This window comes from Coregonus lavaretus (assembly GCF_964263955.1).
Source record: "Coregonus lavaretus genome assembly, chromosome: 39".
In the NCBI taxonomy this organism is placed as follows: domain Eukaryota; kingdom Metazoa; phylum Chordata; class Actinopteri; order Salmoniformes; family Salmonidae; genus Coregonus; species Coregonus lavaretus.
In genome coordinates, this window is record NC_140026.1 from 21,224,731 (window position 1) to 21,288,346 (window position 63,616).

A 63,616-nucleotide genomic window follows, 5' to 3' on the forward strand; every position below is an offset into this window, starting at 1 on the left:
ATCATTTTTGGACAGAAAATTTCTGATTTTTGCAATGTTACGTAGATGGAAAAAAGCTGTCCTTGAAACAGTCTTGATATGTTCGTCAAAAGAGAGATCAGGGTCAAGAGTAACGCCGAGGTCCTTCACAGTTTTATTTGAGACGACTTTACAACCATCAAGATGAATTGTCAGATTTAACAGAAGATCTCTTTGTTTCTTGGGACCTAGAACAAGCATCTCTGTTTTGTCCGAGTTTAAAAGTAGAAAGTTTTCAGCCATCCACTTCCTTATGTCTGAAACACAGGCTTCTAGCGAGGGCAATTTTGGGGCTTCACCATGTTTCATTGAAATGTACAGCTGTGTGTCATCCGCATAGCAGTGAAAGTTAACATTATGTTTTCGAATAACATCCCCAAGAGGTAAAATATATAGTGAAAACAATAGTGGTCCTAAAACGGAACCTTGAGGAACACCGAAATGTACAGTTGATTTGTCGGAGGACAGACCATTCACAGAGACAAACTGATATCTTTCCGACAGGTAAGATCTAAACCAGGCCAGAACTTGTCCGTGTAGACCAATTTGGGTTTCCAGTCTCTCCAAAAGAATGTGGTGATCGATGGTGTCAAAGGCAGCACTAAGGTCTAGTAGCACGAGGACAGATGCAGAGCCTCGGTCTGACGCCATTAAAAGGTCATTTACCACCTTCACAAGTGCAGTCTCAGTGCTATGATGGGGTCTAAAACCAGACTGAAGCATTTCGTATACATTGTTTGTCTTCAGAAAGGCAGTGAGTTGCTGCGCAACAGCTTTTTCTAACATTTTTGAGAGGAATGGAAGATTCGATATAGGCCGATAGTTTTTTATATTTTCCGGGTCAAGGTTTGGCTTTTTCAAGAGAGGCTTTATCACTGCCACTTTTAGTGAGTTTGGTACACATCCGGTGGATAGAGAGCTGTTTATTATGTTCAACATAGGAGGGCCAAGCACAGGAAGCAGCTCCTTCAGCAGTTTAGTAGGAATAGGATCCAGTATGCAGCTTGAAGGTTTAGAGGCCATGATTACTTTCATCATTGTGTCAAGAGATATAGTACTAAAACACTTAAGTGTCTCTCCCGATCCCAGGCCCTCGCAGAGCTGTGCAGATCCAGGACAGCTAAGCCCTGGAGGAATACGCAGATTCAAAGAGGAGTCCGTAATTTGCTTTCTAATGGTCATGATCTTTTCCTCAAAGAAGTTCATGAATTTATTACTGCTGAAGTGAAAGCCATCCTCTCTTGGGGAATGCTGCTTTTTAGTTAGCTTTGCAACAGTATCAAAAAGAAATTTTGGATTGTTCTTATTTTCCTCGATTAAGTTGGAAAAGTAGGATGATCGAGCAGCAGTGAGGGCTCTTCGGTACTGCACGGTACTGTCTTTCCAAGCTAGTCGGAAGACTTCCAGTTTGGTGTGGCGCCATTTCCGTTCCAATTTCCTGGAAGCTTGCTTCAAAGCTCGGGTATTTTCTGTATACCAGGGAGCTAGTTTCTTATGACAAATGTTTTTCGTTTTTAGGGGTGCAACTGCATCTAGGGTATTGCGCAAGGTTAAATTGAGTTCCTCAGTTAAGTGGTTAACTGATTTTTGTCCTCTGACGTCCTTGGGTAGGCAGAAGGAGTCTGGAAGGGCATCAAGGAATTTTTGTGTTGTCTGAGAATTTATAGCACGACTTTTGATGCTCCTTGGTTGGGGTCTGAGCAGATTATTTGTTGCGATTGCAAACGTAATAAAATGGTGGTCCGATAGTCCAGGATTTTGTGGAAAAACATTAAGATCTACAACATTTATTCCATGGGACAAAACTAGGTCCAGAGTATGACTGTGGCAGTGAGTAGGTCCAGAGACATGTTGGACAAAACCCACTGAGTCGATGATGGCTCCGAAAGACTTTTGGAGTGGGTCTGTGGACTTCTCCATGTGAATATTAAAATCACCAAAAATTAGAATATGATCTGCTATGACTACAAGGTCTGATAGGAATTCAGGAAACTCAGAGAGGAACGCTGTATATGGCCCAGGAGGCCTGTAAACAGTAGCTATAAAAAGTGATTGAGTAGGCTGCATAGATTTCATGACTAGAAGCTCAAAAGACGAAAACGCCATTTTTTTTTTTGTAAATTGAAATTTGCTATCGTAAATGATAGCAACACCTCCGCCTTTGCGGGATGCACGGGGAATATGGTCACTAGTGTAACCAGGAGGTGAGGCCTCATTTAACACAGCAAATTCATCAGGCTTAAGCCATGTTTCAGTCAGGCCAATCACATCAAGATTATGATCAGTGATTAGTTCATTGACTATGACTGCCTTTGAAGTGAGGGATCTAACATTAAGTAACCCTATTTTGAGATGTGAGGTATCACGATCTCTTTCAATAATGGCAGGAATGGAGGAGGTCTTTATCCTAATAAGATTGCTAAGGCGAACACCGCCATGTTTAGTTTTGCCCAACCTAGGTCGAGGCACAGACACAGTCTCAATGGGTATGGCTGAGCTGACTACACTGACTGTGCTATTGGCAGACTCCACTAAGCTGGCAGGTTGGCTAACAGCCTGCTGCCTGGCCTGCACCCTATTTCACTGTGGGGCTAGAGGAGTTAGAGCCCTATCTATGTTGGTAGATAAGATGAGAGCACCCCTCCAGCTAGGATGGAGTCCGTCACTCCTCAGCAGGTCAGGCTTGGTCCTGTTTGTGGGTGAGTCCCAGAAAGAGGGCCAATTATCTACAAATTCTATCTTTTGGGAGGGGCAGAAAACAGTTTTCAACCAGCGATTGAGTGCTGAGACTCTGCTGTAGAGCTCGTCACTCCCCCTAACTGGGAGGGGGCCAGAGACAATTACTCGATGCCGACACATCTTTCTAGCTGATTTACACGCTGAAGCTATGTTGCACTTGGTGACCTCTGACTGTTTCATCCTAACATCGTTGGTGCCGACGTGGATAACAATATCTCTATACTCTCTACACTCGCCAGTTTTAGCTTTAGCCAGCACCATCTTTAGATTAGCCTTAACGTCGGTAGCCCTGCCCCCTGGTAAACAGTGTATGATCGCTGGGTGATTCGTTTTAAGTCTAATACTGCGGGTAATGGAGTCGCCGATGACTAGGGTTTTCAATTTGTCAGAGCTAATGGTGGGAGCCTTCGGCGTCTCAGACCCCGTAACGGGAGGAGTAGAGACAAGAGAAGACTCAGACTCAGACTCCGACTCGCTACATAATGGGGAAAACCGGTTGAAAGTTTCTGTCGGCTGAATGAGCGACACCGGTTGAGCATTCCGACAGTATTTCCCTCCAGAAGCCATGAGAAAGTTGTCCGGCTGCGGGGACTGTGCGGGGGGATTTATACTAACGTTACTATCTGTACTTACTGGTGGCACAGACGCTGTTTCTTCCTTTCCTACACTGAAATTACCCTTGCCTAACGATTGCGTCTGAAGCTGGGCTTGTAGCACAGCTATTCTCGCCGTAAGGCGATCGTTCTCCTGTATATTATGAGTACAGCGACTGCAATTAGAAGACATCATGTTAATGTTACTACTTAGCTTCGGCTGTTGAAGATGTTGACGAACCATGTCCAGATAAAGCGTCCGGAGTGAAAAAGTTGAATGAGGGAAAAAAGTTGCGATGGAACAAAGAAAAATAAAGTAAAGTTGGCGGCAAAAACGCACAGGAAAATGACTCTTCTGTCTCGGGACTCCTGCTTCACGACTCACTCCCAGCATGCACTGGGAGAACTTGCACCAATTGTGCAAGTTCTCCCACTTAAAAAGATGACAGAGGCCTGTAATTTTCATCATAGGTACACGTCAACTATGACAGGCAAATTGAGATTTATTTTCTCCAGAAAATCACATTGTAGGATTTTTTATGAATTTATTTGCAAATTATGGTGGAAAATAAGTATTTGGTCACCTACAAACAAGCAAGATTTCTGGCTCTCACAGACCTGTAACTTCTTCTTTAAGAGGCTCCTCTGTCCTCCACTCGTTACCTGTATTAATGGCACCTGTTTGAACTTGTTATCAGTATAAAAGACACCTGTCCACAACCTCAAACAGTCACACTCCAAACTCCACTATGGCCAAGACCAAAGAGCTGTCAAAGGACACCAGAAACAAAATTGTAGACCTGCACCAGGCTGGGAAGACTGAATCTGCAATGGGTAAGCAGCTTGGTTTGAAGAAATCAACTGTGGGGGCAATTATTAGGAAATGGAAGACATACAAGACCACTGATAATCTCCCTCGATCTGGGGCTCCACGCAAAATCTCACCCCGTGGGGTCAAAATGATCATAAGAACGGTGAGCAAAAATACCAGAACCACACGGGGGGACCTAGTGAATGACCTGCAGAGAGCTGGGACCAAAGTAACAAAGCCTATCATCAGTAACACACTACGCCGCCAGGGACTCAAATCCTGCAGTGCCAGACGTGTCCCCCTGCTTAAGCCAGTACATGTCCAGGCCCGTCTGAAGTTTGCTAGAGTGCATTTGGATGATCCAGAAGAGGATTGGGAGAATGTCATATGGTCAGATGAAACCAAAATAGAACTTTTTGGTAAAAACTCAACTCGTCGTGTTTGGAGGACAAAGAATGCTGAGTTGCATCCAAAGAACACCATATCTACTGTGAAGCATGGGGGTGGAAACATCATGCTTTGGGGCTGTTTTTCTGCAAAGGGACCAGGACGACTGATCCGTGTAAAGGAAAGAATGAATGGGGCCATGTATCGTGAGATTTTGAGTGAAAACCTCCTTCCATCAGCAAGGGCATTGAAGATGAAACGTGGCTGGGTCTTTCAGCATGACAATGATCCCAAACACACCGCCCGGGCAACGAAGGAGTGGCTTCGTAAGAAGCATTTCAAGGTCCTGGAGTGGCCTAGCCAGTCTCCAGATCTCAACCCCATAGAAAATCTTTGGAGGGAGTTGAAAGTCCGTGTTGCCCAGCGACAGCACCAAAACATCACTGCTCTAGAGGAGATCTGCATGGAGGAATGGGCCAAAATACCAGCAACAGTGTGTGAAAACCTTGTGAAGACTTACAGAAAACGTTTGACCTGTGTCATTGGCAACAAAGGGTATATAACAAAGTATTGAGAAACTTTTGTTATTGACCAAATACTTATTTTCCACCATAATTTGCAAATAAATTCATAAAAAATCCTACAATGTGATTTTCTGGAAAAAAAATTCCTCATTTTGTCTGTCATAGTTGACGTGCACCTATGATGAAAATTACAGGCCTCTCTCATCTTTTTAAGTGGGAGAACTTGCACAATTGGTGGCTGACTAAATATTTTTTTCCCCCACTGTATGGAGGTGATCAATTGTCAAAGGAAGACATACTATTTGAAATATCCAATGATTTGTCAACAAAGGCGCTGAGTCTGCACCCACTTCAGGCACCCATCATCAGCTATGACATAGACATGGACGCACGTTATACTTACAGTACCAGTCAAAAGTTTAGACACACCTACTCGTTCAAGGGTTTTTCCTTTATTTCTACTATTTTCTACATTGTAGAATAATAGTGAAGACATCAAAACTATGAAATAACACATATGGAATCATGTAGTTACCAAAAAAGTGTTAAACAAATCAAAATATATTTTATATTTGAGATTCTTCAAATAGCCACCCTTTGCCTTGATGACAGCTTTGCACACTCTTGACATTCTCTTAACCAGCTTCACCTGGAATGCTTTTCCAACAGTCTTGAAGGAGTTCCCACATATGCTAAGCACTTGTTGACTGCTTTTCCTTCACTCTGCGGTCCGAATCATCCCAAACCATCTCAATTGGGTGGAGGTCGGGGGATTGTGGAGGCCAGGTCATCTGATGCAGCACTCCATCACTCTCCTTCTTGGTAAAATAGCCCTTACACAGCCTGGAGGTGTGTTGGGTCATTGTCCTGTTGAAAAACAAATGATAGTCACACTAAGCCCAAACCAGATGGGATGGTGTATTACTGCAGAATGCTGTGGTAGCCATGCTGGTTAAGTGAACTTTAAATAAATCACAGACAGTGTCACCAGCAAAGCACCCCCACACCATAACACCTCCTCCTCCATGCTTTACGGTGTGAAATATACATGCGTAGATCATCCGTTCACCCACACCGCGTCTCACAAAGACACGCCGGTTGGAACCAAAAATCTCCCATTTGGACTCCAGACCAAAGGACACATTTCCACCAGTCTAATGTCAATTGCTCGTGTTTCTTGGCCCAAGCACGTCTCTTCTTATTATTGGTGTCCTTTACTAGTGGTTTCTTTGCAGCAATTAGACCATGAAGGCCTGAATCACACAGTCTCCTCTGAACAGTTGATATTGAGATGTGTCTGTTTTTTATATTTTTCAATGTTTTATATATATATATTTTTTAGGGGTAGATCAGCTTCAATATTGCAGATAGATTGTAACTTCCATCAACGTAATTGTCTGCATCACTTCCAATCCCCCATATGTTTTTTTTCTCGCAAATATATACAGTTGAAGTCAGAAGTTTACATACACCTTAGCCAAATACATTTAAACTCAGTTTTTCACAATTCCTGACATTTAATCCTAGTAAAAATTCCCTGTTTTAGGTCAGTTAGGATAACCACTTTATTTTAAGAATGTGAAATGTCAGAATAATAGTAGAGAGAATGATTTATTTCAGCTTTTATTTCTTTCATCACATTCCCAGTGGGTCTGAAGTTTACATACACTCAATTAGTATTTGGTAGCATTGCCTTTAAATTGTTTAACTTGGGTCAAACATTTTGGGTAGCCTTCCACAAGCTCCCCACAATAAGTTAGGTGAATTTTGGCTCCTGACAGAGCTGTTGTACCTGAGTCAGGTTTGTAGGCCTCCTTGCTCGCACACGCTTTTTCAGTTCTGCCCACAACATTTCTATAGGATTGAGGTCAGGGCTTTGTGATGGCCTCTCCAAAACCTTGACTTTGTTGTCCTTAAGCCATTTTGCCACAACTTTGGAAGTATGTTTGGGGTCATTGTCCATTTGGAAGACCCATTTGCGAACAAGCTTTTAACTTCCTGACTGATGTCTTGAGATGTTGCTTCAATATATCCACATAATTTTCCTTCCTCATGATGCCATCTATTTTGTGAAGTGCACCAGTCCCCCCTGCAGCAAAGCACCCCCACAGCATGATGCTGCCACCCCGTGTTTCACGGTTGGGATGGTATTCTTCGGCTTGCAAGCCACCCCCTTTTCCCTCCAAACATAACGATGGTCATTATGGCCAAACAGTTCTATTTTTTTTCATCAGACCAGAGGACATTTCTCCAAAAAGTACGATCTTTGTCCCCATGTGCAGTTGCAAACCGTAGTCTGGCTTTTTTATGGCGGTTTTGGAGCAGTGGCTTCTTCCTTGCTGAGGTGCCTTTCAGGTTATGTCGATATAGGACTTGTTTTACTGTGAATATAGATACTTTTGTACCTGTTTCCTCCAGCATCTTCACAAGGTCATTTGCTGTTGTTCTGGGATTGATTTGCACTTTTCGCACCAAAGTATGCTCATCTCTAGGAGACAGAACGCGTCTCCTTCCTGAGTGGTATGACGGCTGCGTGGTCCCATGGTGTTTATACTTGCGTGCTATTGTTTGTACAGATGAACGTGGTACTTTCAGGCGTTTGGAAATTGCACCCAAGGATGAACCAGACTTGTGGAGGTCTACAATTTTTTTCTGAGGTCTTGGCTGATTTCTTTTGATTTTCCCATGATGTCAAGCAAAGAGGCACTGAGTTTGAAGGTAGGCCTTGAAATACATCCACAGGTACACCTCCAATTGACTCAAATGATGTCAATTAGCCTATCAGAAGCTTCTAACGCCATGACATCATTTTCTGGAATGTTCCAAGCTGTTTAAAGGCACAGTCAAACTTCTGACCCACTGAAATTGTGATACAGTGAATTATAAGTGACATAATCTGTCTGTAAACAATTGTTGGAAAAATTACTTGTGTCATGCACAAAGTAGATGTCCTAACCGACTTGCCAAAACTATAGTTTGTTAACAAGAAATTTGTGGAGTGGTTGAAAAACGAGTTTTAATGACTCCAACCTAAGTGTATGTAAACTTCAGACTTCAACTGTATATACATATACATACATACACATACATATACACATAAATACATATAAATACATAAACATACATATATACACATCCTTTTTTAAAATATATTTCCCTTTATTACTTTCCAACCCCACCACCCCTTCCCTAATTGGAGCAAACTAGTAAACAACAATGCTTAGGCCTCTACTTCCAGCTTATACATACTATATACATTTTATGGACACAGTCAATTTTACAATAATTCTATTTTGTTTGTTTTTACTCCTGAACTTCTTCTACCCTCAACATCTCCGATCCTTTTCATGATGTCCATCCGGTTTGCTTCTATATGCCATATCTTTCTAACTGTGCTCTTTCACAAAAGCTCTCAACCTATAACCTATATACTTATTATGGACACAGTATTCTTTACATTAGTTATCTTGTTTTTTGCTAAAAGTATTATTATATTATTGATACATTTTCTATGACTTTTCAGATCACCCAGTAGTGCTATCTGCAGTGTTAGCTCCAGGTAAATATTGCAATCCTTCAGCCATTCCTGGACCTGTGACCAGAAACAAGCTACAAATGGACAGTACCAAAACAAATGATCTAATGATTCTGTCTCTTCGCAGCAAAATCTGCAGAGCTAGGAAGATTGTATCCCCCATATAAATAACATTCTATTGGTAGCAAGAATTTTGTATAATAATTTAAATTTTTGTTTAAGTTTTGAATCCGGCGTCGTTTTGCGTATCAGTTCATAAACACTATGCCATGGAATCGGTACGTCAAAAATCTCTTCAAACTATTTTGCAATCTATACGGCTGTAAATCCTTTGGTCCTTAAATGAAACTGGTATACTTTTTTATTTATCACAATTTTCTTTAACCAATTATGTTCTTTAATGCAGGGCCGACAGACAAGTTCCTTCCACTTTCCTCTTCCATTTTTGCGGTAATGCTGCAATTATTTGGTTGTAATTTTGGGTAGAGCAGACATTTACATATGTTTTTGTTAGCTGCGTGTGCGACATAACTCCACCAGTCCTACCTATGATGTCATTTACAATGATTGTACCTTTTTAAAACATTTTTTCAAAAAATAATGGTTTTTTATCAATTTGTGTATTTGAGTTTAACCACAATATTTGTTGCATTATTTGTTCTGTTGTATCTGGAGGATTAAATTGAAATTGCAACCAACTTTCTATGGCTTGTTTAAGTATAACTTTTGTTTGACTGAAGCTTTTAGTGATAGGTCTAATTACATTTTACATTTTAGTCATTTAGCAGACGCTCTTATCCAGAGCGACTTACAGTTAGTGAGTGCATACATTTTTCACACTGCTAATGCTTTAATATTTAATCATTTCTGTCCTCCGAATTCATATTCATTATATAAATAGGCCAGTTTAATTTTGTCTGGCTTGCCGTTCCAAATAAAATGGAATATTTTTTTCTCATATAATTTAAAAAACTGTTTGCAAGGCGTAGGTAAGCCCATAAGCAAATAGGTAAACTGGGATAATACTAAAGAGTTAATCAGGTTAGAAAATGTATCTAGATCCTCTATGAGGCTGTGGAGGGATTCAAGTTGTGGATTTAAAAGAAAACATGAATCATCAGCGTACAATGACACTTTTGTTTTTAAGCCCTGGATTTCTAATCCCTTGATATTATTGTTGGATCTGATTTTAATTTCGATGGCCATATTAAATAGATATGCCGATAGTGAACAACCTTTTTTTACTCCTCTTGACAGTTTAAAACTTTCGGAGAAATAGCCATTATTTACTATTTTACACCTAGGGTTACTATACATGATTTTAACCCATTTTATAAGAGATTCTCCAAAATTGAAATGTTCCAGGCATTTATATATAAACTCCAGTCGTACTTTATTAAATGCCTTTTCAAAGTCTGCTATGAATAGCAGGCCTGGTTTCCCAGATTTGTCATAGTGTTCTATTGTTTCCAGTACTTGCCTTATATTATCTCCAATGTATCGTCAATGTAAAAAACCTGTCTGATTAGAATTAACAATGTCCGACAATACATTTTAAATTCTATTCGCTATACATTTTGCTAGAATTTTTGCATCACAACACTGAAGTGTAAGGGGCCTCCAATTTTTTTAATGGACTGGATCTTTATATTTCCCACTTGTATCCTGTTTCAGTAATAATGAAATCAGACCTTCTTCTTGAGTGTCTGATAATCTACCATTTACATAGGAGTGGTTAAAACATGCTAATAACGGTCCTCTGAGTATATCAAAAAAGGTTTGGTATACCTCGACTGGTATGCCATCCAGATGTGTCTGTTACTTTAACTCTGTGAAGCATTTTTTTTTTTTATTAACTTTTAAGAAGGCACACCTGTTAATTGAAATGCATTCCATGTGACTATCTCATGAAACTGGTTGAGAGAATGCCAAGAGTGTGCAAAGTTGTCATCAAGGCAAAGGGTGGCTATTTGAAGAATCTCAAATATAAAATATATTTTGATTTGTTTAACACTTTTTTGGTTAATACATAGTTTTGATGTCTTCACTACTATTCTACAACGTAGAAAATAGTAAAAATATAGAAAAACCCTTGAATGAGTAGGAGTGTCCAAACTTTTGACTGGTAGTGTTTATCACACATGTCAGACATATATGTGAGAACTGGTTAGGGTTTGCCAGAGTAAGTGACACGGGAATGTAGGCCTCTGACACCCTTCTCTCTACTGATAACTCTGGTTGTTTTATGGCGGCAATTCCCTGAAGCGGAAGTCCACACATAGACAATGACATGAAAAGACAAAAGGCCTGTGTGTGAACTTTGAACATAGCTAGTTACTGTAAAACAGGCTACCTCGTTATTGAATTGCGGCTCAGAAAAGGTACTGTCTCCTTTGGTTACAGCTCTTCAACTTTCTCTAATGTCCCTCCACGGAACAACATGAGTGAATTCTCAATTCAATTATGCACATTCAATTGGTGTAACTGCTGGGAATAAGCAACAAGGCAGTGCTTATTGCGCTGTTTCTTGGAATTGGCTTGAAATGCATCCTCCCTTGAGGTTATCACTTGTAATAACTGGACTGGTGAAAGTGCCAGTGCCACTGGCTGCTGGTAAGCTTTCTTGACTTGGACATAAATGTTTGCCAACACATTGCTAACCTTTGTTTAATCAGCTAAACAGCTGACCTTAGCGAAAATGTGTTTGGAGTTAACTTTCTAGCTAATAGGCTGTTAGCGTTTATACTTCCTCTTCCAATTGCAATGTGGGGAGGTCAGAATAATGAAAAACAACCTACCAAATCTATTCATTTTAAAATGACGATTACTTCTCCTTACCATTATCATTCACCTGATGATAAGACAAGACGTGAAAACAATTGTTTTTGATAACGTATAATGGGGGTCCCTGGTTAACTAGTGATGTGGTGCCCTGCAGGGTCATGCTGATGGAACAGGACACTCAGTGGCTGTACCACCTCCTGGCCGAGGTCCAGTTGGAGAGGTTTTACCTGTGTGTCCGGGACAGCCTCAACATCACCCGCATAGAGCATTTTGCCTACGTCAAGGAGTCTGACCTCAAACAGATCGGCATCAGCAAACCAGGTCAGTACACTGTGGTTATTTTTGTCATTTTATACATTTTTCAATAGCTCTTTTTGGTAACACTTCCTATGAAAAGCTCCTATGTTGTGCACCATAATGCACTATGAATGGTTCATATGGGATTATAAATGCCCTTATGAAGAGGGTATTCATATGAAGTGTAACCCTTGTTTGTATGTTGTATGGCCATATCTTTTTAATTGAATATGGGTATTTTATGTCTACGTGTAGGACAGAGAAGATTATGGGATGCTGTGAAATGCTACAAGATCAACATGAGGCCTAAGTCGTGGATGGTCAAGGTAAGACCTTTCCACATCTCTCATGTCCCTCCAAAATGCAATTTACTATTATATACCATTTGTTACAAGGTAGTGGTGAATTCTTTGAAATAAGTACCAGACATTGCTGATTGACACAACATAATAATTGGAATGCTCACCTGTCACTCATGTTGATCTGTTGGTCCCCCAGGCATTCAATGGGTGTGGTCCGGAGGGGGGTGACCAATGGGGCAGTGTGGGGTCGGGCCAGGGACAGGGCCAGGAGACAGGGGGGCGGGCCCTCACCTGTCTGATCCAGGACGGTGAGCTGACTCTGGGTGAGAAGCTGGGAATGGGCTCCTTCGGCGTGGTGAAGAGAGGAGAGTGGCAGACCCCCACTGGAAGAGTGGTGAGTGGATTTGTTCAAATGTATGTTGCTTCTAGTGGGACACTATTTAACTTTTTATTTTACTCACCAAGTCCAACGTTAAAAGGCAGAGCTAGGTTGCCAGTTTAGAAAGGCACAGGGCAAGATACTGTACCTTCAAAAGGATCAATAGAAATTGCATAACAGAAATCAAAAATAATTTGCATTAAAGTATATCCCCAATCAATTTAAATTGCATTATAATCTATCCCAAATGATATTAATCAGTACACCCAACTCCTCCATCCTTCCCCTTCTTCTTTCTGTTGCCATGACAGCTGCCGGTGGCAGTGAAGTCTCTTAAAAGTAGTCAGTCCAGACAGACAGACACCCTGACAGACTTCCTCCAGGAGGTGACCACCATGCAGTCTCTAGACCACCCCAACATCATCCGCCTCTACGGAGTGGTGCTCACACAGCCCCTCAAGATGGTGAGAATGACATACTCTCTATCCTCTTAAAGATGGAGTGTAAAACATATTTAGTATTATTCCTATTTCTGCATTGTAATCCTGTCTCCTTTCATGCCTGGGCCTTTGCATAGGCTAATATTCTAATTGGTAGAATAGTTATTCAAATACAGGCATGCAAATTTAAATAAACATTCAATGGCCATTCAGATGTTATGTTTATCACAGAATTCACTCAGGGAATTTGAGGGAAAATGTAGAATCCTCAGTGCAAAGAAGTCACTTTAAAACCCTCTTCTTCTTCTCCCAGGTGACAGAGTTGGCCTCTCTGGGGTCCCTGTATGACACGCTGCGCTCTCACCAGTACGAGTACCCCCTGGCACGCCTCTGGCTCTTCACCACCCAGATAGCAGCAGGTATGGAGTACCTGGAGGGTCGCAGGTGAGGCACGAAACAGTCCCACCCTACAGACAGACTACAACCAAATATACAATTTTAACCACTAACTTTACTGTAACCCTAAATGTCAACAATTCCTCTGACCAACTTAATACATACACTACCGTTCAAAAGTTTGGGGTCACTTAGAAATGTCCTTGTTTTCGATAGAAAAGCATTTTTTTTGTCCATTAAAATAACATCAAATTGATCAGAAATACAGTGTAGACATTGTTAATGTTGTAAATGGCTATTGTAGCTGGAAACGGCTGATTTTTAATGGAATATCTACATAGGCGTACAGAGGCCCATTATCAGCAACCATCAGTCCTGTGTTCCAATGGCACATTATGTTTGCTAATCCAAGTTTATCATTTTAAAAGGCTAATTGATCATTAGAAAACCCTTTGACAATTATGTTAGCACAGCTGAAAACTGTTGTGCTGATTAAAGAAGCAATAAAACTGGCCTTCTTGAGACTAGTTGAGTATCTGGAGCATCAGCAATTGTGAGTTCGAGTACAGGCTCAAAACGGCCAGAAACAAGGAACTGTCTTCTGAAACTCGTCAGTCTATTCTTGTTCTGAGAAATGAAGGCTATTCCATGCGAGAAATTGCCAAGAAACTGAAGATCTCGTACAACGCTGTGTACTACTCCCTTCACAGAACAGCGCAAACTGGCTCTAACCAGAATAGAAAGAGGAGTGGGAGGCCCCGGTTTTATTGCTTCTTTAATCAGTACAACAGTTTTCAGCTGTGCTAACATAATTGCAAAAGTGTTTTCTAATGATCAATTAGCCTTTTAAAATGATAAACTTGGATTAGCAAACACAATGTGCCATTGGAACACAGGACTGATGGTTGCTGATAACGGGCCTCTGTACGCCTATGTAGATATTCCATTAAAAATCAGCCGTTTCCAGCTACAATAGCCATTTACAACATTAACAATGTCTACACTTTATTTCTGATCAATTTGATGTTATTTTAATGGACAAAAAAATTGCTTTTCTTTCGAATACAAGGACATTTCTAAGTGACCCCAAACTTTTGAACGGTAGTGTATATTTTTCCTCAATTTCCGTAATGCCAATGAAATTTGAGCAGAGGCGGAAGGAAGACACTTCTAACCAATGAAAATGCTGAATCATTCCTGGTTGTAGCCAGTAAAGTGGGCCTGTGCTATATCTCCCCCAGGTTCATCCACAGGGACCTGGCTGCCCGGAACGTTCTGCTGGCCTCCAGGGAGATGGTGAAGATTGGGGACTTTGGTCTGATGAGGGGCCTGAGCCAGGAGACGGACCACTACGTGATGACGGCCCACAGACGCATCCCCTTCGCCTGGTGAGCTGAGGGGGAACATCAGGGAGATTTTGGGAGGATATATAATTGATGTGTCATTGATTGTTTAGCAGTGTGACTGAATGGAAGCCGGTGTGGAGAGGGGTGATATCACTACTGTAGGATTTTCTTTGGTGAATGATTGGCAGTTTGTAGTAATTCCACCTCTCTCTCGCTCTCTCGGTCTCTGTTTTTTTTCCATATCTCTCCTCCCACGCTCCCTCCAGGTGTGCCCCAGAGAGTCTGCGGGTGGGCTCTTTCACCCACTCCTCTGATGTGTGGATGTTTGGGGTCATTCTCTGGGAGATGTTCACCTACTGCGAGGAGCCTTGGCTGGGGCTATCTGGCAAACAGGTATGTGTAGAAAAAGTGTAGAAATAATGTATGGAGGAGACACCTTGTACACTGTGGTAGAGACCAAATGTTGGAGCAGCCTTAAGGGCAGTAAGTAGCAGGAGGCAGCAGGATCCGGTCCAAAATAGTGTCCAGTTTATTAACAGTGAAAGGTGGATCCCGGTGAATGACGAAATCCAATGAATATTTACATAATCTACAAAGGTATTTACAAAATGAACAGACTCTCAAAATACAGGTTTGAATATAAATCAAAAACCTAAGCCTCAATCAGGCCTACCCTGCCAAACCAACTACAGCAGAGCTAGAACATCACCCCAGCTCACATGTGAAACAGGTAGCTAGCTTCCTTTATACCTATGGCCCCTCCCTCTGGACCATACCATTAATCATGGAGCTCTTTACCCAAATATGGCATTACATAATGTAACAGGCATTATACCCACATTTACATATTTTGTCTCTTAAACATTCCTGGCTTATCCTCAAAGCAGGAATATTTTCAATTAATGAATATACATTTCATAACACTAGTTCTGCAGGCCAACAGGCGGCAAAACTTATTACTTATAGAGCCGCGCACCCGCGCACGCTCCCATTACACACGGACATGACAGACCAGAGGACGTGAAGCTGCGAGATGCGAACTTCCAACACATTACAATCTAGGAATAAACAAACGTCTTTCTAGTCAGTGTAGTGAGTGTTCATCTGCACTTGAATATCCCATCCACTTGGAGGATTGAAAAAGGGTTAAATACTGCATTTAAACATGAAACTGAAATGTAACTTCACCATTTCCTCGACACATAATTAGCCTTACGCACAGTAAAACATTTTTATTTGTATTTAACCTTTATTTGATCAGGGAGTCTTACTGAGACCAAGGTCTCTTTTACAGATGAGCCCTGAATCACATAAATTATAGAAAAGACACACATCAAAATAAATTCAAAATGCAAGCAGAAATAAAGATAAACACGGTCGTAAAAAACAAACACATTCATCAGTAATAAGGTCCTTTTTGTAAAAGGGCTTTATAAATGAAAACATATCAATCTATCAACATACAGTGACATCAAAGAGGGCCAAACAACTTTCTGGTAGAGAATGTAGTGATGAGTATTAAAATTGTTGCCCGTAATAAAGTTCAGTGCGCTATGATAAACTGCATCTAACGGCTTTAATGAAGTGGCCACAGTGTTCATATAGATGATGTCGCCATAGTCTAGGACCGATAGGAACATCGGCTGAATAATCTGCTTTCTACTATTTAGCGAGAGGCTGGACCTATTTCTAAAGAAGAAGCCCATTTTTATTCTCAGCTTCTTAACTAACTCATCAATATGCTTTTTAAAAGAAAGCTTTTCATCTATTCAGATGCCCAGATATTTGTAAGTGGGGACACGATCAATATAGATACCATCCAAAGTACATATGCTTAAATCATCAGAGTTATGCACTCTAGAGGACAACATATACTTAGTTTTACCTGCATTCAATACTGATTTCAGGTCAATAAAGTTTTTCTGTAATACAATAAAGGCGGACTGTAGTTCAGATAGAGCCTGGTCAACCGTGGGGGCAATAGCATACACAACAGTATCATCGGCATACAAGTGCAGGTAAACATTTTTTACAGACAAGTCGATATTGTTAATGTAAACAGTAAAAAGTAAAGGACCCAGAATCGATCCCTGAGGGACACCTTTCGTAATATCCAGGAAACCTGATTTAACACCATCAGTAGATACACATTGAGTTCTATCTGTCAAGTAATTTTTAAACCAGTTACTTGCAGCCTGTTCTAGGCCAATTGAGGAACGCCTCAATTAGCAGTGAGTGATCAACAGTATCGAAAGCCCTTGACAGGTCAATGAAGAGGGCAACACAATGTTGCCTTTTATCCATACAGTTAACCACATCATTTATAACTAGGGATGCAGCAGATGTAGTGCTATGACTTGGTCTAAAACCTGACTGATGTACATTTAGAATACATTTCAAAGATAAGAAAGATCTTAGCTGAGAATTAATCAAGGATTCTAATATTTTAGCTAGGAAATAAAGTTTTTATAAATAGGGCAATAATTATTTAAGTCACAAGGGTCACCACCTTTGTGAAGGGGGAGTACATGGGCCGCCTTCCAAACCTTGGGGATAGTACCAGATATAATCGTCAGGTAAAAAATATGGGTTAATGATTCAGCAATCGGGGGGGGGGGGGGGGGGGCAGAGAGCTCCAGCACAAATGGATCAAGTATATAAGCCCCAGTGGATTTTATTACATCAATCTTAAGCAAGGCATCTAGCACATTACAGATAGTAAATTGTTTAAATGAAGAAAAAAAAAATTCACTAGAAGTTGACGGGTTAACCAAGAGCAGTCGATTGACTGACCAGGGTCAATTAAACCACAGTTTATCTCAAATAAAAAGCCTGCCGAAATAAAATTATGATTAAAAGCATCACTTATCCCATTTTTCTCAGTTATGATGCCAGAGTCAGACAGAACTTGCTTAGGCAGGGAAGAAGAGGAATTTGTACACTTTGTTTTCCAAATTTTTGTAGGGACCTCGGGAGTTTTCCAAAATCTAGAAGCAGAGTCAGAGATAGAGCTTAAAAAGTAGCTTGATTTAGCTTTCTTAATTGAGATAGTACATCTGTTTCTCAATTGTCTGAAAGATTGCCAGTCCACTACAGAGTCAGTTTTCCTTGCTTTGGCCCAGGCCTGATTTCTCATCTGAATGAGCTCAGATAACGCTGAAAAAAACCGAGGGTTAGATCCACACTACATGACCAAAGGTATGTGGACACCTGCTCATCGAACATCTCAATCCAAAATCATGGGCATTAATATAGAGTTGGTTCTTCCACACCAATCTCGACAAACCATTTCTGTATGGACCTCGCTTTGTGCACGGGGGCATTGTCATGCTGAAACAGGAAATGGCCTTCCCCAAACTGTTGCCACAAAGTTGGAAGAACAAAATTGTATAGAAAGTCATTGTATGCTGTAGCGTTAAGATTTCCCTTCACTTCAACTAAGGGGCCTAGCCCGAACCATGAAAAACAGTCCCAGACCATTATTTATCCTCCAGCAAACCTTATAGTTGGCACTATGCATTGGGGCAGGTAGTGTTCTCCTGGCATCCGCCAAACCCAGATTTGTCTGTCGGACTGCCAGAGAACGCGTTTCCACTGCTCCAGAGTCCAATGGCGGCGAGCTCTACACCACTCCAGCAGACACTTGGCATTGCTTATGGTGATCTTAGGCTTGTGTGCGGCTGCACGGCCATGGAAACTCATTTAATGAAGCTCCCGATGAACAGCTTTTGTGCTGACGTTGCTTCCAGAGGCAGATTGGAACTTGGTACTTATGTATATATAGTGTATCTTTGACTCTGAATTGTTTAAAAGGGGAATGTTTATCTACCAGAAGAAGAAATATGGAGGAGACATTTTCTAGAGCCAACTCAGGGTCAGGAATACACGAGATAGTGGCTAAATCAGAGTAGAACATGTAATGTAAAAACCCTTGAAGAGAAAACGTTTTAAAATGTCTCTTCTTAATTAAACAAGAATTAGTATTTTGCTGTTTCCTATCTCTAATACATACTATGGGATAATGATCACTGAGATCATATTCAAATACTCCACTAGACAAATATTTATGGGGGTTATTAGTAAGAATTACATCAATCAATGAGGAGTTAACTGTGTGCCAAGCATTAGGATCATCTGTGTAGAACAGAAGGTCTCCTTTTATTTCCTTGTTCACTTTTAGGATGAAGTCTGCCCTCAGAGTCTCTGGGGATTCTCTTAGCAATTTCTTTTGAATTTCTTTTTTTCTGACACACTTGTAACATTTTCAGGATACGTGATGGCAAGGTCTCTGAAACAATGCTTAGAGAAGGCATCCATCTTCATCTCCATGGTGACCTCTAAACAATGCACTATGCTCTAGAATGATGTACATGTGCCTCTTGATGAAAGCACAAATAATGCACCTATAGATAAATGCACTTTCTAAACAATGCACTTTTATAAATAATACAAATAAAGATGTTAAATGTGTTTTTCAATTAAACAACACATTACACATACATTAAGATACTCTCTCAATGTTCAAAATGTTTCCACCTCCTTTCCAAGTGCTCTTTTGCTTGTTTGGTTGTTCGTCTGAATGCTTGTTTACCTATCAAGGCCTGAACTATCCTCCAGAAATCCTTTGTCTTTCTCCCTCTGTTGGTTTTGTGTTTGTTTATCTATGTCCTAATTCTTCTTGTTGTCCTTGTTGGGTTTATAGTCCCCCTATCCCATTATTTCCTTGTGTTGCCTGATGATTCAGCAGATGAGTCCTGCAAGAACCAAGTCGATCAATCTCTCAAAACCTCTCCAAACAATTTCCACAAAAGAAAAGTATATTCCAATTCATCTAGATGGGCAGAACACAGCAATACACTAAAATAACTAAACTGTTAACTAAACATATAATAAACAAATTTTTTAAATTGCAATTTAAGGAGGAGCTCTTTTTAAGTGCTGCTGATCATTTAATTGGTTGCTAGGAGATGTTACTGGCAAAAGAGGAAAACAAAAACAGTATATGCATTTAGGAGAAATGAATTACTAGATACAGTATATGGGAAACATGAAAGCGCCTAACTATTTATAAGGGGAATCAAATAATGCGCGTTCGTAACGAGAGCAAAGGAGTCAGCTTCGTCACATACACCTTGTAGGTAGAGCACTTTAAGTTGAACCATGACTCAAGAGTACTCAAGGCTCCAAGCATTTGTACGACCTCTGAAATAAAATACTCAATATTGTGTATGTGTGTGTGTCCACAAACATATTCAATATCATAACAATGCCATTTCTTTGTCATTAAACGTTCCCCACTCTTTTTTTCTCTCAGATCCTGTGGCGTGTGGAGCGGGAGGGAGAGCGTATGGAGAGACCCCCTGACTGTCCTCAGGAACTCTACTCTGTGATGAGGAAGTGTTGGGCCTGCACCCCCTCCAACCGACCCACCTTCTCCCAGCTCACCACCCTGGTCGCAGAGGTAACACTGTAAATATTTATATGTACATTTATTATATATGTATAAATGTATGCTCACATTTACATTATACTCACATAATACACTCTAATCCAGTGGCTCCCAAGCATGTTTACATTAGCATTTAAGAGTCAATATGGCCAGTGACCAGAATAAAGGTAGTTGGACTACAAGACAGTGGCATTAAATGGTTTTCCTCTCCCGTCTTTCCTCTCTATCCAGGCTCAGCCTATGGAGGTGTGTGCTGTGAGGGACTTTGCGGAACCTAGAAAACTCACCCTCCTGTCCAATGATCTAGTGACCATCATAGACCATAGGTAAGAGAGAAGAGGGATGGGAAGAAGAGGAGTTCATTGTTAAACTTAGACATATTGCTTCAAACAGCTCAACTCTTGAACCTGAATTCCGTTGCATTGACTGTTAACTCTAATCCTCACATTCTTGCCACCTTGTAGTAATTATTGAGAGGGGGGTCTAAGGCCTTCAAGTCTGAGGCCACGAACAAAAGATTTGAAGCTGACTCAAGATTTATAACGTTTTCAGAGTCCTATATAAAAGCGTGTCAAGACAGTTTATACAAGGGTTTTATAATAGTTTATAGAGAGTAAATTATTAGTGAATATGTAGTTCATAAATCATCAATAAACTGTTAAAAGTCATTGGTTGGAATTGTATGATTGTCGTTTCTTAATGTGACCATTTAAATTGTATACATGTATTTTTCATATCGCTTACTGTATATCTACAGTATGTGTCTTATATGATTTGACTCTATGGTTCTCCTCCTGTAGTCTGGAGCTGTGTGAGTGGAAGGGCCAGAACCAAAGGACCCTGATGGTGGGCTGGTTCCCCCCAAGCCTGGCTGCTCCCTCCCTCTCCGCCCCCAGCAGCACCCCTGCTCTTCCCGCCATAGCCCCCGTCGCTGCCTCAAGCCTCATCTCACCCCCCCTGAAGGGCAGTCTGCAGCACACGGGGCAGGCTGAGACCCACCCCGACTGTAACTGGGGAACGCCGGAACGCCTCGAAGAGTCAGTGAAGTTTACACGTTTTGATGAGGCTTTGATATATGGCTGTTGAGCATCATAATGCTATATGCTAGCCTAGGTTCCTGACTATTTTTGCTGTCATTAATGCCACATTGTTGCCTTGTCTTGTTCAGTATTACAGATATCCGTTGTCATATATTTATAGAAATCAAGTAAAAATGGCATTTGTTTACGTCTTTGTTGGTGGCCCACTATTGGTGGTATGCAAATCTTACAGTGTAAGTAAGATGAATGCCTTGAACCTTTGTTTTTGTAAGTGTACAACCATGACCTATGTTTGTTTGAATAGTGTGTTTACCTGACCTCTGACCTTTTCAGAAGTGTAAACTGGAGAAGCAGCCCAGCAAACAGAGAGAGAGAGGCCGGCTCCAATTTACAGAACATGTCAAGTAACAACTTCAAGAAGTTATTCACTCTTTATTTGATTATTATATGACTGATACTAACATATTCCCCAAATAATATTAGCTAATATTCAATCCATGCATATAAATTGTTTCACGGGTAGAAATCTGTGGCTAATTGGGCACATTACAACTCTTCTAATCGTCTAGACCTTTGGTACCCTTCGTAGTGTACTAGCCTCGAGAGCAGAGGGTCACAAGTTTGATACCACCCAGGGAAAACAACCCTCAACATGCTGCATACTGTACTTATTTTGTACAAAACACATATACTGTATATGTTTTATAGAACTATCCATCTGTCCCCAGGTATGACCAGGAGTCTGGAGTCTGTCCTGAGCAGTCCCCAGAGCAGGACTGTAGGAGGGGTCAAGGTGGACCCCCGTCGTGGACCCCTCCCCAACGCCATGGTTGCCCGCAGCGTCGTGGTGCAGCAGGACCCCCGTCGGTTCAGCAATGCCAGCATTAACCCCCCACCTCGCCCGCTCCCTCCCAACCTCAAACGCCTCAAGATCCCCCAGGTGGCCTTGATCCGAGATCGGAGGCCTGTAAATCCAGCCCCAGGCTCCTTGTGGCCTCCACAACCTCAAGAGCATCCACAGCAGCAGATGCTACAGCCACCCCAGCCCCAGCTACAGCAGACCATGGGGGGCAGCAACCTGGGCAAGATGGCCCACATGGCACGGTCCAAACCAGCACTGGATGACTATGGGGACAAGGAGAGGGATCAAGAAAAGGAGACGGTGGTGAGGGAACGAGAGAGGGAGAGGTACCCGCCTCAAATGCAACACATCAGGGAAGCCTTCATAGCACAGGTATGGATGGATGTATGATCTGTAGTTCTTGAGTTGTTAGACATAATATACAATTCAGGCTTTGTGACTGGCCTGACGTACTAAGGTCCTCTAGTCTGATTGGTCAGGTCATGGAAGCAGTGCATGGAGTGACCAATGAGGAGGTTCGGAACGCACTTCACCGCAATGAATGGAACCCTATAAGGGCCCAGCAACAACTCAAGGTTAGACAGAATTACTCTAATTCATACTTAATGCATATATTATTTCCATGTACTTCAAAATGTATTCTCCATTGACCAACCTAAGAATACAAAAATGATGTAATATTAAATATGATGCACCAACCTTGTGCTCTCTCCTCTCTCTCTCTCTCATTATCTCCTTCCTTCTCAGATGGAGCAGCTGTACTCTCTGAGCCTGTGTTCTCGTGACGACTGCCTAAGGATCCTGTCCCGCTACCAGTGGGATCTACAACTGGCCAGCCGCTACCTGTTCAGAATGGTACGGGAGGAGAGGACTGGAGGAGGAGGAGAAAGGGAGAGGAGGGACGGAGAAAGAGAGGCACCCCCTGCTGCCATGGAGAGACGAGGAGGAGTGTGAGAGGTGCGGGGATGGAGGGATACTGGAAACAGAGGACAATAAAGCTTTACAAAATTGAAGAGGAACTGAGGAGCTATTTGAGGAATTTAAGAGATGGGATGGTTTATAAAAAAGGAATGGAATATATATGAAGTGAACCATAAAGACATTACAGTCCTCCAAAATACTATTTTTATCCCTTTTTACAGTTCTGTTTAGTCTTTTTTTAATGACGTGACAGACAGCCACATCCTCTCTGTTCTCAAAAAAGTTGTGTATCATGATGAATTTGTTAATACAGTGCCTTGCAAAAGTATTCCTTCACATTTTATTTTGTTACAAAGTGGGATTCAAATTGATTGAATTGTCATTTTTTGTCAACAATTTACACAAAATACTCTGTCAAAGGGGAAGAAGAATTCTAACATTTTAATAACTAAAATATAGTAATTGCATAAGTAGCCAGCTCCCTGAGTCAATACATGTTAGAAACACCTTTTGGCATCGATTACATCTGTGAGTCTTCTTGGGTATGTCTATAAGAGATTTGCACACCTGGATAGTGCAATATTTGCCCATTATTCTTTTCAAAATTATTCAAGCTCTGTCAAGATGTTGGTGATCATGGCTAGACAGCAATGTTGAAGTCTTGCCATAGATTTAAGCAGATTTAAGTCAAAACTGTAACTTGGCCACTCAGGTACATTCACTGTCTTCTTGGTAAGCAACTCCAGTGTAGATTTGGCCTTGTGTTTTAGGTTATTATCCTGCTGAAAAGTGAATTCCTCTCATAGTCTCTGGTGTAAAGCAGACTGAATTTTATTTTATTTCACCTTTATTTAACCAGGTAAGCCAGTTGAGAACAAGTTCTCATTTACAACTGCGACCTGGCCAAGATAAAGCAAAGCAGTGCGATAAAAACAACAACAACACAGAGTTACATATGGGATAAACAAAACGTACAGTCAAAAACACAATAGAAAATATATATACAGTGTGTGCAAATGTAGTAAGTTATGTAGGTAAGGCAATAAATAGGCCATAGTGCAAAAATTATTACAATTTAGTATTAACACTGGAGTGATAGATGATGTGCAAATAGAAGCAGGTTTTCCTCCCATTTTTTATCCTGAAAATCCCTAATATTTGCCAATGTCAAGCATACCCATAACATGATGCAGCCACCACCATGCTTGAAAATAAGGAGGCAGTTACTCAGTTATGTTGTTGGATTTGCCCCAAACATAAGGCTTTGCATTTCAGCCAAAAAGTATATTCCTTTGCTTGGTTTTTTGCAGTCTTACTTTAGTGCTTGTTGCATACAAGCTGCATGTTTTGGAATATTATTCTGTATATTTGTATTATTTTCACTCTGTCATTTAGGTAATTATTGTGGAGTAACTACAATATTGTTGATCCATACTTAGTTTTCTCCCATCACAGCCATTGGACTCTGTAGCAAATGGCTTCATGGTAACACAGCAGTTTCATTCCTGTCCTGCAGTTCAGTTCAGAAGGACGACTATTTTGTATGTGTCTGGGTGGTTTAATACATAATCCACAGCAAAATAATTAACTTGACCATGCTTAAAGAGCTATTCAATGTCTGATTTGTTATTGTTACCCATCTACCAATCACTGCCCATCTTTGAGGCTTTCGAAAAGCTCCCTGGTCTTTGTAGTTTAATCTGTACTTGAAATTCAATACTTGACTGAGGGACCTTACAGATGTTGTGTGTATGGGGGACAGAGAAAGAGTTAGTAATAAAACAAATCCATGTAACTTATGGGATTTGTTAAGCCACATTTTACTCCTGAACTAATTTAGGCTTGACTAAACAGAGGCTGAATACGTATGCAACAACTATATTTTAGTTATGAATATTGTATTTATCATTAAAAAAATAATAATCTTCAGAGTATTGTGTGTAGATTCTTGACAAAAATGACAATTAAATCCATTTGAATCCAGCTTTACCCCAATAAAAATGAATAATTTTGCAAGGCACTGTACTGTATTAGCATTGATTATATTTGTTGAATAAATTGTTGATACAAATTGTGCATGGGCTAGTGATGTGTACATGTGACTAATGCCCCTCAATTTACACCAAGTCATGAGAGTTGGGATGTTGTAAGAATCAAAAGATGATGTACAGTGTGATGTAATTTCCTTTCAGAGGAAGTGTTTGTCATTTCTCTGCTTTGACCTCTTTGGTTGAGGAAGGTGAATTGTGAGCTTCTCATTACGCTGTCTATAACTACAGCTTTACAGGAGGAGCTGGTCACATAGGGCTGGAGAATCCATACTAATAGGGAGGGACATGAGCTTATTTTAACCTGCACCTCAGCATGCTTCCAGCAGGGGGGGTAATGGGAACACCTCTCCCTTTCCGGTCCCAGCCTTTTCCTTTCTACTGCAGGGCTTGGTTACATTTCAAGTCCTCCTGGCACATTGCCACTACCACTTTGGGAATGGGTAAGAGTTAGGGAATGAGACTAGGGGCCATAATGTAATTGTGCCCATGACTTGAAAAAAGGTGGATGGAGACTGGAGAGAGAGACCAAAAGCCTGTAAGGCCACAGGATCAATGTTTCCAATTAGTACCAGATGTCTCTCATTTTGCTGGGCTTCATAAACACTTCTCTCCACCCCTCCCACCCTCAGTGGCCACTGGCCTAGCGGTGTCTGTCACTTGCAAAACCTAGGTCAGGATTCAATCCGGACTGCGGAAGACTTGCGCTCATTTCTGAGCCGACACACCTGCAGTGTTTATTTTGAATGTGATCTCTGCGAATGCGGAAACATTGCCTTTAAAAAGGTGCATAGTCAAAATGGGGTGATCCGATTGAATCACAAACCTAGGGCTCGATTCAAATCAGTAGCACTGATATGCTGTAGCGCGAATGAAATGTAAAGGTCATTTCTGATTGAGCCAACATAAGCAGCGTTTACCGTGAATGCAGTCTCCGCGAACACATTGGCTTTACATTTATTTTGCGCTGTAGCGCAGCTCTTCAGTGATACGGATTGAATCGAGCACCTAGTGTAAAAATACAGGTCATGCAGAACGAAAAGGTACAAAATCGTACAAAACTGCTTTATTTACCACAACTGTTTGATCCAAGGCTGAATTCAATCCGTAGTGCTGAAGATATGCGTGGTAGCACAGTTGAAATTTAAAGGTAATTTTCGATTGAGCCAACATATGCAGCTTTTACCGCAAATGCAGTCTCTGCGAATGCAGAAACCTTGCCTTTAAATTTCAATCACGCTATAACGCTGATCTTCAGCACTACTGATTGAATCCAGACCCTTATTACCTAATACAAATATACAACACTTTCCCCAGACAGTGCACAAAGAATCAACATCATACTCACCCCATGAACAAAAGTACACTATATTTAACACCAAGGAAACGTTTTGTAATGAAATTGGCCCCAACTCCCAACTGTTCACTGTGTCCCCTAAATCAGGTAGACACATTCCTCCATATTATGTGGGAGTGCCCTGCAGTTAAATGCTTCTGGGACAAAGTTACAACATTCATTTTGAAGTGCATGAATGTAAATATTCAATGCTTTGCATCAATTATGTTACTTAATGATGATAGCTTCTTGAATCTCTCAATCAATCAGAGATGATTACTGCTGGCAGGGAGCACTGCTGCAAAAAAATGTTGGCTCAGATGGCAATCACCTCACTCTCCCAATTCCCCAGTGGATACAGTTACTATTAGAAGTTATAACATTAGAATTATCGACAGCGAGAATTAATGGAGCTAGTCAAGGAACAATTGAGGCCTGGACAAATATACACTGAGTGAACAAAACATTAGGACCACCTTCCTAATATTGAGTTGCATCCCCTTTTTCCCTCAGAACAGCCTCAGTCCATTGGGGCAAGGATTCTACAAGGTGTCAAAAGCGTTCCACGGGGATGCTGGCCAATGTGGACTCCAATGCTTCCCACAGTTGTGTCAAGTTGGCTGGATGTCCTTTGGGTGGTGGACCATTCTTGATACACATGGGAAACTGTTGAGCGTGAAGAACCCAGCAGCATTGCAGTTCTTGACACAAATCCTTCTTTAACCTGTCTCCTCCCCTTCATCTACACTGATTGAAGTGGATTTAACAGGTGACATCAATAAGCGATCATAGTTTTCACCTGGATTCACCTGGTCAGTCTGTCATGGAAAGAGCGGTCTGTCATGTTTTGTACACTCAGTGTACATTTGCTTTACGAATGACATGTTGATGCTAAATATGATCATTGCACACGGACAAAACAGAAATTCCCAAATAAGGAATCTAGAATCTAATACTGAAGCGGTATGGTATTATAAAATGCTTGCCATGGCAGTCACACCAAAAAAATACTGAAATAAAGTATTTGTTAAGAACATGTCAAGTTTTCCATACTGTTCTGAACCCCAAATGTATACAGATAACCAAAACATCTATTTGATAGAAAACAAATACAAAAAACATAGATATGATGAAACAGATAGATATGAGAAAACATAGATACAAACACTCCATGCAAAGAGTGGAGAAACCCATTGAAAGAAAACTAAGGCCTATGTGTCAAAGCCCAGTTGCTGATTCTTACATTTGGATGGATACACAGAAACAGTCCAGAGGCCATTTTGGCTCAAAGGTAAGCTCATCATCAGATAAGTCCTCATGTTGTGTTACACAGAAAGAGTTCTGGGACGGGCACGGAATGGCAGCTTCCTCTAAGGTTTCGAATAAGGAAGGAGTTTCAAACGGAATCTGAAAAAAGGAGGGTTCCGAATGGGAATGGAAAAACAGAGTGTATTGACTCAAGTGATCAGTCCTTCTCGAAGAACATGAAATCCTGTGAAGCGGAAAGGAGGAATGAAATGTCAACGAAATGTCCTCTAACAACTGCTCATCTTATCAGCTCAGTAATAGGCCTTACACATGTCAAGTTCTGTGATTTAAAAAAAAATCTACATTTTAATTGAATATATCTATATTTAAAACAGACGGATGGACTCACGATGAGGAAGCAGGCACCCATGAGCACAGCCTTCATCTTGACGTCCAGGTCCAGGGGGAACTGGATGCCAAAGTTGTCCGTGTCGGTGAAGACCTCCTTTATCAGGCCACTCCATTGCTTACTGATGCGGCCGATGGGCTTGCCTCCATCTTTCCCCGTCAGCTACGGGGGGGCAGCAAAACACATGGGTCAGAGACAAAGATTTCTGGCCGCTTCACCTCATCACTACTTCTGAAAGGATTGGATGGGTGTGTAGAGAAAAGGGCAACTTATCCAGTCTTTTCTGGTCTAAAAGCAATGTCAAAGTCAAAGATTAGGTTTGTTCTAGTTAAATAGGACAGTTATCAACTGATTTCAGCCAAAGAAAGCCCAAACTATATGACCCCTCACCTCGAAGTTGACGTCCCCGCAGCAGTTGCAGGCGATGCAGGGTCCCTCCAGCTTCATTACGGTCTCCTTGTTGGCCCCCTTGATGGAGAACTTGGGCACGCAGGGGTTCCAGTCCTGGGACACATAGCCTATGGTGGTGCCAGGCGGAGCTTGGACCTCGAGCTGAGGGGGACACACATACACAAAATTAGAAAGGTATTTCACCATGCTTAAAATCAGGCTTCGGTCCGTACACTGTAGCTTTAAATAGTATGTGCTTGGGTTACTGGAAAGCTAATTCAGCATGCAATAGGGCACTAATTTGATGAGTGCATTGGTGTCTGATATTGGCGTAGCAATCACTGCCATGGCAAAGGTAATATGCGTCGCATGGTAACTGTGGGGCTAGTCATAGATGCTGAACTAATGTGTGAAAGGGCAGTCATAAGGGACCTTAACGTCTCATGGGAATGTACTGTACTGTACTTTACGGCTCCACCTGTACCAGAATACCAGAGTCCCTATCCAGGACCCGAGTGGGTCCAGATCCAGAGTTCTAAATAATGTCACTGGTCAAAATGTGCTGTCGTTAGCTTGCCAGCAATGTGATTCAATAGAGACAGAGCTGAAAGGTGAAGAGACGACACCAGATCAAGACAGTTTGGGAGAGGGTTCGGACTGACAAAGGACCATTCAGTGTCATTCATGGGTCTTTACAAAGCACAGAGACTAGGGATTTGGTAGGACAGTCCAAAATGGCTTCCAGTCCAACAGTTTTACTTTTTAGCATTAGCATCGTTAATTTGTAATTCATACAGAGTTGTATAGCAATGCTAATGCTAACCTGAGGATAAATTAACCAATTGCATTTTAGGTGACCTGTCCCTTTACTCCTTCTCTATCACATTAAGACTCAATATTATGATTTTGTCTATTTTTTTTCCTGGTTTGTGTCCCGTGTACATAGTCAAAGTAGTCAAATATTTGTCTCAGTGTTCAGCGCCCCATCGTACCTCTTGCAGGCAGCAGGGGCAACAGCAAGAGGCACAGCGGAAGGGTCGTATGAGGCGGATGACCTCGCGGTCCGTGTTGTCCTTGATCTTCATGTCGAAGCTACGCAGGGCGCCACAGCAGTAGCGTGTGCAGCAGTCGTTCTTCTCCTTGGCCTTGTAGATCTTCTGACCCAGGCTGTTCTTGATCTCGTATTGGTTGTTGGTCTCAAAGCCAATGAACGCTGAGGAGAGGGGAACGGAGGGAGGAAAAGGAAGAGGGGATGGTGGGGAAGGTGAGAGGACAGAAACCCAGGAACGTAAACAGGAAAACAGTAGTTTGGTGGTGGTCAGTTCTCCTCATGATTTATCGATGAGGTGAGAATGGTGACCAGTAAAAATTACCTTAGTTTTCCATTGCCTTTACTTCTGTTCTCTCTGTACTCAGATAAGACTAGCGAGCTCACCTTCCAGCAATTCCAGCTTTTGGTGTATAAGTATCTGGTCAAGCTGAAACACAGAACAGAGTATGAGATACACGGAGGGTACAAAACCTGCTCTTCCCATGACAGACTGACCAGGTGAATTTAGGTGAAAGCTATGATCCCTTATTGTTGTCACCTGTTAAATCCACTTCAAATCAATGTAGCTGAAGGGAGGAGACCGGTTAAAGAAGGATTTATAAGCCTTGAGACAATTGAGACATGGATTGTGTATGTGTGCCATGCAGAGGGATGTTTGTGAAATCAGTGTATTTGACAGCCTGTTATGCTACTCTTCCCAAGCAAACCTACCTGTGTTAGGTACTCCAGACCAGGTGGAACTCCAACAGGAACAACTGCTGCAGGGGCTGGGGAGATGGCTGCAGGAGGGCCTGAGTTAGGTGCACCGTATTCGGGCCCAGGCATGGGACCACCATAGCCTGGGCCCATCTGAGGTGCACCGTATTCAGGCCCAGGCATGGGACCACCATAGCCTGGACTGGGGCCCATCTGAGGTGCACCGTATTCAGGCATGGGCATAGGACCTGGGCCTATTGGTCCAGGCTGGTACATCACAGGCTGGCCTGGGTGTGGTTGTTGGTGGTTGTAGCCCATTTGGAAGCCAACCGGTAGGGGAGCATGGTTAGGGTCACCATACCCCCCCTGAGGAACAGGGTAGGGGTCCATGGAGTAACTTCCAGGACTCTGGTGAGGGGACAGGTAACCTATAGGAGGAAATACAAACAGTGGGTATCATAAATATATTCATATTGACAATATATTCAGATTGACAAAAAGCTACACATGAATATGGAGTTATGGATGCAAATATGTAGGGAGCATGAACTGGTGTTATTAAAGCTCATGAAGTGCATTGGAGATTCTGCATTAAGGAAATGACTGTTTTGCATAACAAAAGTGGGCCGTATTGTTGTACACCAATGGATTCCCAACAAAGCACCACTCATTCAATGGAAACTGCAAAGAACAAAAGTCATTTTCCACATCATTCTCCCAATAATCTTTTACGTTTATATCAACAGTCAGCCTTTTACACGCCAAGCTCTGGTTTCAAATTATTATCTCGAATACATTGGAATAATAGCATTATACAAATCCTATGGGGGAAATACCCAGGGAGAATTGCAATATGGTGCAACAGGGAAATTAGTGATTATGTGTTGTCAAGAATCTGCGGTCGTCCTGCTCTCCTGCTCAGAATCTAATTCCAGTCAAAGCATCTTCACCATTGCTTACTATTCTTATCAGGCAGTGGCTGGATGGCAAACAATGGCTAAAAACAAGCTAAATCAAAAGTGGACTTTTGAGATATTAATATTTTGAATGTTGAATAAATTAAGGTGAGAAATTACATTTCAGAATCTAGACATACTCCATATTTAAAAGCACACTATAAAAAGGAGTATAATGACAAGATGTCTGTCATATACGTTTCACAGATCATAGAGTCTTATAGGAGGGCATGTATAGGTCTAAAAAGGGCCTAAAATTGCCATTTTCATCATGTTTTTTTCGAAAATGGTTTGTGATACAAATGTAAAAACAATGTCAAACATCCTTCCTCCCAATGAAGTTACTATGTGACAATTGCCAGAACAATCTGAGATTCCCAAAAATATTTCCGCTGGTATGGAATCACCCAGATGTGAGCAGAGCAACCCACTATGACATTTGGACCTATCGCTCCACCCCTTTCCACATTCCTACCTAGGAAGGAAAACAAAAAAAGTTGACTAGCTTGCTTTTTACTGAGAAATTGCCCCTGGATTACAGACAAACCTACACCAAGAGTAGGAAGGTTGAGACCAGCAGATGTTCACACTTTTGCTTTTTGTAAACTACTGAATGGAAAAATACAAATGGAAATATTGTTTTGGAAGCAAATAACACTTTTCATTGTGTATTTAAAATGTATGAACATATGAATTGACATTGGTCAAAATTGGGATGGGTCTTTTTAGTATCCTGGAAAATAAGAAATTTCAAACATCCTTTTCCTACTTCAACACTGTTGGAGAGGGTAAAGTTTCAGTTGAGAGCCTCGAGGAATGTGGAGTAGAAGCAGGGGTGTATTCACTAGGAACCAAACAGAACCAAACGGAAGCAAGCAGAATGAAACGGGGAGGGACCTACCTGAATTTGTCCAATAGAAACTCTCGTTTTCGTTGCTAAAAGGTTTTCCGTTTGCAATTTTGCTAAGGTGTGCACTAATGATTACACCCCAGGTGAAGAAAAACACCAGTCATTCAGTTAGTTATCCATTCATTCAGAAAGAGACTCATCAACCAAACAGTCACAGTGAGAGTTTGTGATGTCAAACAGATTCACATTCACACACTATAGACCCCTTTCTGTGTTCGCAAACATTGCAGCATGAGGGCGTTGGGCACAAGATGGTGGCAGAACACCACCCTGGTGTCAGAGAATTTTGTATTATTCTGTAAGTAAATCCGAGACACTCCATTTAGTATGATATGTTACATATCGCATGGTATGTACACTGCTCAAAAAAATTAAGGGAACACTAAAATAACACATCCCAGATCTGAATGAATGAAATAATCTTATTAAATACTTTTTTCTTTACATAGTTGAATGTGCTGACACAAAATCACACAAAAATTATCAATGGAAATCAAATGGATCAACCCATGGAGGTCTGGATTTGGAGTCACCCTCAAAATTAAAGTGGAAAACCACACTACAGGCTGATCCAACTTTGATGTAATGTCCTTAAAATAAGTCAAAATGAGGCTCAGTAGTGTGTGTGGCCTCCACGTGCCTGTATGACCTCCCTACAACGCCTGGGCATGCTCCTGATGAGGTGGCGGATGGTCTCCTGAGGGATCTCCTCCCAGACCTGGACTAAAGCATCCGCCAACTCCTGGACAGTCTGTGGTGCAACGTGGCGTTGGTGGATGGAGCGAGACATGATGTCCCAGATGTGCTCAATTGGATTCAGGTCTGGGGAACGGGCGGGCCAGTCCATAGCATCAATGCCTTCCTCTTGCAGGAACTGCTGACACACTCCAGCCACATGAGGTCTAGCATTGTCTTGCATTAGGAGGAACCCAGGGCCAACCGCACCAGCATATGGTCTCACAAGGGGTCTGAGGATCTCATCTCGGTACCTAATGGCAGTCAGGCTACCTCTTGCGAGCACCCCAAAGAAATGCCACCCCACACCATGACTGACCCACCGCCAAACCGGTCATGCTGGAGGATGTTGCAGGCAGCAGAACGTTCTCCACGGCGTCTCCAGACTCTGTCACGTCTGTCACGTGCTCAGTGTGAACCTGCTTTCATCTGTGAAGAGCACAGGGCGCCAGTGGCGAATTTGCCAATCTTGGTGTTCTCTGGCAAATGCCAAACGTCCTGCACGGTGTTGGGCTGTAAGCACAACCCCCACCTGTGGATGTCGGGCCCTCATACCACCCTTATGGAGCCTGTTTCTGACCGTTTGAGCAGACACATGCACATTTGTGGCCTGCTGGAGGTCATTTTGCAGGGCTCTGGCAGTGCTCCTCCTGCTCCTCCTTGCACAAAGGCGGAGGTAGCAGTCCTGCTGCTGGGTTGTTGCCCTCCTACGGCCTCCTCCACGTCTCCTGATGTACTGGCCTGTCTCCTGGTAGCGCCTCCATGCTCTGGACACTACGCTGACAGATACAGCAAACCTTCTTGCCACAGCTCGCACTGATGTGCCATCCTGGATGAGCTGCACTACCTGAGCCACTTGTGTGGGTTGTAGACTCCGTCTCATGCTACCACTAGAGTGAAAGCACCGCCAGCATTCAAAAGTGACCAAAACATCAGCCAGGAAGCATAGGAACTGAGAAGTGGTCTGTGGTCACCACCTGCAAAACCAGTCCTTTATTGGGGGTGTCTTGCTAATTGCCTATAATTTCCACCTGTTGTCTATTCCATTTGCACAACAGCATGTGAAATTTATTGTCAATCAGTGTTGCTTCCTAAGTGGACAGTTTGATTTCACAGAAGTGTGATTGACTTGGAGTTACATTGTGTTGTTTAAGTGTTCCCTTTATTTTTTTGAGCAGTGTATTAATTTGTGGATGTCCATCACCCATTTCGTATATGTTACGAATTACAATTCGTATTTTTTGTTACGAATTTGTAAAACGTACAATGAGTTACAAATTTGCAAAAATGTACAATATGTTACGGATTTGCAGAACGTGTGACATGTTACAAATTCTAGCTATGTAGCTAATGTTCGCTAGGCTAGGAGTTAGGGATTAGGATTAAATTTAGGAGTTAAGTTAAAGGGTTAAGGTTAGGGGAAGGGTTAGCTAAAAGGGTTAGGGGAAGGGTTAAGGTTAGGGGAAGGGTTAGCTAACATGCTAAGTAGGGTGCAAAGTAGCTAAAATGTAGTAAATAGTTGAAAAGTTGCTAATTAGCTCAAATGCTAAAGTTGTCTGTGATGAGATTCAAACTCGCAACCTTTGGGTTGCTAGACGTAACCATCAGTCTTATGTAACCATACCAAACGTAACATATCATACTAATTTGACTGTTTACATTTATGATGTTACGTCTAGTCCATGACACCAGGCTGAGAACAAGGGGGAGTTCTCATAGAAAGCCAGCAAAAAACACCTCAATTTTCATGCTGCTTATGAGTGCATTTCACACAACTTTTGGATTATAATTGTATTTTAAGGCTCGTATGAATGTCCTGCTTAATGTAATGTCTGTCATTAACGCAAAAATATACTTAAAAAAACACTTCAACTTTAACCAGTAAAATGGCTCTTTGGCTAGCTTTTGCTACAGCCTATGTCAATTAGCATTATCATTCTAGCTAACAACCGCTGCATCCAAAATAGTTATTTTGCAAAGATCACAACCAAATATAATCTTGGTGACTGTTCCAGCAATAATCAAAACAACATTTTAAGCGTATGAGAACCCAAAACAGTTATTTTGTTTATAAGTAATAAAAACGTAAATCTAGGCTAGGTTGAATGGGCGCAGATGGCGATGGCTTTCTTTCAGCCAAAAGTTGCGCGCATCTGTGTGTTATGTACTGAAAAGTGGCCTATGAGCACAGACAAAAAGTAATCCTGCAAAGATGCAATTTATGAGAAAATAAACAAAACAGCAACCCCAGTATAATATGATATCTAAATCAACAGATATTCAGAAGACATTTACCTGGGGCTGACATGATGACTTAGTAGACGCACAGTGGATAGCAGGCGGACTTCCTCTCTTGTCCACTTCCGTAGACTCTATGGAGACAAAAATAAAACTATGGCAAGACAAATTTCAGCACTCTGAGTCAAACAGATCAAGAGATATAAACATGTGCCCGTTATAGAGCCACCATGTGGTCGATATGAATGCTCTTGCATATGTTGTGTCTTGACAGTGTTTGCAGCATGTGTACCAAATTGTGTTACAATACGAATATCCTTGACTGATTTATATGCGTTTGTGCCAGACCACGCCCACATGAATGTTTATTGGTCAATAGCAGCCATGTTGTTTTAGGTACTAGTCTGGAAAATGTTGAGTTGAGACCTTTGTCCATAGATGCCACCTATCAAGTTTCATGCAGATCGGTCATTCGGTGCCAGAAGAGTAGCATTTTAAGTGTTTTTCACAAAATTCTAAATGGAGGAAAATCCATCATGGTGGACCTTATGGGTCCCGGAGGCAAATTTGTTCCTTTTGAGGAGAGGGACCTATGCATCACCTTTCATGACTTTAGGCAAAACAGGGGCGTGACCTTTCAAAGTTTGAAAATGCAATCTCTTGTTATAGCGCCACCATCTGGCCAATCAGTGTAATTGTGTAAATGCCTGATCTCTATGGCAAGATGCATCATTCACCCAAGTTTCGTCAAAATCGGGCCAGTTCTGTCTGAGATATCGCGTGTGACTAATGTACAAATGAACGGACGGACGGATTTTAAGAGACAGATTCACAGTCCCCTCCCCGATTTCATCGGACAATGATGGGTCGTTGGGCATGGGCTATAAAAAGCAGAGCAGAGAGAGCAGGGTTGTTGTGAATGAGAGGGAGAATGACACTAGACATGTTCACCAGTCCAGACAAACCATTCACAATAAGACGGCTATAACAGCTAACTTTCTCCTGTCATATTCTCCAACATAAAATCTAAACCATAGAGCCCCACAGTGGAGGTGTCATAATACCCATAAAACCTAGTGGTCAAACAGGGAAATGGTTCCAATCATTTTTCCACCATTCATTTTTCCCATAGGGGATTTTAGAAACACTTAAAATAAGGGCTGTTTCGTGTAGGCTTACCCTGGCATGACATTTTGATAAACATGTAAATCTCTCTCGGACAAGGTGACTTCTATCAATATATTTGGCACTATTTACTCTCAGATTCGAAAATGCTAATTAATTACTACATTTAACTTACATTAGATAGTTCATCCAGAGATTCTTACCTTTGCCTCGATTGAGCAGTCTCGTCCAGATCATCATGGCAATTGTAGTTCTTTATAATAGCCACATTAGCATTTCATTTTTGAGGGGTAAATGCAGGCGAATATATTGATAAAAGTTACTTTGTCCTAGAGAGATTTACACGGTTATCAAAACGTCACACCAGGGTTAAGCCTACACGAAACACAGCCCTTATTTTAAGTGTTTCTAAAATCCCCTATGGGAGAAATGAATGGTGGAAAACGATTGGAACCATTTCCCTGTTTGACCGCTAGGTTTTATGGGTATTATGTGGTACTCTATGCATAAGTGCAATTTGCCACTCAATGTTCTAAAAGCATGTGGTTACACAACTTGTTTGATACACAGTACAGTACACCCAATAAGCATTTCAGTTTCTTCCAATAGGGTCTGGCTCCAGCAGGTACCATCTCACGCCACAGACACTGTGAGATGAGACAAGATGTCAATTGGTACCAAAGAGGACGCTGTGTTACTGCTACAAACAGCACGTGGTGAAATTACATTTAGAATTAGATGCTAGGTACTAACAAGTGTGTACTAGCTAGCTAGATAGCTAGCTAGTGTTGTACTAGCTAGTGTTGTACTAGCTAGTAAGTGTGTAGGGTGTTCACCCATAACATTAATTCATTCAAGGTTCATACAAATATGTCCATTCAATACAGAATTGCGTCAGAAAAGTAATAGTCCAAACCTCATGTCTCTACCATATATGGTTGAAACGTTACAGACGATTTACTCTGAGAATTGAGCATTTTTTGTATTTATTAGGATCCCCATTTGCCGCAGCAAAAGCATCAGCTACTCTTCCTGGGGTCCACATGAAACATTACATAATATATAGTAGAGAACATTATTAGTCAAGGACTGAAATACATACATTTAAAACATCACACATAGCCCACATATCAGTGCATACAGTACACACAATATCTAGGTCTAATACATAGTACAGTGCAAATTACAAGACATAAAATGTCTGTGTCTCTTCACAGTCCCCTTTGTGCAGTAAGGTGTTATTTTAACAGTTTTATTAAAACTGTTATTATTGCTAGCTTGAGTTACCTGGGCTGGCACAGAGTTCCATGTAGTCATGGCTCTATTTAATACTGTGCATTTCCCAGCCTTTGTTCTGGACCTGGGGACTTTGAAGAGACCTGTGTTTGCATGTCTTGTGTTGTACCGATGAGTGTCCGAACTATGTGCCAACTGCTTGAACAGACAGTTCGGTACCTTCAACACATCAATACCTCGCACAAGAACCCATAGTAATGCAGTCAATCTCTCCTCAACTTTGAGCAAGGAGAGACTGACATGCATGTTACTGACACTTCCCTCCGTGTACATCTAAGTGCTTTGTTCTAGACCAACTGCAATTTACATTATTTTTTATTTTATTTAATTTTTTTGTCATTTAGCAGACGCTCTTATCCAGAGCGACTTACAGTTAGTGAATGCATACATTATTTATAAAAAAATTCATACTGGCCCCCCGTGGGAAACGAACCCACAACCCTGGTGTTGCAAACGCCATGCTCTACCAACTGAGCTACACAGGGCCCATTTCCATGTTACATGTCATTCTTTTCCGCACATGACCGCATAGCTGGGCAGTAGTCTAGGTGCGACAAAACTAGGGTCTGTAGGACCTGTCTGGTCGACTGAGATGTCAAGAAGGCAGAGCAACGCCTTATCATAGACAGACCTCTTCCCATTTTAGCAACCATTGAGTCTATATGTTTTGACCATGAAAGCTTGCCATCTAGGGTTACATCCAGCAGTTTAATCTCGTTAACTTGCTCATTAGCCACATTATTCAATAATAGATCTAAACGAGGTTTACATTTACGTCATTTAGCATTGAGCTAGTGATTTGTCCCCAAAATTATGCTTTTAGTTTGAGATATTTAGCACTAGTAGAAAGAGGAGGAAGGGAAGCGCTACTAAGGTACACAATAGTAAATGTTGGTAGACAGAAGGTGCTCTTTGGTAAAAGGGGTGAATTGGTCATCAAAAAGAAAGGAGGACCAAGGCACTCTTCATATAATTAATTAAAATGCCTTTATTTGTATGGCATGTTCAATAGAAACAAGGTTTTTAAAATATCCGACACGTTTCGGCTGCATGGCGTTCGTCAGGGAGTACAAAGAAATAATACAATGTCCTATTGCTAGTTACCCATTCTAAAACTGACTGGAGCTCTATGTTAAGTGTCTCAGTTATTTATTTTACTGTTGCAGCCGACGTTTATACTGTTGAGTCGTCAGCGTACACAGGCTTTATTCAAGGTCAGTGGAAGGTCATTTGTAAAAACAGAAAACAATAATGGCCCTGGCCAGCTGCCCTGTGGTACACCACACAACTGAATTTGCATGAAAGAGGCTTCCATTAACAAAACCCCTCTGTGTTCTATTAGATAGGTACCTCTCAATCCATAATAAGGCAAGGGATGCAAATCCAAAATCCACCTAAGTTTTTTCAGCAATAGGTTATGATCAATGACATCAAAAGCTTCACTGGAGTCTAACAAAACAGCTCCCACAATCTTCTTACTATATATTTTTTTCAGCCAATCAGTCGTTTATGTCAGTGCCGATCATGTTCAGTGCCCTTCCCTATAAGCATGCTGAAAGTCTGTTAAGTTGTTTTCTGTAAAATCACTTTGTATTTGATCAAGCACTTGTAACAGACTGATTGGTCGGCTGTTTGAACAATTAAAGGGTGCTCTGCTATTCTTGGGTAGCGGAATGACCTTTGCCTCCCTCCATGTCTGAGGGCACACACAGTCTTCTAAGCTTAAATTGAAGATGTGGCAAACAGGAGTCACAATGTATTCTGCTACCAACCTCAGCAATTTACCATCCAGGTTGTCAGCACCAGGTGGTTTGTCCTTATAGATAGCAACAATTTTTTCAATTCTTCCACACCCACTTTGTGGAACTCAAAACTACAGTGCTTGTCTTTCATTATTTGGTCATCATGGGCATGATCAGAAAGTGGTCACTGCTCAATAGAACCAAAGATTTTTTATAGCTAACCCAAGATAGACCACAGCTTCTCGTTTCCAATGGGAGCAAAGGAATCATAGTGGTTAATCATAGTGGGCAGAGTGAAGCACGAGCTAGCAAGATCTATTGGCACGTTCTAGCATGTATTTGCATATTTCCGTTAGGGAACACCTACTCTGTGAAGTGTGCGTTTGCAATAACTCAATTCGCCCTTGCATTCCTAAACAAAGCAATTTTTTACAACTTAAGTCTACAAAATGTTGTCCACTCTGTTCGCAGTGGCGATTTTAGCATGTAAATCTTGGTGGGGCAAAAAAAAACAAAGTGGGATGCATGCCTGCAAAGCCACTACACAACACTAAACAATACATGAATTGCACTATAAGGGTAACCACAAACTGTTAGGGCCTACATAAAGCTGTCCCAACAGCAGAGTACCAACATCAGTCCCAACACCTTACCACTGCTACACCTGGCTATCAGCGGAGCCTTGTCTGGCAGCGAAACAGTTCATTCAGCCTCATTTACTGCCTTTTCAAAAAACATAGCCGATATGGCTGACTTGCTTAAACAAATGTGGTTTCTACTGACAATTGAGATGTACAAACTATGGCATAAGGGGACGACGACAAGCGTATAAGAGGCAATCCGTAATTTTGATTAAGCCATTAATGATTAACTCTTTAGTATTATCCCAGTTTACCTATTTGCTTATTGTCTTGCCTACGCCTAGCGAACAGTTTTTTAAATTATATGAGAAAAAAAATATTCCATTTTATTTGGAACGGCAAGCCAGACAAAATTAAAAGGGCCTATTTATATAATGAATATGAATTCGTAGGACAGAAATTATTAAATATTAAAGCATTAGACCTATCACTAAAAGCTTCAGTCATACAAAAGTTATACTTAAATCCGAACTGGTTCTCAAGCAAATTAGTAAGATTGTCTCACCCAATGTTCAAGAATGGCCTTTTTCCCTTTATTCAGATTACAAACACTCATTTTCAGTTATTTGAAAAGGAAATCATCTCCCAAATATCACTATTTCTAAAACAAGCCATAGAAAGTTGGTTGCAATTTCAATTTAATCCTCCAGAAACGACAGAACAAATAATGCAACAAATATTGTGGTTAAATTCAAATATACTAATTGACAAAAAAACTTTTTTTTTTTTTGACATAATGTTTAAAAAAGGTATAATCTTCGTAAATGATATCATCGGTAGGACTGGTTGAGTTATGTCGCACATGCAGCTAACAAAAACATATGGAAATGTCTGCTCTACCCAAAATTACAACCAAATAATTGCAGCCTTACCGCAAAAATGGAAGAGGAAGGGGGAGCAAGTAAGGAACTTGTCTGTCGGCCTTGCATTAAAGAACATAATTGGTTAAGGAAAACTGTGATAAATAAAACAGTATATCAGTTTCATTTAAGGACCAAAGGATTGACAGCTGTCCCATATAGATTGCAAAATAGTTGGGAAGAGATTTCTGACGTACCGATCCCATGGCATAGTGTTTATGAACTGACACACAAAACGACACCGGATTCAAAAATTAGAATCTTTCAATTTAAATTATTATATAAAATTCTTGCTACCAATAGAATGTTATTTATATGGGGGATACAATCTTCCCAGCTCTGCAGATTTTGCTGTGAAGAGACAGAATCATTAGATCATTTGTTTTGGTTCTGTCCATTTGTAGCTTGTTTTTGGACACAGGTCCAGGAATGGCTAAAGGATTGCAATATTTACTTGGAGCTAACCCTGCAGATAGCATTACTGGGTGATCTGAAAAGTCATAGTCAATCGATCAATAATATAATAATACTTTTAGCAAAAATGTTTATTTTTAATTCACACTCTGTAGAAGCAATGACATCACAGTACAGTTGAAATATATATGGCAAATAGAAATCCTATATGGAGGTGTTGAAGGATGGGACTAATAACAAATAATAACAAGATAACTAATAATGTAAGCAAACTGTGTTCATAATAAGTATATAGGTTGTATGTTGGGACCTTTTGGGAAAGAGCACAGTTAGAAATACAGTGGAGAAAAAAAGTATTTAGTCAGCCACCAATTGTGCAAGTTCTCCCACTTAAAAAGATGAGAGAGGCCTGTAATTTTCATCATAGGTACACGTCAACTATGACAGACAAAATGAGAAAAAGAAATCCAGAAAATTACATTGTAGGATTTTTTATGAATTTATTTGCAAATTATGGTGGAAAATAAGTATTTGGTCAATAACAAAAGTTTCTCAATACTTTGTTTTATACCCTTTGTTGGCAATGACACAGATCAAACGTTTTCTGTAAGTCTTCACAAGGTTTTCACACACTGTTGCTGGTATTTTGGCCCATTCCTCCATGCAGATCTCCTCTAGAGCAGTGATGTTTTGGGGCTGTCGCTGGGCAACACAGACTTTCAACTCCCTCCAAAGATTTTCTATGGGGTTGAGATCTGGAGACTGGCTAGGCCACTCCAGGACCTTGAAATGCTTCTTACGAAGCCACTCCTTCGTTGCCCGGGTGGTGTGTTTGGGATCATTGTCATGCTGAAAGACCCAGCCACGTTTCATCTTCAATGCCCTTGCTGATGGAAGGAGGTTTTCACTCAAAATCTCACGATACATGGCCCCATTCATTCTTTCCTTTACACGGATCAGTCGTCCTGGTCCCTTTGCAGAAAAACAGCCCCAAAGCATGATGTTTCCACCCCCATGCTTCACAGTAGGTGTTCTTTGGATGCAACTCAGCATTCTCTGTCCTCCAAACACGACGAGTTGAGTTTTTACCAAAAAGTTATATTTTGGTTTCATCTGACCATATGACATTCTCCCAATCCTCTTCTGGATCATTCAAATGCACTTTAGCAAACTTCAGACGGGCCTGGACATGTACTGGCTTAAGCAGGGGGACACATCTGGCACTGTAGGATTTGAGTCCCTGGCGGCGTAGTGTGTTACTGATGGTAGGCTTTGTTACTTTGGTCCCAGCTCTCTGCAGGTCATTCACTAGGTCCCCCCGTGTGGTTCTGGGATTTTTGCTCACCGTTCTTGTGATCATTTTGACCCCACGGGGTGAGATCTTGCGTGGAGCCCCAGATCGAGGGAGATTATCAGTGGTCTTGTATGTCTTCCATTTCCTAATAATTGCTCTCACAGTTGATTTCTTCAAACCAAGCTGCTTACCTATTGCAGATTCAGTCTTCCCAGCCTGGTGCAGGTCTACAATTTTGTTTCTGGTGTCCTTTGACAGCTCTTTGGACTTGGCCATAGTGGAGTTTGGAGTGTGACTGTTTGAGTTTGTGGACAGGTGTCTTTTATACTGATAACAAGTTCAAACAGGTGCCATTAATACAGGTAACGAGTGGAGGACAGAGGAGCCTCTTAAAGAAGAAGTTACAGGTCTGTGAGAGCCAGAAATCTTGCTTGTTTGTAGGTGACCAAATACTTATTTTCCACCATAATTTGCAACTAAATTCATTAAAAATCCTACAATGTGATTTTCTGGATTTCTTTTCCTCAATTTGTCTGTCATAGTTGACGTGTACCTATGATGAAAATTACAGGCCTCTCTCATCTTTTTAAGTGGGAGAACTTGCACAATTGGTGGCTGACTAAATACTTTTTTCCCCCACTGTATATGGCATATAGAAGCAAACCGGATGGACATCATGAAAATGATCGGAGGGGTTGAGAGTAGAAGTAGTTCAGGAGCAAAAACAAATAAAATTATTGTAAAATCGACTGTGTCCATAAAATGTAGATAGTAAGTATAAGCTGGAAGTAGAGGCCTAAGCATTGTTGTTCACTAATTTACCCCAAGTAGGGAAAGGATGGCGGGGTTGAAAAGTAATAAAGGGGAGTATATATATATATATAAAGAACATGGGGGATTGGAAGTGATGCAGACAATTACATTGATGGAAGTTACAATATATCTGCAATATTAAGCTGATCTACCCCAAATAAAAAAAAATAAAAAAAAATAAAGACATTAATGAGCGAGCCAGGACGGACGTAGTCTATGTAACTATTTGTTCAGCACTTTTGAAAAGTACAGCGACAGAATTCACCAAGTCAGAACCGTAGGATAAATAAAGGGGGCATAGAAGCAGACAATGAAATCTCTTACAATATTCGATGATTACATTTCTCAAAAACAGGTTATGGCCTACATGTGCACCACCGAGTCAGAACAGTAAGCGAAATGAAGAGGTGAAAATAGACCAAATGATTAGGGTGAGGCACATGGGCTACTAACAGCTTACTACACAACATATACTTAGTATTACTTTCTTAGCTACAGTATACATATCTCTCTGGCATATTACATCATTTATGCAGCAGCATATAATACATTTTTGGATTCACCTTGTTGTGATGTGCTCACTTGAACAGGAAGGTTTTATCTATAATTTATCTTCATATGACAAGGATTAAAAAGGATTTGCCAGTAGATTGTCGACTTGATTCATGATGATGACTGCTAGCTAAGATTTTGAAAGTATGATGTTGACATGATCAGTCCAATTAAAGCTACTGTAGATATGTGATTTGACATCATTTTAACAGTGGCCAATGACCTTGAGCCTTCTTGGAAAGGCACTTCTAATGTAACTATGGCAGGACCCAAAGGGCTTGAATTTTTTACTAAGGACTTAGACTTGGCGGTGACGTAGTGTCCCCATGAGTGACAGAACACTGAGCCAATCACGGCGCAACACTCCTATTTTCTGCTGGCTTGCCCCACCACCACAGAAAGCTCTGAGCTAGGCTGAAACACCTGCATTTTGGAGCTGCCTTACTCAAGAAACCATGTTTGTATGCAGCTTTATTAACTCAATGATATATATTTTTTACATAGTTTGCAAACTGATATGTGAGGGCCTCTCTCTCCAGATGAAATCTTGCGACTTGTGACGGCCGGCCGCCCAACAACCTGCCCGCTTGACCCTATCCCCTCCTCTCTTCTCCAGACCATTTCCAGAGACCTTCTCCCTTACCTCACTCATCAACTCATCCTTGACCGCTGGCCATGTCCCTTCCGTCTTCAAGAGAGCGAGAGTTGCACCCCTCCTCAAAAAACCTACACTCGATCCCTCCGATGTAAACAACCACAGACCAATATCCCTTCTTTCTTTTCTCTCCAAAACTCTTGAGCGTGCCGTCTCTAGCCAACTCTCCTGCTATCTCTCTTAGAATGACCTTCTTGATCCAAACCAGTCAGGTTTCAAGACTGGTCATTCAACTGAGACTGCTCTTCTCTGTGTCACGGAGGCTCTCCGCACTGCTAAAGCTAACTCTCTCTCCTCTGCTCTTATCCTTCTAGACCTATCTGCTGCCTTTGATACTGTGAACCATCAGATCCTCCTCTCCGAGTTGGGCATCTCCGGTGCTGCTCACTCTTGGATTGCGTCCTACCTGACAGGTCGCTCCTACCAGGTGGCGTGGCGAGAATCTGTCTCTGCACCACGTGCTCTCACCACTGGTGTCCCCCAGGTCTCAGTTCTAGGCCCTCTCCTATTCTCTCTATACACCAAGTCACTTGGCTCTGTCATATCCTCACATGGTCTCTCCTATCATTGCTACGCATACGACACACAATTAATTTTCTCCTTTCCCCCTTCTGATAACCAGGTGGCGAATCGCATCTCTGCATGTCTGGCAGACATATCAGTGTGGATGTCGGATCACCACCTCAAGCTGAACCTAGGCAAGACGGAGCTGCTCTTCCTCCCGGGGAAGGACTGCCCGCTCCATGATCTCGCCATCACGGTTGACAACTCCATTGTGTCCTCCTCCCAGAGTGCAAAGAACCTTGGCGTGACCCTGGACAACACCCTCTGCTAACTCCACTAACATCAAAGCGGTGACCCGATCCTGCAGGTTCATGCTCTACAACATTGGCAGAGTACGACCCTACCTTACACAGAAAGCGGCACAGGTCCTAATCCAGGCACTTGTCATCTCCCGTCTGGATTACTGCAACTCGCTGTTGGCTGGGCTCCCTGCCTGTGCCATTAAACCCCTACAACTTATCCAGAACGCTGCAGCCCGTCTGATGTTCAACCTTCCCAAGTTCTCTCATGTCACCCCGCTCCTCCGCACACTCCACTGGCTTCCAGTTGAGGCTCGCATCTACTAAAAGACCATGGTGCTTGCCTACGGAGCTGTGAGGGGAACAGCACCTCCTTACCTTCAGGCTCTGATCAGACCCTACACCCAAACGAGGGCACTAAATTCATCCACCTCTGGCCTGCTAGCCCCCCTACCTCTATGGAAGCACAGTTCCCGCTCAGCCCAGTCAAAGCTATTCGCTGCTCTGGCACCCCAATGGTGGAACAAGCTCCCCCACGATGCCAGGACAGCGGAGTCACTGACCACCTTCCAGAGACACTTGAAACCCTACCTCTTTAAGGAATACCTGGAATAGTATAAAAGTAATCCTTCTACCCCCCCCCCCCCATAAAAAAAAGAAGAAAAGTGCTTGTCCCACTGGCTATCACAAGTTGAATGCACCAATTTGTAAGTCGCGCTGGATAAGAGCGTCTGCTAAATGACGTAAATGTAAAAGAATGCACGGCCATGTTGCAAGGAAATGTACACAATTCCTGGAAGCTGAAAATGTCCCCGTTTTTCCATCACCTGCATATTCACCAGACATGCCACCCATTGAGCATGTTTGGGATGCTCTGGATCGACATGTACGACAGTGTGTTCCAGTTCCTGCCAATATCCAGCAACTTCGCACAGCCATTGAAGAGGAGTGGGACAACATTCCACAGGCCACAATCAACAGCACGATTAACTCTATGCGAAGGAGATGTGTCGCGCAGCATGAGGCAAATGGTGGTCACACCAGATACTGACTGGTTCTGATCCACGCCCCCACCTATCTGTAACTAACAGATGCATATCTGTATTCCCAGTCATGTGAAATCCATAGATTAGGGCCTAATTTATTTCAATTGACTGATTTCCTTAAAGGAACTGTAACTCAGTCAAATCTTTTGAAATTGTTTCGTATATATATATATGCTAACAGACTGAATTTCAATATCCACCCTCCATAACGACAATCTGTTCCTGTTTTTATTGTGTAGTTCTGAGTCTTTCCCTTTAAATCGCCATAGAAAGGCCCCTCAACATAGATTGATAGGCAATATAGCCAGTGAAAGACAAGGATCTGGAGATGAAAATGACGAGGGTATCAAGTTGATTTTGATTGGTCCAACCCGCGGATAGACCGCCAAATGGTACCTTCCCAACGCCAAATATGGAAGAGATACAACCAAGAGCGGCACGGTCTAAATAGAAACGACCACAGCAAATGAACGTTCTTATTTCATCTACACTGTCAAGTACATTAAGGTTATAATATTGTAGAGAACAACATAATGATTATTTATGTGGTTAATAATCACATAGGGCAAAGAAAACTACGTTTTGACATACATTTTGTAGCACCCTTTTGAATTTTTCCCGTTTTACTCTAGCTACATTCTAGAGCAGTGAGTGAACGCCCTATAGTGTGTACTAGCTAGCTAGCTAGTGTGTGTACCAGCTAGCTAGCGTCTACTAGTTAGGTAGTTAGCTTGTACTAGCTGCACAAGCAACAGTGGTTAACATAACGCTCTGGACCAGAGCTAATGACTCACGCGATACCAAGAAACGTCTCCAGGTTGCGAGCACACATACCATTTGGGACGCACATGCGCTTTATGGTTCGTAAACCGCGTGGTGTCCGCGTGCTTTGAGGCTTCAAGATGTATAGAGGATGTGGGAGCTGTGAGCCAAGTCAAGGCTCAGGCATTTTCCACTGTGTATATTATTCCAGTCACGTACATTGAGTTAACTGGTTACTTTCACAATACAGTAATCCAGGATCCAAAGTAACCATTTTGATAAACATGGTTTTATCTGATTCATAGTATATATATTCCAAGCACAATAACCTTGAATTATGAACCCTACCAATCCTCTGTGTGTTACTCGTCATCATGCCAGAGACGGAAGAGGAAGAGACACCCCACTCGTTTTTTTTCAGGTTCAATGAAAGTCAATGGACGTGTTCGAGAGGATCTAACCCGTAATGTATCAAGGGTCAATTGTGACTGACTGATCGCCAAATAATAATAAGTAGTTATTTATGATGCAAGGTTCTTTGTAGATCAGTCAGTCGGCTGTCGCCTGCACTGTCGGCTGCAGTGTCGAACAAGCCCATTGAACTATTAATTAGACCTAACCCAGCTGCTATTGCATTGGGTCTATGGGAGACACACCCAGTTAAGAAGACCGGAACTTACCTTTTTTTTTTAAACGCTAAACGGCCTGAATGAACTATCATACTTCACTCTGATCATTCAAGAGGGCTGGGTAAATAATCTTGAATAGCCTATAACAGTATAATATATTCATCTTTATTAAACATCCATAAATAAACACTAAAATAGGATAGATTTCCCATTGCTCAATATCACCACAAACACTCTAAAGAAAAGGTTGTGGCCTAAAGTTTTAAATCATGTTGAATATCAAACAACCTTTCTGAACTGTTGCCACCCGTTTTCCTTACATTAGTGAAAGTACGGGAAGGAAGACGACAAGAATATCTTACCTTTCAGAAGACCAAAAATGGACTACTTGCTGTTTGGTGGTTCTTGACCGGATGAACCAAGGAAATGTTGAATAGTATGAAGAATCCTACTTGCTTTGCCAGTCTTGTTTGCCTATCGGTAATCATATCAGGCCTAAATGAAACTATCGCCGCCACATTCGTCATTATAAAACGGGTGGGTTTAATCCTGATTGGTTAAAACCGCATTCCAACCGGTGTCTATTCCACAAATTGCCACCGGCTAAATCTGACGTTAAAATGCCTATTTAATCTGTTCCATCTGACGGCGCAATCCACTGTCTCATCAACCCAGCCAGGCAATTTCTAAACTTGATCTCCACTATAAAAAGCATCTAGACATGATCTCACATTTCTTTTAGACTAACATTTCGTTTTCAACAGCTGATATTTGTATAAACCATGCTGTCTGTCTCTATGACATTTGCGACATTGTTTCAATATTGAAATTCATCTCCTGCTGTCCCATAGTCAATCAAAGTGCTATACAGAATCCCAGCCCAAAACCCCAAACAGCAAGCAATGCAGATGTAGAAGCACGGTGGCTAGGAAAAACTCCCTAGAAAGGCAGAAACCTAGGAAGAAACCTACAGAGGAACCAGGCTCTGGGGGGTGGCCAGTCTACCTATTTGGCCAAAAGTAGTGCACTATAACAGGAAACTATTTTGGACACATGCATTTTTACAGTGCAGCTAGAGATGGTTGGATGTAAAGGCACTTTTGTGAACCACAAGCCCACCCAGTTGAGGGGCACACCCATGTTATCCATCGAGACACACCAATAAGTGAAATTAAGGTTAAAGCTTTGTTCCAAGGATGAACGCTCTTTATGCCAACAACTTCCCCACTGTTTCACTGAACTGTTTATTTACTCCTCCCAACCACATGGTTACATTCCAATGTACATACTAGCATACTACTTAGAATGCATTGCCAACACATTACTTCATCCTAAGTAGTAAGCAAGTGGACATTGAAACAGAGACATCCCAATCTATTAAACAGCAGTTCATAAGGATAAATGCCGGATCAGTGCACTTTGTAAGGTATGCCTTCACTAATATAATAACATGATTACAAGGGAAAGTAAAAGTGTTTCCCTGACGGGTTTCCCATGCTATATAAGGTCAGACAGTTAAAGGCGCTGCATGGTCAATCTGACTTTTGCATTGGCCGTGCAGCATTTACGGTAATTCAGTACAGCCTCTTCAGAAGTCAGTGCATTCTAACTTCATGCGCTTCACGGAACAGCACAGAGCTGTTGTGAAGGAAGTTGTCAAGGAAGTCAGTTTGTGTTTATACAGGACCTTCCGCCCTCAACTTCAGTCAACCAGTCATGTCAAGGTGGAGCTATACAGAGCCCTCCGCATTGTTACAACATTTGGGAGGCACAAGGAGCTTGATTTGGCCTCTGCATGCCTCCACAGGCTCCGCAATAGCGTCACACCCTCCATACGAAGCCTCCGATCACATTTCCGGATCAAGTATAAATGGGCTTTTTGCCCTATATTCTTTAACCTCAACTTCCCCCTGTCAGTCTCTCCCTCTCAGTATCTCTCTCTGTCCTCCATTGCCCTCATCTCTCCGGGTTTTTTTTGTTGTCCTTCCTCAACTTTCCTATTTTATTTTCCTCTTTCAGAGCCCTCAACTCTCTGCCACTCAGTTTTACTTGTTTTCTATTGGCACTGATCCAACCCTGTGGTTTCCTCCCATCTCTAGAGGAAGGAGTAATGAGGGAGGGCGAGAGAGTGAGGAGAAACTGAGTCAGTCCCCAGAGCAGCAGCACTGACCATGCACAGTGCACTGCAAACAAAGCTTCAAGGCAGGAATAGAGAGTCAAGAGAGAGTCAGGGAAAGAGTAGCCTTGTTGTCCTATACTGTAGCCAACTCTTCTTTATGGCATGACAACAAACAATAGAAGAGTCACACATACAGCATGGGACAAGACAAAGAGCACTAAGCTCCTGAGTGGCGCAGTGGTCTAAGGCACTGCATCGCAGTGCTAACTGTGCCACTAGAGATCCTGGTTCGAATCCAGGCTCTGTCGCAGCCGGCCGCGACCGGGAGACTCATAGGCGGCACACAATTGGCCCAGCGTTGTCCAGGGTAGGGGAGGGAATGGCCGGCAGGGATGTAGCTCAGTTGATAGAGCATGGCGTTTGCAACGCCAGGGTTGTGGGTTCGATTCCTACGGGGGGCCAGTATAAAAAAAAAAATATGTATTCACTAACTGTAAGTCGCTCTGGATAAGAGCGTCTGCTAAATGACTTTAAAAAAAAAGCACTTTAGAGTACATGAACGTATCCATCTACAACTATCCTATTTCATTTTCCTGTAAATTTTGTACAAGCATTCCAAGTCAGAATTAGTCTTCTCCCATTAATGGTCCTTCAAACTACTCTAGTTTTCACCTTAGCTCATATTACAGATATACTTTGTTTGTATGTTTATGTACATGGTCATCTTACAAAATCTAATAAAAGTGGCTAATATGACCACAGCTGCTATAGTTACTATAGTAGTGTATTGCACATGTTAATCCTATAATCTCTTTAAAAGTACTAGACTAATCATGAAATTACCTAGATCTCTACAGTAATAATTTGATGGCTGATGCAGTTTAGATAGTTTAACATATATAAACATATACATTTGGCTTATAAATAACATGTTGATGCTAAATATATATCACAAAGACAAAACAGAAATCCCAAAGAATATGTAAAGTTAGGTTAATATAAAAATGGTATTTTTCCATTAAGCCTACTGTTCTGAACCCCACATCAATTTGATAGAAAACAAAGAGAAAACATAGATATGATGAAACTGATAGATATGAGAAAACATACAGTAGATAAAAACATTCCATGCAGAAAGTGGAGAAACCCATGAAATAGAACTAATGCCTATGTGTGATAGCCCAGTTGCTGATTCTTACATTTGGATGGATACACAGAAACAGTCCAGAGAGGGCATTTTGGTTCAAAGGTAAGCATATCATCAGATAAGGCCTCAAGAAAAAAACATATGGGAGATTGGAAGTGATGCAGACAATTACATTGATGGAAGTTACAATCTATCTGCAATATTAAAGCTGATCTACCCCCTAAATCTTTTATTAAATAAATACAAAAAAAGAGTTCTGGGATTGGCATGGGATGGCAGCTTCCTCTAAACTTTCGAATAAGGAAGGAGTTTCATATGGATTCTGAAAAAGATGTAGGTTCCGAACGGGATCGGAAAAACAGACTGCATTGACTCAAGTGCTTCTTTCTCTCCCAATTCCTATGTTACGAGAAGACAGTGTTGCGCTGCTTTGAGTTGCCAACCTTCTCGAAGAATATGAAATCCTGTGAAGAGGAAAGAAATGTCAACTAAATTTCCTCCAACAACTGCTTATCAGCTCAGTTTTAGGCTTTACGCCTGTAAAGCTCTGTAATTCGAAAATGTCTTAAATATATCTTTATTTAAACAGATAGATGGACTCACAATGAGGAAGCAGGCGCCCATGAGCACAGCCTTCATCTTGACGTCCAGGTCCAGGGGGAACTGGATGCCAAAGTTGTCCGTGTCGGTGAAGACCTCCTTTAACAGGCCACTCCATTGCTTACTGATGCGGCCGATGGGCTTGCCTCCATCTTTCCCCGTCAGCTACGGGGGGGCAGCAAAACACATGGGTCAGAGACAAAGATTTCTGGCCGCTTCACCTCATCACTACTTCTGAAAGGATTGGATGGGTGTGTAGAGAAAAGGGCAACTTATCCAGTCTTTTCTGGTCTAAAAGCAATGTCAAAGTCAAAGATTAGGTTTGTTCTAGTTAAATAGGACGGTTATCAACTGATTTCAGCCAAAGAAAGCCCAAACTGTATGACCCCTCACCTCGAAGTTGACGTCCCCGCAGCAGTTGCAGGCGAAGCAGGGTCCCTCCAGCTTCATTACGGTCTCCTTGTTGGCCCCCTTGATGGAGAACTTGGGCACGCAGGGGTTCCAGTCCTGGGACACATAGCCTATGGTGGTGCCAGGCGGAGCTTGGACCTCGAGCTGAGGGGGACACACATACACAAAATTAGAAAGGTATTTCACCATGCTTAAATCGAGCTTCGGTCTGTACACTGTGGCTTTAAATAGCATGTGCTTGGGTTACTGCAAAGCTAGCTTCAGCAGGTAATATGGCACTAATCTGATGAGTGCACTGGTGTCTGATATTGGCATAGCAATCACTATCATGACAAAGGTAATATGCTTCACATGGTAACTGTGGGGCTATGTCTCCATAGATGCTGAATTAATGTGTTAAAATACAGTCATAAGGGACCTTCACATCTCATGGGAATGTACTGTAGTAGAGGTCTTCACAAATCCCCCTGTACCCAAATACCCAAGACGGGACCCAAATGGGTCCGGATCCAGAATTCTAAATAATGTCACAGGTCTGGGTCGGATCTGATATGATTGTCATGGGTCTCTGGTATGTGTAATTTTAACTGACTTGTCCAGAAGGACCTATACAGATCCGAACACTACTGCTGCAGTAGAGAGAGAGAGAGAGACATTGTATCACTTATGCTGCTGCTATTTGCTTTTCACGAGAGTGGCGAATGTAGGTTGTTGTTGTTGGCCAATCATACTGTAAGTCATCAAAGCGACAATAGGCTACAGTCATAGAGTCTCTGTGTGGCAAAAGTCTGGAGATATCTAGTCAATGGAAGATGGAATTAAAATGACGGAATTAAAAGTTAAAGGAGAAGGATAGGCCAAGAGCCAACAGGTAGGCTGCTCCTTTATCTCCTGAATGGAGTTGTTGTTTGTAACTGTGTAGGACGAGAAAGCTCATGCAGCCACTTTGATGCAGTCAAGACAGGTACTATGTAATCATATTGGATGATAAATAACCTAGCTATGGCAGGTATTAGTCTACTACAGCGCGAGTCGGCTTGGTTGGTTGCTGTCGCTAGTGTCTCCTCCCTGTTCCCCATGTCACTCGCTCACAGTAGACTACAAACTAACAGCATGGCCCCTGCTAGAGCATCACCCCTCTCTACCTCCTCTCACTTGCGCTTTATCAGCTCTGGTTAATAAAGTAGCTTAAAAATGGTCTAGTTGTCCCCAGGTCAGTTTGGAACAGGTCTCTCTCTATATTTATATTTTTTATTTATGCATATCGGTCCGGACGGGAAAGCCCCAGGTCCATTCAGGTATGGGTCCAACTGTTTGGACCCGTGAAGGCCTCTATACTGTAGGCAGCCAACCAGCAATGTGAGTCAATAGAGACAGAGCTTGAAAGGGGAAGTGATGGCACCAGATCAAGACCGTCTGGGAGAGGGATCAGACTGACAAAGAACCATTCAGTGTCATTCATGAGTCATTCAGTACAACAGTTTGCATGCATTTATTACCAGCATTAACTTAGCATTAGCATCATTCATTTGTCATTCATACAGAGTTGAATGGAAATGCTAATACTAACCTAAATAAACCAATTGAATTTTAGGTGACCTGTCCCTTTCCTCCTCCTCTAACATATTAAGACAATGATGATTTTATGTATTATTTTCCCTGATTTGTGTCCCGTTTACAAAGTAATCAAATATTTGTATCAGTGTTCAGCGCCCCATCGTACCTCTTGCAGGCAGCAGGGGAACCAGCAGGAGGCACAGCGGAAGGGTCGTATGAGGCGGATGACCTCGCGGTCCGTGTTGTCCTTGATCTTCATGTCGAAGCTACGCAGGGCGCCACAGCAGTTGCGTGTGCAGCAGTCGTTCTTCTCCTTGGCCTTGTAGATCTTCTGACCCAGGCTGTTCTTGATCTCGTATTGGTTGTTGGTCTCAAAGCCAATGAACGCTGAGGAGAGGGGAACGGAGGGAGGAGAAGGAAGAGGGGATGGTGGGGAAGGTGAGAGGACAGAAACCCAGGAACGTAAACAGGAAAACAGTAGTTTGGTGGTGGTCAGTTCTCCTCATGATTTATCAATTTCTACATTGCCTTTACTTCTGTTCTCTCTGTACTCAGATAAGACTAGCAAGCTCACCTTCCAGCAACTCCACTTTTTGGTGTATAAGGATCTGGTCAATCTGAAACATGGAACGCACACAGAAGAGAGTGTGAGAGAGATATGGAGAAAGAGAGAGCATGGAAGAAAACAAATCCCAACATTACACTGTGATAACAGATGATGTTTGTGAAATCAGTGTATTTGACAGCCTGTTATGCTACTCTTCCCAAGCAAACCTACCTGTGTTAGGTACTCCAGACCAGGTGGAACTCCAACAGGAACAACTGCTGCAGGGGCTGGGGAGATGGCTGCAGGAGGGCCTGAGTTAGGTGCACCGTATTCGGGCCCAGGCATGGGACCACCATAGCCTGGGCCGGGTCCCATCTGAGGTGCACCGTACTCGGGCCCAGGCATGGGACCACCATAGCCTGGGCTGGGTCCCATCTGAGGGCCACCGTACTCGGGCCCAGGCATGGGACCACCATAGCCTGGGCTGGGTCCCATCTGAGGGCCACCGTACTCGGGCCCAGGCATGGGACCACCATAGCCTGGGCTGGGTCCCATCTGAGGGCCACCGTACTCGGGCCCAGGCATGGGACCACCATAGCCTGGGCTGGGTCCCATCTGAGGGCCACCGTACTCGGGCATGGTCACAGGCTGGTACATCACAGGCTGGCCTGGGTGGGGTTGTTGGTGGTTGTAGCCCATTTGGAAGCCAACCGGTAGGGGAGCATGGTTAGGGTCACCATACCCCCCCTGAGGAACAGGGTAGGGGGCCATGGAGTAACTTCCAGGACCCTGGTGAGGGGATGGGTAACCTATAGGAGGTAATACAAACAGTGGGTATCATAAATATATTCATATTGACAAAAAGCTACACATGAATATGGAGTTATGGATGCAAATATGTGGGGAGCATGAACTGTTGTTATTAAAGCTCACGAAGTGCATTGGAGATTCTGCATTAAGGAAATAACTGTTTTGCATAACAAAAGTGGGCCGTATTGTTAGACACCAATGGATTCCCAACACCGCACCACCCATTCAATGGAAACTGCAAGGAACAAACGTCCTTTATATCAATCAAACATGTTCCGAGCTCATTTTCCACATCATTATCCCAATAACCTTCAAAGCTTACATCAACATATTCAGCCTTTTACACGCCAAGCTCTGGTTTCAAATTCTTATCTTGAATACATTGGAATAATAGCATTATACAAATCCTATGGGTGAAATACCATGGGGCAAACAGCAACCCCAGTATAATATGATATCTAAATCAACAGTGATGTAGAAGACATTTACCTGGGGCTGACATGATGACTTAGTTAGTGGACACACAGTAGATAGCAGGCGGACTTCCTCTCTTGTCCACTCCCGTACTCTATGGAGACAAAAATGAAATGGTCAGTGGTCGTGGGCTATAAAAAGCAGAGCAGAGAGAGCAGGGTTGTTGTGAATGAGAGGGAGAATGACACTAGACATGTTCACCAGTCCAGACAAACCATTCACAATAAGACAGCTATAACAGCTAACTTTCTCCTGTCATATTCTCCAACATAAAATCTAAAACATGCATCAATGCATGTGGTTACGCAACTTGTTTGATACACAATACAGTACACCCAATAAGCAAATAAGTATTTCAGTTTATTTTGCTTTGAGGCTTCAAGATGTACAGTGGGGAAAAAAAGTATTTAGTCAGCCACCAATTGTGCAAGTTCTCCCACTTAAAAAGATGAGAGAGGCCTGTAATTTTCATCATAGGTACACGTCAACTATGACAGACAAATTGAGAAAAAAAAATCCAGAAAATCACATTGTAGGATTTTTAATGAATTTATTTGCAAATTATGGTGGAAAATAAGTATTTGGTCACCTACAAACAAGCAAGATTTCTGGCTCTCACAGACCTGTAACTTCTTCTTTAAGAGGCTCCTCTGTCCTCCACTCGCTACCTGTATTAATGGCACCTGTTTGAACTTGTTATCAGTATAAAAGACACCTGTCCACAACCTCAAACAGTCACACTCCAAACTTCACAATGGCCAAGACCAAAGAGCTGTCAAAGGACACCAAAAACAAAATTGTAGACCTGCACCAGGCTGGGAAGACTGAATCTGCAATAGGTAAGCAGCTTGGTTTGAAGAAATCAACTGTGGGAGCAATTATTAGGAAATGGAAGACATACAAGACCACTGATAATCTCCCTCGATCTGGGGCTCCACGCAAGATCTCACCCCGTGGGGTCAAAATGATCACAAGAACGGTGAGCAAAAATCCCAGAACCACACGGGGGGACCTAGTGAATGACCTGCAGAGAGCTGGGACCAAAGTAACAAAGCCAACCATCAGTAACACACTACGCCGCCAGGGACTCAAATCCTGCAGTGCGAGACGTGTCCCCCTGCTTAAGCCAGTACATGTCCAGGCCCGTCTGAAGTGCATTTGGATGATCCAGAAGAGGATTGGGAGAATGTCATATGGTCAGATGAAACCAAAATATAACTTTTTGGTAAAAACTCAACTCGTCATGTTTGGAGGACAAAGAATGCTGAGTTGCATCCAAAGAACACCATACCTACTGTGAAGCATGGGGTTGGAAACATCATGCTTTGGGGCTGTTTTTCTGCAAAGGGACCAGGACGACTGATCCGTGTAAAGGAAAGAATGAATGGGGCCATGTATTGTGAGATTTTGAGTGTAACCCTCCTTCCATCAGCAAGGGCATTGAAGATGAAACGTGGCTGGGTCTTTCAGCATGACAATGATCCCAAACACACCGCCCGGGCAACGAAGGAGTGGCTTCGTAAGAAGCATTTCAAGGTCCTGGAGTGGCCTAGCCAGTCTCCAGATCTCAACCCCATAGAAAATCTTTGGAGGGAGTTGAAAGTCTGTGTTGCCCAGCGACAGCCCCAAAACATCACTGCTCTAGAGGAGATCTGCATGGAGGAATGGGCCAAAATACCAGCAACAGTGTGTGAAAACCTTGTGAAGACTTACAGAAAACGTTTGACCTGTGTCATTGCCAACAAAGGGTATATAACAAAGTATTGAGAAACTTTTGTTATTGACCAAATACTTATTTTCCACCATCATATGCCAATAAATTCATTAAAAATCCTACAATGTGATTTTCTGGATTTTTTTTTCTCATTTTGTCTGTCATAGTTGACGTGTACCTATGATGAAAATTACAGGCCTCTCTCATCTTTTTAAGTGGGAGAACTTGCACAATTGGTGGCTGACTAAATACTTTTTTTCCCCACTGTATAGAGGATGTGGGAGCTGTGAGTCAGGGGTCAGGCATTTTCCACTGTGTATATTATTCCAGTCACATACATTGAGTTAAATAGTTACTTTCACAATACAGTAATCCAGGATCCAAAGTAACCATTTTATAAACATGGTTTTAGATGATTCAGAGTATACATTCCTAGCACAATAACCTTGAATTACGAGCCCTACCAATCCTCTGTGTGTGTGTGTGTGTGTGTGTGTGTGTGTGTGTGTGTGTGTGTGTGTGTGTGTGTGTGTTTATTGTCATCATACCTGAGACAGAAGAGGAAGCGACACACCACACCCGCTGTTGTTTTCTGGTTCAATGAAAGTGAATGAACTAAGTAGACCAGACCCAGCTGCTCTTGCATTGGTGTCTATGGGAGACACCCAGTTACGTGGACCAGAGTTTACCTTTTTGTTATGGTAAACTGCCTGAGTGAACTATCTTCATTTATCAACCATCTTTGATCATACCTCACTGTGATCATTCAAGGGGGATGGGTAAATAATATTGAATAGCCTATAACAGGATAATAATATATTTTACTAAGCATCCATAAATATACACTGTAAAATAGGCTAGATTTCTCACTGCTCAATATCACCACAAACACTGTAAATAAAAAATGGTGGCTTAATGTTTTCAATCATGTTGAATAACTAACAACTTTTCTGACCTGTTGCTGTCTGTTTTCTTTAGATTAGTGAAAGTAAGTGAAGGAAGATGGCAGGAATCTCTTACCTTTCCGAAAACCAAAAAAGAACTGCTTGCTGTTTGGTGGTTCTTGTCCGAAAGAACCGAGGAAAATGTGAATATTAAGAAGAAACCTACTTGCTTTGTCAGTCTTATTTGCCTATCGGTAAACTAACGTAGCAGGCGTAAAATAAACTAACAATTTTTCTGACCTGTTGCTGTCTGTTTTCTTTAGATTAGTGAAAGTAAGGGAAGGAAGATGGCCTGAATCTCTTATCTTTCCGAAAACTAAAAAGGAACTGCTTGGTGTTTGGTGGTTATTGTCCGAAAGAACCGAGGAAAGAATGTGAATATTAAGAAGAAACCTACTTCCTTGGCCAGTCTTATTTGCCTATCGGTAAACTAACGTAGCAGGCGTAAAATAAACTATCCGCTACACAACCGTCTTTGTATCATATGAAACCTACAGCGTTGCTGTCATTTCGGGATATTTTTGTGCAATATCTCCGCCCCTTTAGTGGCTGTCACAACATTTACACAATTGTGGATACACAGGTTTGCGGAATTTAAGCTAAGAGGGTAGTTAAATATAGGCTAAATGTAGTCCGCAGTAAAACCCACAGAAGAAGAATAATAAATATAGGCTAATACTTCTATGTGATAGAAATGACCCTGTGAACGGACCGAAAACTTTCAGCAGACAATAACATTTTGTGAAGTGCACATCTGTATTAATGCGCACCGTAAAGTGAAACATTATAGCGACGCTCTTCGACTGCTGCTACAATGTGGCCCTGGACCAGAGCTAACTACAATGTAGCGTAGTGAGGCTGCTACAGAGTAGCTCTTTTCTCGTGCGAATCCTCATCATCATAATATGTTACTTTTTACAGCTAAAGCAATTTGATTCCTTCAGAATCCTATCAAAATTAAGTCGACGTGTAGTTGTTACATTTCGACAGGCTTTCATGTTTTCATTAGCCGACTACGTCATGTTAATTTTCTGAACTTTGACATAGAAGCAATATCCACAAGAGGGCGATGTCGAATCAATTATGGGCTGTTAAATCTTACACCCACTGAGTAGTTGACTCAATTATTTATATATGCATTTTAAATTATATTATGTGAGCTAAACATACAAAATATATTAAAACATTTTCCTTAAAGTATACGTTTTAGAGATTGCTAATGTTACGGTCCCTACTACAACAACACAAATACTTAAATACATGTAATTTTGTACTTGAAACGTTTAATTTAAATACTGTATAATTCCATTCATTCCTATGGAGGATTGCTTCTACTTGGGAGTGCCAATATGGCCGACCTGTGGCTTCAAAGGCTCTCAATCGCCAATACATAGCATCAGCAATCCAGGGTTTATATACAGTACATCACTGAGTTGAAAAATAGGCTATTATCCTTTTAGATAGAACATGTTAGGACATGTTTATTTGTTTTATTATAGACTCTTGTGGATAATAACAAAGTAGGACTTAATTCTTTATCTTTGGTCCCTGTGCTGTGTGACTAAAAGGTCAAATTACCAAATATCTCTCATGTGGACTCAAAGGCAGAGCTATTTAATGATTAGCCCCATGTTGCATGACTTCATCCCACAAAGACTGGTTTTACACAAAGCAACAAGCACCCAATTATAAGAAAAATATCAGACTGCCAAATTGTTAAGAAAAAGTTAAGATCAACAGGTTAAAAATGGCAGTGCAAGATAAAGAAGTACTCACAACCAATGGGCATGTACAGTGCCTTCGGAAAGTATTCAGACCCCTTGACTTTTTTCACATTTTGTTAGGTTACAGCCTTAATCCAAAATTGATTAAATTGTTTTTTCCCCTCATCAACCTACACACAATACCCCATAATGACAAAGCAAAAACAGGTTTTTAGAAATGTTTGCAATTTTATAAAAAATATAAAACAGAAAAATCACATTTACATAAGTATTCAGACCCTTTACTCAGTACTTTGTTAAAGCACCTTTGGCAGCAATTACAGCCTTGAGTCTTATTGGATATGATGCTACAAGCTTGGCACACCTGTATTTGGGGAGTTTCTCACATTCTTCTCTGCAGATCCTCTCAAGCTCTGTCAGGTTGGATGGGGAGCGTTGCTGCACAGCTATTTTCAGGTCTCTCCAGAGATGTTCGATCGGGTTCAAGTCCGGACGCTGGCTGAGCCACTCAAGGACATTCAGAGACTTGTCCCGAAGCCACTCCTGCGTTGTCTTGGCTGTGTGTTTAGGGTCGTTGTGCTGTTGAAAGGTGAACCTTCGCCCCAGTCTGAGGTCCTGAGCGCTCTGGAGCAGGTTTTCATCAAGGATCTCTCTGTACTTTGCTCTGTTCATCTTTGCTTCGATCCTGACTAGTCTCCCAGTCCCTGCCGCTGAAAAACACCCCCACAGCATGATGCTGCCACCACCATGCTTCACCTTAGGGATGGTGCCAGCTTTCCTCCAGATGTGACACTTGGCATTCAGGCCAAAGAGTTCAATATTGGTTTCATCACACCAGAGAATCTTGTTTTTCATGGTCTGAGAGTCTTTAGGTGCCTTTTGGCAAACTCCAAGCTGGCTGTCATGTGCCTTTTACTGAGGAGTGGCTTCCGTCTGGTCACTCTACCATGAAGGCCTGATTGGTGGAGTGCTGCAGAGATGGTTGTCCTTCTGGAAGGTTCTCCCATCTCCACAGAGGAACTCTAGAGCTCTGTCAGAGTGACCATTGGGTTCTTGGTCACCTCCCTGACCAAGGCCCTTCTCCCCCGATTGCTCAGTTTGGCCGGGCGGCCAGCTCTAAGAATAGTCTTGGTGGTTCCAAACTTCTTCCATTTAAGAATGATGGAGGCCACTGCAGACATTTTTTGGTACCCTTCCCCAGATCTGTGCCTCGATACAATCCTGTCTCGGAGCTCTACGGACCTCATGGCTTGGTTTTTGCTCTGACATGCACTGTCAACTGTGGGACCTTATATAGACAGGTGTGTGCCTTTCTAAATCATGTCCAATCAATAGAATTTACCACAGGTGGACTCCAATCAAGTTGTAGAAACATTTCAAGGATGATCAATGGAAACAGGATGCACCTGAGCTCAATTTCGAGTCTCATAGCAAAGGGTCTGAATACTTATGTAAATAAGGTATTTCTGTTTTAATACATTTGCAAAAATGTCTAAATACCTTTCACTTTGTCATTATGGGGTATTGTGTGTAGATTGCTGAGGATGTTTTTTTTATTTAATTCATTTTAGAATAAGGCTGTAACGTAACAAAATGTGCAAAAAGTCAAGGGGTCTGAATACTTTCCAAAGGCACTGTATGTACCCTAAATACTGTAGTTGGCTTATGACCTAGAACATATTAGTTATTGTGTGTAATAATAATGTCCAGTAATATTTTGTCTCATGTTGACTCATCATGGATTTCATCATCAGTGATATTGAGAGCAGAGACATGCATGCTCTGTAATATATCAGCTCTTGGTCTATATTTGGCACACACTGTCATGCTGTATACTTATAGAGCAGCAGACGGGGGGCAGGGGGCCCACATTCAGTAGGCAGGCCCTTCGGTTTATTTTTGCAAGGAGATCTATCAGCACTGGCTCTAGAGTCTATGTTTGGTGGTACTAGCGGCCCCAGGATATAAATCATTAGAGGGCCTCCCTAGTGGCACTGCATCGATCCCAGGCTGTGTCACAGCCAACCGTGACCGGGAGAACAATGAGGTGGCGCACAATTGGCCCAGCATAATCCGGGTTAGGGGAGGGTTTGGCCGGCCCGGGATGTTCTTGTCCTATCGTGCTCTAGCAACTCCTTGTGGCGGGCCGGGCACCTGCAAGCTGACTTCGGCTGCCAGTTGTACGGTGTTTCCTCCGACACATTGGTGCGGCTGGCTTCCGGGTTAAGCGAGCAGTGTGTCAAAAAGGAGTGTGGCTTGACAGGGTCGTGTTTCGGAGGACGCATGGCTCTCGACCTTCGCCTCTCCTGAGTCCGTACAGGAGTTGCAGCGATGGGACAAGACTGTAACTACCAGTTGAGGAGAAAAAGGGGTAAAACAATAAATCAAATTGTATAATAATTAGGATATGGGCGGGAAAAGAGGAAAAGTGAAAACATGTACGCTCCATGCAAAGGCCTTCGGCTCCCTCCTCTATCTCCCTCCCTCGTTCACTGTCTTCCCATTGTTTCATATTCCTGTGCATGGTTGGAGGTCACAATCAGATGCTGAAATTAAGCGAGACAAGGTAGTCAGGTTTTCAAGTTGGCCATACACACAGCATAGACTTCTATCTGATCTGATGCTATCACTCACTGTCTCTGTCTTTTAAAAAAATCTACCAGCCACTCAGATTTTTTACCAGCCCAAATATTATTTTTATGCTACAATTACACCAACAAAACACCAACAAATTGAGGAGCATGCTTTGTAATGTCTCTAAAACAATAAATGTATTACTAGTAAGAAGTAATGTGGCATATTACTTCTTTTTTTTTGTGACCTGAGTCTTTTACCAAAAATATCACAAATGTGTAGCTCAGTTGGTAGAGCATGGCGTTTGCAACGCCAGGGTTGTGGGTTCGATTCCCACGGGGGGCCAGAATGAAGAATAAAAAAATGTATGCACTCACTAAGTGTAAGTTGCTCTGGATAAGAGCGTCTGCTAAATGACTGAAATGTGAACGAGAGACAAATGTTCACCTGCCCCTCTGAGGGTAGCGCAACTAGAGTCACTTTTGTGTCATGTTGCCATGTTCGTAGTTTTCTGGGAAAATTGAAAACGATGTCGCAGGTGAAAATGTATTGGTTCGCGGTTGGCGGGTTTTTGGGCTCCTTCTAAATTGTATCGCGTCCACCATATGGCATTTATCTTTAAAAAAAATATATTTAACTGTAACCTGCTGCTGCTGACTATCAGGCAGTGAGCAGGTTGTTAAGTCAGTGAGCAGGTTGTTACTGAGTGAGTGAGTGACTATCAGGCAGTGAGCAGGTCGTTACTGAGTGAGTGAGTGAGAGGTAATGGTGGGGAGGGCCAGAGGGGTGTGTGTGCTTTGAGAGCACTGGTTGAGAGAGTTATGCAGCAGAGGCAGCTGAGTGAAGGAGAAACACAAGGACAAAGTCTCACTTCAGTAGACTTTCGTTTCAAGTAAATTAGGCAAATTTTTATGCCTTTGCGCAGCGCTTCTAAAAATGAATCTTTCACTCAGCTCTTCACGTGCCCCCAGTCCCCAGCCAGGGGGATAGGTGGGATAGGCAGTTTGACTTTGTGCGATTAATTTACCAGCTATGAAACAAAACGGCAGAAATACTTTGAAACCAGCTACTGCAGCATTTATTTTTACTATTAATGTGAGCATACTTGACTATGTGTATTCACTAATGCGAGTGAAATGTACGCACTGTGGAGCCCTGACCACCCGCCAATCTGACTGGTGAATTAGACATCTTACCCGCCAATGCCAAAATCTACCCGCATTTGGCAGGTGGCGGGTGTTAATTTTAGACCCTGATTGAGAACTCTACAAAAATATTTGTCTCTCAAAACACTATAGGTACATATACTGAACAAAAATATAAACACAACATGTAACGTGTTGGGCCCATGTTTCATGAGCTGAAATAAAATATCTCAGAAATTGTCCATACCCACAAAAAGCTTATTTCTCTCAAATTTTTTGCACAAATTTGTTTACATCCCGTTTAGTGAGAATTTCTCCTTTGCCAAGATAATCCATCCATCAGACAGGTGTGGCATATCAAGAAGCTGATTAAACAGC

The 63,616-nt window shown here is 42.0% G+C and overlaps 3 protein-coding genes across 5 annotated transcripts; 1 reads left to right on the plus strand and 2 right to left on the minus strand.

Annotated features, from left to right (window-relative positions):
- Positions 1–11,549: 11,549 nt before the first annotated feature.
- On the plus strand, positions 11,550–22,856 carry LOC311112993 (activated CDC42 kinase 1-like; the record flags this gene model as incomplete). The annotated part of the gene is made up of 13 exons (XM_084156117.1): positions 11,550–11,717; positions 11,949–12,014; positions 12,187–12,384; positions 12,681–12,833; positions 13,123–13,253; positions 14,447–14,593; positions 14,818–14,944; positions 19,866–20,012; positions 20,232–20,326; positions 20,801–21,006; positions 21,769–22,274; positions 22,382–22,477; positions 22,650–22,856. 13 exons carry the CDS (start codon positions 11,550–11,552, stop codon positions 22,854–22,856), a joined length of 2,247 nt encoding a protein of 748 aa, XP_084012243.1.
- Positions 22,857–25,546: 2,690 nt separating this feature from the next.
- Positions 25,547–35,143, minus strand: LOC311112891 (phospholipid scramblase 2-like). The gene is made up of 7 exons (XM_084156031.1): positions 34,898–35,143; positions 30,017–30,429; positions 29,690–29,732; positions 29,247–29,467; positions 28,255–28,416; positions 27,865–28,026; positions 25,547–27,699 (listed from the first exon to the last, which is right to left on the minus strand). The coding sequence occupies exons 1-7, from the start codon at positions 34,908–34,910 to the stop codon at positions 27,673–27,675; spliced, it is 1,041 nt and encodes a 346-aa protein (XP_084012157.1). The 5' UTR covers positions 34,911–35,143; the 3' UTR covers positions 25,547–27,672.
- A 13,554-nt stretch (positions 35,144–48,697) lies between these two features.
- LOC311112603 (phospholipid scramblase 2-like) lies at positions 48,698–58,290 on the minus strand. Of its 3 annotated transcripts, none has more exons than XM_084155749.1 (9): positions 57,872–58,290; positions 57,400–57,503; positions 55,153–55,231; positions 54,085–54,662; positions 53,881–53,923; positions 53,473–53,693; positions 51,732–51,893; positions 51,342–51,503; positions 48,698–51,202 (listed from the first exon to the last, which is right to left on the minus strand). In XM_084155749.1, the coding sequence occupies exons 3-9, from the start codon at positions 55,163–55,165 to the stop codon at positions 51,143–51,145; spliced, it is 1,239 nt and encodes a 412-aa protein (XP_084011875.1). In that variant the 5' UTR covers positions 55,166–55,231; positions 57,400–57,503; positions 57,872–58,290; the 3' UTR covers positions 48,698–51,142. The 3 variants fall into 3 exon arrangements, with proteins under 3 accessions (XP_084011875.1, XP_084011876.1, XP_084011877.1); XM_084155750.1 differs by having other exon boundaries at positions 57,400–57,649; positions 57,872–58,281; XM_084155751.1 differs by lacking the exon at positions 57,400–57,503 and having other exon boundaries at positions 57,872–58,288.
- Between the last annotated feature and the right edge of the window lie 5,326 nt (positions 58,291–63,616).

Coding starts and splice junctions, on each gene's coding strand:
- LOC311112891 (XM_084156031.1), bottom strand. Junction 28,027..28,254: donor GCGGGGACGTCAACTTCGAG/GTGAGGGGTCAT, acceptor GCCCCCCCGTAG/CTGACGGGGAAAGATGGAGG. Junction 27,700..27,864: donor TGGGTGCCTGCTTCCTCATC/GTGAGTCCATCC, acceptor TCCGCTTCACAG/GATTTCATGTTCTTCGAGAA.
- LOC311112603 (XM_084155749.1), bottom strand. Junction 53,924..54,084: donor GTCTGGAGTACCTAACACAG/GTAGGTTTGCTT, acceptor TCCATGTTTCAG/ATTGACCAGATCCTTATACA. Junction 53,694..53,880: donor AAAAGTGGAGTTGCTGGAAG/GTGAGCTTGCTA, acceptor CCCTCTCCTCAG/CGTTCATTGGCTTTGAGACC.